The sequence below is a fragment of the Zosterops lateralis genome (genome assembly GCF_965231275.1).
Source record: "Zosterops lateralis genome assembly, chromosome: 5".
Taxonomy (NCBI): Eukaryota; Metazoa; Chordata; class Aves; order Passeriformes; family Zosteropidae; genus Zosterops; species Zosterops lateralis.
In genome coordinates this window covers 18,782,337-18,854,425 of record NC_139766.1, presented here as the reverse complement: position 1 = coordinate 18,854,425, position 72,089 = coordinate 18,782,337, and the positions used below count along the sequence as shown (strand labels likewise).

Genomic DNA, 72,089 nt, shown 5'->3' with positions numbered 1-72,089 from the left:
CTGCACCATTGGGGGAGAAAAGTGTTTTTTTGACAAGTAGCACCTGTGGATCAAAGCAGACTGCAGTTTATCCTCTTTTATTAAATTAAATCAGACTATGAGCCTCAGAAACTGAGAAAAAAAATCCAGTTTCAGAGGATATCAGGCAAAGTATGCTCTGAGCCTTTGGACCCTTCCTGGATTCTGCCATGCGTAGATCTGAAAGCTTCATTGGTGGTTCATCTTACTCCATATACTTCCCAGCATTTGGTGCTGTCATTAGTGATTAAGACATGTTTAATGTTCAGGTGACTTAAATGACTCCTTCATGGCTGAGAGCCACCTCCTTCCCACCCTCAGCTAAGATGTAATACTTCTCAACAGATGAAAAGCATGTATGTCTTGTCTGTACTATGATTTACTCATACACCCCAGAGATGTTTTAGGGTGAGGTATTTTACTTTACCCTGAAGTTAAACAGGGGCAGGCATTTAGATACAGACTTCATTCTGTCTTAGGGAAGAGAGGGATAGGATAACATGGGATTAACATGTGCATTATCTTACTTGTGCTTGGCACAGCCATATGTTTTTGCTATTCTTAAACTGTTCAGATCCCTCATCACATGGAAGAGGAAGTAGTCTGCTTTCTGTGATTCCTTCCATGTCCTGACTACCTTGTAGCTTCAAGGCTGATGCTCTAAATCTTTAACTTCTTTTCTTCTAATTTTCCTCCCCAGGGTCTCTTTCCTCTTTCAGGCTTACCTGTAAAGCACATCAGGAAGTGGTGGTAAGACCACAAGTCTCAATATTTGGATTACTAGCCAGGCATCAGCAAGTATCTGCCTACACACAACTACACAACTGCAGGAAGGAAGGGGTGAAACCACCTTAGATCGAAATCACAACCTGCCCGGCTCTAGCTCACAGTGTGTTGTAAGTAAAAATGCAAAAGATACATATAACTTGCCAAAAAAAGTCTCTGTCTTACCACTTTATTGTACATGGCAACTAACGCAGCCCAAACACTGAAAAAAAAAAAAAAAAAAAAAAAAAAAAAAAAAAAAAAGACTTCATAAAAAGTCTCTTATGTGATGAGGGACCTGTATTACAATGTAGTGTCTTTATATTTTCCTATGCACTCAAAGATATGCATCTGGAATGGTTACACATTTTCAGTGTATAAAAACTAATTGTAAATTTACTAGTCAATAGAAGTCAAAGCAATTCAGTGTCCTGCATCAGAACAATACTTTGATAATCAAATTACAATAATCAAATTTAACACTAGCCCACAGAGTATAAGCTCTGACAGGTCCTGATCCAGCCTCTCTCAGAGCTTCCAGTGAAATCCAGTCTCCTTCAGCCTTAGATTAGACTTGAAGAACAGCACACAGCAAAACGGTGTGTGTGGGGAAAGGGCAGGAGAGCTGCAGCCAGCACACTGGACTGTGTTGTCTGACAGCTCTCCAGGCCCAATGCTGAAATGCCCTGAAGGGGTTATAAAGTGATACCACGTTAAGTAAGGCCATTAAATGGGTTTGATCTATTCTGACAGTTTTCCACAGCTAGAGGGAGGGAAACCAAGTGTCATGTGGAACAGATCTCTAGGCATCATCAAGTTTGCCCACCTTTTTATTTCTTCTGGTTTTTGGTTTTTTTAACACAGGCTTGGAAATTTATATTATTTCTTTCTTCTTTATCGTAGTTGAAGATTTACATTCCTCCTCAATGTGGTCATCTGTCACAGATATATTTTGGGTTCCTATCCTCTAAAAAGCAAGGAAAAAAAACAAAAAACCCCCAACAAATCCCATTTTGTAAGCTGTTTAGTCCCTCCCAGGGTCAAGCAGGCTCTCAGAGCAAGCTCTTGCACGGGGAGGGCTCAGTGGTGTGCAGACCCATCTGCCCCTGAGGTGTGTGCACAGCACGGGCCAGCAGCGCGCAGCCGCCGCTCCCTTCCCAGAGACACTCGCCACGTCTATTGTGCTTGATTAGAAAAACATCCCAAATTTTAGAATTGACATTTAAGACTGAATGAAGTTCCAGTTTGGTTTTATCAGGGCAAACTTTACAATAGATTGTCTATTAGCCTTTGTTACTATATTTCTTTTATGATTGTGAGTGGAAAGAGCATTAAGGAAGGCTATAAATCAAATGCATACTTCTGGTGAGTGCAGGAAATCCTTTATGCTTCATAGAAATAGAAATAAAAGTGGATCTATTCATATTGTCTCCATTTTAAACATCATCTGAGGTAGTATTTCTAGAAGCAAAGATACAGTAGTGTCTAAAGCACTAATTAAAAGCAATTGCCTCCTACACATATAAGAGAGAAGAGACAAAAAAAAAAAAAAAAAACACCCAAAAAAACAAACCAAAAAAACCCAAAAAACCCCAGCATTTTTGTTTTCTTTTATTTTTTAGAGAGCTGGGGAAATAAAAGAAACACCGTGGTGCTGAGATTTAAGACAATTCTCTTAACTGATAGCATACCAGCATGTCCACTGGAAAATAATCTGCCCTTAGTGACTAATTCCCAACAGAAAACTTGGCTACTTGCCAAAATGTACATATCCCTTTATGTATGCAGGAAATCATTTCCAGCAAACCCAGAGCTGGCCTAGCAGGATGGGAGATTCTGAGCGAGGGCCCATTGATATATTCTATTGGAATGGGTTAAAAGACACTCACAGCAGCATGTTATGGATGACACCAGTGAGAATTTAAATATGCAACATAATGGTAAAGCAATTAATAAGAGCAGTTGCTAACAGTTGCACAACAGAAGAGTGTTCTAAAATTCCTGTGCTCTGTAACAATAATGCAGAGAGACGCTGTGAAGGGGAAGGGGGGGAAAGCCTGGCATGGAAGGGACATTCCTTCAGTTCCTCTCACAAGTTTGAAAAAACCTCTGGATAGGAAAATACTATTGAGCAGCCAATTCTTTCCACATTTGGCTAAGCCCAATGCCCAAAATACACAGAACACTACTTCACTTTGAAAGGATTGCAATACTCCTATCTGAGTCATCTGAAAGCAAATAAAATGAGACCTAAACAAATAAACCTAATTGTGCATGGAAACAAATCCAGCTCTCCAGCTTGGCCATGGCTTTGTTTTTGTTAGTTTAAAGCCTACATATGCAGTTTTAGTGGCATCAGGAGTTATACAAATATTGACAACAAATTGCCAAATGTTGTTTTTTTCCCTTCAGTGCACAGTGTAAAGAAGCTGGGGTAATGCTTCTAGGAACCTTCCCCAGAGCACTGAACCAAATCACAGCTTGATGGGATCCACTCCAGCCTCTTCTCTGAAGAGTAGACACTAATGAGATTGAGGTTGTTGATTGTTATCGTCAGAGACTTTTATTTTTCACTCATGAACTCTGCTGAACACAAATCCAGGCTTTCGAAACGTAGCTCAAATGTTTGCACCATAGCCAGGGCATTGTCACATGCTCTGTCCTCCACCCCATGATTTGTTGCTAGTTTGTGTCATCCTTAACCTGCTTCTGGTGGTTTGGCCAGGAGAGAAACAAATAATGATGACAACTGAGAAAAGCAAGCTGCTCTCTGACATCCTTCTTTTAAAGTGCTATTGCTACTTGCTGGTTGTAGAGAAAGGGCAGTCGCCTTGAGATAGAAATCACTCATGAAATCCTGCTGTCATCTGTCAAAGGTATATTTCCATCAACTTGGTCTGAATCCTTAGCAGCTTGCTAGGAAAAATGAGAATATGTCAAATCTTGAACTGTCACAAGCCAAAGTTAGAAAAAAGATATTTACATTTGACTTTTAAATGAAGCCCAGACTTTCCTCTCACAGAGAGCCAATAAATTAACACATTTTCTTCCTCTTTGCTTCACATTCACAAGACGCCTACAACTTTTATTATTCTATCTGGCTGGATAACAAGGTTTTCATTTTGCAAAAGCATAAATTTTTAGTACCAGCAAAAAAGAAAGAGAGGAATTTTAGAACTGGATAAAGACTGAGAGTTTTCACAGAAATCAGACTCATGCATCCTCCTCAAAAGCCTGACAGTTAAGACACTTATCTACAGTACTAGAAAGATTAATTGATACTTCTGTTTGTTCTTATTCATTCAGAAAACTTATAACTTGGTCTTGTACAGACCACCTAATGATCAGGTTATTGAATACTCTTCAGTATACTTGTCTTTCCTTTCTATCAGTAATTGCATTCTACACATAAGAAACTCCCCAAAGAGTTGCATCACAAGTACTGAATTTCCATGAAATGCTTTAGGGTTTAGTGTTAAGATTCCCAGCAAAAAAAGTTCTTGACTAATTGCAAACCTCATAACTTGTTACACTCTTCAGTTATTATAGTGTCACCTGCTCACTATATGCAGGAAGACCTCAGTATATTTAGGAAGCCACATGCAGAACCATGTGCAAAGGCTTTTTGTACTGCATTGGTTACCACAGCGTAAGCATCTCCAAGCACTGGCACAGTAAAGGGTGGATCACTAGATCAGTGAAAGGGATAGTGGAAAGGCATGAATACTTGGGGGGTCGTGAGAAAGTGAAGGAAAAAAGATCCTCTCTATTTCACTAACTCTGGGCCTTCATAAAAAACCAACACAATGCTTGGGACTGTTCATGCTGCAAGCAAACACTGAAATATGACAAGGCATCAAGGCATGTTGTGTTACATGATATTCAGGCAGCTGCTGTGATGGCAGTTTCAATCCACCAACTGGAGCAATGAAACAAATCTGAAATGTAAAAGCTAGATTTCCACCAAAATATTTCATTAATATTACATGCATGTAAGTCAGGGAACTCAGACTACTAATCCCCACAGCTACCCTAAGTCAGCCCTGAAGGACAAAGCAACAACGCAGCTGCACAGACAGGGGCTCAGAAGGTATTCTAGGTTTCAGTTTCCTGACTGAAGTATGCAAAATTTCTCTATCAATGTTTTGTTGGCATATTTTCTTTGAAATTTGTTGAAGAGGGAAAATACACAGTTTTTCAGAGGAATATAAGTATGAAATGACTGTATACCAACACATGAAGAGAGCCAGATATAGCCAAATTTGTGTGAACACCTACTAGCGGAAAGTTTCACCCTGCAGAACAGACCTCAGCAATATGTTTTAGGTCAGAGGAGGAGAAGAGAGCTGAATCTTCTTCTGTCCTTGACTGCAAACTGGGAACCAAGGAGCTCCCACAGCTTATGCAACTCTTGAAACCTGGCCTGCACTTATAACAGTCCCATGGCTGTCACTTGGAAGCCCCACCAGCCAGTCTGTCAGCACAGAGTTAGTTGGCATAAGCCCTCACAGCAACAGAGCTTTGCTCACTCAGCTGTGATACCCCGCAGGTCCCTCACCATGGAGCAGAGGTTGACCTACTCCCAAAAGCCACCAACTGAGGCAGGAAAAAGACATACTTCCAAGTGAAAGAAGAGAGGAAGCAGGTGAGCAGGTTTTGTCTGATACCTTCCCTTCATGGAGATGTCCATTCAAATCACTTTCAAATTTCCCTTGATTGAAGCAACAGGGAATACATAGAAAGGAAAGCAGCATCTGAAGTTGTCCATAAAACAGGCTACATGTGGGTAACAGATCAGCAGATGTAAAGAGCACCTCACCAGCCTGCTCTCTCCTCATGTCTCTTTTTCTCACACACTCATCCACTCTTCCTTGAGCTGGACACCTGCTTGTCCACTGAGGCAAGCCAATTAAAACCAGATTAAGACTATAATTATGACAGCTAGGAAGGAGACTCAGACAGCCACTACTTCCAGTTGGAACTGTGCAGGGGCATTGAGTGTTGTCCCTCCTGGCCCTCCCTCCCGCTGGCTCCTGCATCCTCCATGTCCCATGATGTGGGGATATCAGCCTCCCACCACAGCACACAAACTGCCCAGGAGCATGACAAGGCAACTGTCATTTTCCACTCTGGCTGCCACTATGGGTGGTCGTGTTGGTGTCTGCTTGCATTTGCACGGTACATGCTGTGGAGTGCACAAACTGTTCCATATGGCATGTGGAGGGAGAGAGCCTGCTAGCAGTGCATGACAAAGCTGCATTTATGTTACCATATAGAGCCCCTGGTCTGTATTTGTTTTAGCATGCTTATTAGAAGGCTAATTGAGAAAAATCCTAATTCTCAGTTCATGAAAGTGCAGGAAGAGTGGCTGCTGGCAAGACTGTGTGCTTTATCTTGGGGTTTCTACCTGTCACCCTTCTGCTTGGTATTTGTCACATGCTTAACAGCCCTAAGGTCTTATTTTTTCATTTAAATAGCTTTTACTCCTTAACTTTGTAGGCTACCTTCTTGTTTAATATCTGGTCTTTTCCAGCTAGTTAGTTGACTGCTATTTCTGAGACACTGTCAAGTTATTTACCTCACTGAACTTAAGTTCCTCCCCCCACACCCCCATCCGCCCCCTGTCTGTCTGGTTTCCCCCTCTAGTCTAGCTGAAGTGACAAACTCTCTCCCCTAGCCAAACATTTGTTTTTACAAGGTATTTTTATACCATCACCTCTTCCCCGCATCTCCCCCGCCTACCCACCACAAACATATGCTGTGGTGGGAGGACATACTGGTTTCACATAATTTGCAATGTTAAGGTGACAAATTTCCCCTCCTTCAAGTATTTTTTTTAAAGATCTGGTTTGTAAAATGCAAATGGTAATGGGTTGGTTTCTCTTTGCTTTTTTTACCCTGTGCATGGTGATGTCCTCCTTTGCTTAGAAGTCATCAGTGGAAGAGAAAACAAAAATCTTTGCTTAGAAGTCATCAGTGGAAGAGAAAACAAAAATCTCTTGATTTGTATTATTCAAAACCTATTTATGCTATAATAAGATACAAAAATAGACAAAAAGAATGTTGTCTAGATTGATAGATTTCTTTTATCTATCCCAAGAAAGACAGGAATTATGATAATTTCCGAGAAAGTAGGCAAATGTAACCACTTTACTGACTTCATTAGCTGGTCACACTATGTTTTTCTCTATATTAAAATCCACATGCAGTCACATTCACGCAGTAAAAACAACCTCAAGTGTTCTAAGCTTCAGGCTTGGAACCATGGAAAACATGACTGTGGCCTTCATCATACCCAATTAGGGGCACATGTACTCCTCAGCGATTCTGGTGTGGTGGATAAATGCCTAAGCCAGCTTTAAAGCAGGAGGAACAATCTAGTTAAAAGAGCACAGAGCCCACACTGGGCTCAGCCACTCTAAATAATTTACCATATTCTGAGCTGGAGGTTGCAGGGGCATGCATAGTACTAGAACTGGAGAACTTCCAGTACCTACATTCACCACTGCAAAGCAACGTCTGGTGTGCTAAACATCCTGGTCATTCTAGCAGCATACATGCACAGAATGGGCCAAACGAAGACTGTTTGTAACAGCACTGAGTTTATGTGGCAGAATGACTAAAAAATGCTTTTTATATGGAGACTGAACCTATTCAGCGCACACCATTAGACTTTTTGAAGTGGGATAGTCATATTCCTCGTCCTAAGACCCAATTGAATACTATTCAAGAATGTAATCTGCATTTTAATTCCCATTTTATGCAGAACTTTTAGTACAGCACAAAACAAGAACAAAAAAGTATGCATCAATAATGCATCCTTGTTAATTTAATCTTGTGACTTTGTCTCATATAAGAAGGGCAAAGAAAGATAAATTCGAAAAACAAAACAGGGTAGGTCAACTCACTGCCAGCAGCAGGGGAAAAAAATGAGAAAGTACTAAACAGTGAAATTTATTTATACTGTGCAGCAACAGGCTCCAGAGGACAAATTGTTAGCAGAAGGAGCCACTTCTGCTTACAGAGAGCACATAGCACATGCAAAGCTTCTCTCAAATCAAACAGATATGGCTGTCACTGTGGGAAGCCAAGGAGCAGAGAGAATGAAAGAGAGAGGAAAACACCCTCTCCACAAACTGAAAACATTTTGTAGTTAAGCGACTCAGAGTAGAACATGGGTAGTGCCTTCAGTTGCACCGTGGTTCTAGCAAGGTCATCTGGGATAATGTCTACAGAAAACACCAGGAGTGAGCTAAACAAACAAGAAGGGAACAAGCAAGTTTCTCAGTAATATATGAGGAAGTTGGAAGGAACTGGTTGTCTATTCCAAGAATTTTCAGAGATTGCTCCCTTTTGTATGTTGAGGAAAAATGAGTAGACGACCACCAGACCATCAGGGAGGAGCCACTCATCCCAGTTGTCTGGGATAGTTTGGCAAGGAAGAGCCACCCTCCAGTCATTCTAGAGCTATCAGCCTCCAGGGCTCTGCTGGAAATAGTTCAGAGCAGTGCATTTCTTCTGGCTCTTAACTCATCGCCAAACTCCTGGAACATACTCAGAAGCAGGTGATATTTATTTGGGAGCATATTCTTTTCTAGAAAAACAACATGCAATCCTTGCATTAACACCCTCCTGTTGGCTAAAGATACAGCCCTTTTATGTATGCCATCGCAGACCAACAAGTGACCTCTGCATCTCAAAAGAAGCATCCAAAGATGTATCTGCTGGTCCATGAGGAAAATATGCACACACATGAAGAGACTACTTCTCTCCCTTCTGGGTCACAGGACATTTTCCTGCATTAGACATTATCTGAAAATTCACCCAGCAGCTGGACATGGCACAACCTAGCCTGAACCTATTCTCACTAGTGACAATCTACACAATATTTCACTTTTCCCATTTTTCTCCCCTCAAAAGCAGCGATAGAAAAGAGAAATGTATCTTTGGGACTGATCTCTTGTCTTCAGTCCAGGTCACAGATCTTCTTGACTCCTAAAAATAGGACAAATGTATTTTTATATTCAAGTGACCACAGCTTATGTGTACCCACCTTAGCTAGCCATGCAGTGGCCTGCTGAGGTCCTGTTACCAATATAACTGCATCAGCATGAGCTTGGCACCAGTTGCAGAAACCATCTGTGCAGTAAAAGAAATGGTTGGCCATGCAGCCACAGCAGTACCAAACTCAGTGTAGACTATATGGACAGCAGCATTCAAAACCTGGCTCAAATACATCTGCAAACAGGCATTAGCCCATCTTTCTTAATGTTTTCAAAATGTCCAGAGTTTTTCAGTGAAAGATCTGCATCAGCACAAAAGCATTCCCAGAGCAGTAAACATACTTGGCTGGACCACTGCCTTTGCTTGAGCTCTGATTTGCTTCAAGTAAATGCAGTCATTTATTGCATGTTTCACCTTCTTGTGGAACAGCTGCTGTCTGCAAGGAGCCAAAGAGCAGACGGACTCTCAGTCCTCATGAGATACCTCTGGCTAACAGCATGCATAGCTTTCCTCAGAGGCCAGCATGTCACTGAACAGTTGGTTTACTCCAAAACACTGCATGCTGTAGGTGTTTCCAGCTGCCTCATGAGGTGTTTGTGTCAAAACTCATGTTCCTGAGGAGCCTGTGCCATGTTTTATACCTGCCCCGGGAGGAGTATGTTTATTTTAAAGCAGGTCTTTCTATATCACAAACCAGAAAATTTAGAGAGAAATGACAGCTCTTCAGGGAAGGCATGAAGTAGAGTGGAAGCAGAGGCTTTGAGAGGTTGTAATACTGCTTATCTTATGAGGACAACATCTCTTTGGTAACAGTGAAGGATATGAAGAAAATTATAAATAGAGGAAGACCACAAGGAAGTCAAAGTGTGCTGGACAGTCAAGACATACACAATGAACAAAATGCAAACACTGGCTGGAAAAGCACTGAGGAATTCACATTTCATTCAAAACACAGTAAGGCAATAAAACTTTTCAAAGGCAAAGGTAGATATGGCAGGCGCCAAAGGAATTTTTGCTGTAGGACTGTCAGAGGACCGAATGGAAAGAAAGCAGGACCACCACAGGCTGTGGGAATTTGGCTGCAAGAAGTTCTGTCTGAATCATGCTGCTCAACACACAGGGGACAGTGTTAGAGATGAGGTCTGAGGGCATCCTGAAGCTGCAAAAGAGAGAGAAGCTGGAGCAAACTTTGAAATTTTGCTTTGAAATATTGCTCCTTCAAAATACAGAATAGGTTTAGGTAATACCTAGATTCTGTAAAATGCACTTGTGGAGAAGGTGAGCCAAACTCTTACTGGTTTAGATGTCTGTAGAGTTTGATTACTTTCACTGTCTGCAGAAGAGCTGCTCTCAGTTTACACTAGCTTAAGCCTTGTACACCCCTCTGCACTCAGTATTACCCATCTTAGATTTAACAATGCAACAGCTTCAAGAAAGAGCAGAAAGTCATGCCAATCCAGCCAGGAATTCCTCTGTGCTACGTCCCATTCAGAGAAGTTTTGGATATCACAGTTAATGACAGATGGTGGCACGCACAGACCCCTGTGCTAAAATAAAGCCCAGCAGCTGAGGGTCTCCCTATATATCTGAGAAGGAAGGCTCACATCTATTCCTCCATTTCAGCTTTTGAAAGTTTGAGGAGAAAGAGCTGGTGAGAAAGAGCTTTGTTTGTATTTTTAATTTTTAGCCAAACTGTTTTCTTTTATTTTAACATGCTGGTTTTGCCTGGCCAGTTTAGTATAGATACAGGTTTCTTCATCCCCCCCACCGAACTATCTCAGGCACCTTGCCCCACTCTAAAATAAAACAGAACAGAAATATCACTACCTTTTATTCAAGGCTGAACAATAAGAGCTGCTTCCACAAGGGCAAGCTACACTCAACTAGGCAGACCATATCTGGTCTATGTAACAAGCAGAAGCTCCCCATCCCTCCCAGGGGGGCTCTGCACCTGAAGAGTTGTTTGCTTCAGTGTAATGCAGAAAACAGTTCTTGCACCTGCACCACACTGCCTGTAAGAACACAACCTGCTCCAGGATTCACACTACCAAGCTGAGCTCCAAGAAGTGGGGACAAAGCAGAGCACACTTAAGGAGCTGATGCAATGAACAACAAACAGAAATGTGACTGTGGCTAAAGGGAAACTGAGGATTCTCTATTCCTATGTGTACCTATGTGTTCAAGAAAAAGCTCTTACTCCTTTTAACAGGCAGTATTCAGAGGATCACCCTCTCTTTAGGTAAGTACATAACATGAAGTGTTAACAGGAAGCAAGAAGTGAGGGCAGAGAGCAAATGTGGCCAGCAACCATGGCCACGCATGTACAAGTCTGGTGCATCAATAAATGTGTAAAAGTAACAACAGCTTTTGCAGGAGAGAATTGATTACCAAAAGGCAACTAAGGTGATCTTGTCATTGGTACACTCTACAGGCACATGGAAGATATCAGGGACTAAAACTTGGATCCTTTGCATCCCCATGAGTGTTGTAAACACCCAACTATTGGCTAGTTTTGGGGAGGGAACACATATTTCCATATCTTTGCACAACAAAACCTTCAAAAGGTTTGTTTTCATCCCTGTGTAAAGAAAGGAACATAATTTTAAATCTCAGAATTTCAAGGAACAGAACGATTGTTTACGACACATGTTTGTAAAGAAAATAGTGCAGTTACGTCAAAGTTCGTAATTTACCCTTACAGTACAAAGGTAAAGAGCCTCCAAACTAGACTGTTGAACTAAGAGCCAACAACAGCTACATTTTAACTTTGCATTAAAAAAAAAAAAAAAAAAAAAAAAAAAAAAAAAAAATTGACCGTAAGTATAAGGAGGCCTACTTGCCCCATCTACTGGCCATTGAGAAGATGGGATTTACACTGCAATGAAAAGCATTACTGCTGAGGCCACAATTCAGTCAATTCTCAGGTTATCAAATCTAAATTTAAACATATGCATAAGTGCTACTGAGGGTACCAAGCACCTAAGTGCTCTACTGAACTGGAGCCTGAGGCCAATTATTTAGCATGGCAGAAACAGAAATAATAAACAAAGAGAAAAATGTATTATTTTCAAAAGGCAGTCTATTCAGTAATGCTAGTTTGTTAACTTTAAAAAATTAAATAAATATGCTTTCTTTTGTTCTGAAGTGAGCCAAGGTAAATTAATGCTATAAGATAGCAGCCTGCAGAACCCTTGTCACAAAGCAGCCATATATACTGCAGCTCAGTAAGGTTGTCATAAGGTTACCATGCCATCTTACAGATTTTTAAATTAAGTATTTGTTTAATAAATAGTTAGATAGCAAGTTAAGTTCCCTAAAGACCTTATATTTTTCTTCTCTGCATGCAGTGAATCCATTCCTCTGAAGTGAGCCTATTCCTTTGAGGAACAAGCTGATGTCTAAAGGGAAAACATATAGTTTGGGTTGACTTGACGAGACCTTTCACACTACCCTAGGAGGAAGACCTGCTGGATTTCTCTCCTTTAGCACATGCTTTGCTCTCATCATGTTCTTCAAGGGCAGTGCCTGCACTACTACTGTAGCATCCCTCTGCTCCACGACATCCCATGTTGGTTGCAGGTTCAATCAGATGTGCCTAGAGAAAAGCTGCAGCCAAGGGAAAGACCATCATATACCCTGGCAGTGAGCTTCCCACCAGGTAACCCAATATACCTGCAAGGTGACTCACCATGAGATCTTACACACAGCCATCCTCTCTGCATGTGACCCCAGCAAGTCTCTGACAGTCTGCTTAGGCAGATACTCAGTATGCAACTATATTTCCTACAAGGCACACAAGGCCTCCTGCTCAAAGGACTTCTAGGTCTTGTAGATTCTAAGCAGAAACAGGACTATCAGCATGTCTATCTCAGCCCAGCCATCAAGGTTCAGAGAGGAGTTATTGTCACACCACAACAGAGAATGATGAACCATCTTCTTCAGCAAGCAGAGCCCAGCATTGTCTTCAGGAAGTACAAATCAGTACTCTGATTTGATTAGCTATGACCCCAGTTACCCAGGAAACTCTGTAAGAATAAACTGGCCACAGCAGGGAATAGACTGTAAAGGAGGAGAGGGAACAGCATCCCACTCCCACTGAGGCTCATTCAACTCAGGGGATAAATCTGAGAAGGAATTATGACTACATTTAAATATATAACTTCTATAGCAGCCAGGGAAAGAAATCACTGGCAGTAGATCTAGACCTGCTGGTAAACCAAGTGCTGGGTTGTACATGAAATTTCATAAAGTACATGCACTATCTGAGGATCATCACAAAAGGTTTCCTTAGCTTCCTCTCAGAAGTGTATTTCAGGATGAGTTTTGCCTTAAGGAGATGGTCAAATGTTTCAGAAATCACTCAAGTCCAAACTTTATAATGCAAAAAAAAAAAAAAAGGACAACAGTGCCTTGGTGCAAATGCTTGCATAGACTCACAATTACAGCTGGGATCCAGCATTTCTAGATTACATCCTTAGAGGTCACAAAAAGAGCCAAGAGATTTTTCAGCTGAAGTGTGTAACATCTAACACCTCAGTTACCTAGGGACTGAGGTAAAAAAATACTGTCAATGTCCAGAAGTATCTGCAAGGAAAACCCACTGAAGACAGGTCTAAGGCCTACCTCTCCAAGTTCTCCAAGCATCACAAGCCTGCTGAGAGGTTCCTCACAGGCACACAATCACTTGGCATACTTGCACTAGACATCAAGGGAAGCAAACAGCTGATAGCTAAGGTGTCACTTGGGACAGTGCACAGAGATGAGGACTACAGGCAGTGCCCAGAACTGCTTGCAGTGCAAGCTGGTTTCCTCAAGAGCAGGTGTTTTGGGAGCCCTGTATCTAAGCTCACCTGACCTCCTCAATAATTCCCCATCTGCATGGGACAAGTAGCACCACTTAGGAGTACTTCAATTCTTCAGCCTATAAAACACTATGTAGCAGAAGAAAGGCCAGTATCTACACGTGAGAAAATACAGATACAGATACAAATTTCTACAGATACAAATACAGATGCCTGGGCTTGTGAATTCATGCACAACTCTTCATGCATAAAGACCCACCTAGAGAAATATAACTCCCAATAGCTCAGGATTCCTCTTTCCTGAGAGGATGCACAACATTTAGCTCCCTGAGCTTCAACCCTGTTGTGCTGGGAGGACCCCCTGAGCGCAGCTGGTCATGTGGAAGTTGCTAGAAAAGAAGCCACAGCAGACAGCTATGAAACAGGCAACCCTGCTGAAGAAAGACACTGAAAGGATGCTGGCCCACTTTTAGTGGCCACAGAGTAATACTGCTCCCAGAAACAGCCTCCACAGACAAGAGTCAGATTTCATCAATTCTCTAGTCTCTCAAGTCAGACACCTTTGACAGATCAAGTTCTGGCTTATTAGGCTGGGAAAGCCCACTCTGTTCCCTATGCAAAACCAGATACAGACATCGGACTTACATCACGGCTTATTATACATACAAGCTTATTTTGTCAATCCAAGCTGATAAATAATCCTGAAATGGGCAAAAGCAATTGTTTGGCAAGAACTTTGAATATAAACCAGGCTCTAACTGAAAGCTACAATGATAATTGCAAATAAACCATTTATTCTTTCTTTCACTGTTGCCATCAATGTACATGAGACAATCCTTATTCCACAACTTCTCATCTCTGCCCCTTTTCAGTGTTCAGAAACAATCCTCAATTCTTATTTGCATTGCACTTGACAGATTGAGGACCCTTTTTTCCTTTTTGTTATACACGGTGAATGAAACATCCTTGTTCCTCGTTGTGAATAACTGTATAATTAATTATGTTAGTTACATACAGTACCTACTTACAGTTACATACAGTACAGAAACATAGCACTTCCTCTGAAAGAATTTTCTTGGTCACATAACGGAACTAAATACAATTTGTCTTCCCTTTTAACTTTTTCCTGGGAAGAAAGTCTACATTCTTAAGCTGTGAACTTAGGTTACTGCTTTGTTTTGGGGGTTTTAATTTTTTTTTTTGTTTGTTTGTTTGTTTAGTAATAAGAATAATGCATAAGAAGAATACAAAGATAGGGTTCTCTAGAGACTGAACCATATATTTTATATCAAAAGAAAATTTGTTTCACTGGAAAATAAGCAGATCAGAAAATGGTAAGTGAGAAGTTTCACTCTACATCTAGACACTTAGGAGTAGGAAACTATCCAGCTGACTAGTCCGTGTTTTGGGGGGGTCTTCTGAACTGCAGGGGTAACTATATCTTTAGCAGCAGACATACTAAAATTCAAGACAAAAGAAACATGCAAAGCAACTAGTGTATCACTTCTTGCTACTACCACAAACATTAAAAATACTCTTAAACATGTCACACACTTACCAGGAAATAAACATCAGAAGGAACTGGAAATCACTGCTTTGCCACCACTCAGCTCTGACACTGTTGCTTTCCACCTCCTTGCAGAAGTCCAGCAGCACCTCTCCAGGCACCACCTACATCAGGGCACACTGTAATGTCCCACAGGCTCAGCCAGCTCACTTTGACATAAACTAGGCACAGGTGCTGGAATCAGCCCAGGGCCCGAGTCCCAGCTGGCACATCTAAAATGATTTCCAGCCCAAGGGAATCGAAAGAGGAGTGTTTGGAAAGACCTTGTGTGTAGAGACTTTGCACATGTTAGTAGCCCTCCTTTAGAGAACTAGATATACTGACTAGGCTGAAGAGCAATAGGTGGTGTGGACCGCTTGAGGAGTACTAGAAGGATGATTCTCTTCTTCTTGTGGTCTGGACTGGACTGGGCTAACCAGCCCGTGTTCCTTTGCTGGTGAGTTTGCACAAACATGACTGAGGCTCTTGCTTTGCTGGGTGGAGAGAGATGTGACTACCACTCATGGCCCACTGCATGGTTTCCTTCCCACTGCCAAAGCCCTTCTGTCAGTGAGGCTTCAAAAGGGAGTATGGCTGGCCAGTTCACCCAGAAATAGCTCCTCACCTCTCATCTTCAAACACCCCTTTGAAAGCCTGTTCCATCCATACTTTCACTAGGAGCCCATTCTTTCATCTGCAGTGGGAAAAGTAAATAGACCTCTCTAGATTTTCTTTGCTTGGAATAAGAGCGTTCATTGAACAGGCCTTGCTTGGGTAAAGACTGAGACTTCACCATGACCTTCCACTTCCTTAAAAATACTGCAGGCCGAATAGAACCTCCTGGCAAGACAGATGAGTCCAGTCACTGGCATCTAGATCCCAGTGTTGGTGCCCTCAAGAGAGAATAGAGACTTACTCTGGCACTCGTTTATTATGTATTCTAAGTAATGCACAGAAAAGGGACAAAGGTGAATCCTTGAATCACTGCAAGGATGTTTCCTCTCCAGGGCAGGCGTGTTAAGTCCAGAGATACCAATACCATAGTTCCTGGTATATTCTAACAAGCTTTGCACCAACACACACGATGATACTTCCACCTACACTTCAGATAAATAGGTACTGATTCTGCAGTGCTCCCAGACATAATGATCTTGTGTACTGATGTATTGAGGATTGAGGAACTAGCTACAAGACAGCACATAATCATGAGACACCTTCATACCAAATAATCCTTAGCACCTTGATCTGACTCCGGAGTTAGCCCTGCTTTGAGCAGGGAATTGGATTAGATGATCTCCAAGTGCCATTTCCAGTGTATAGTCTGTGATTTTGTGATACAATTGCTTTTGACACAGTACATCTGTTAAGAAACAATGGAAAGACCCCAGATTTGGGACTGGGGTTCAACTAGAATTAACATAATCCTGGCAAAGATTCTTGATGCCCTTGTGATCAATGAAATGCAAACAGTAGAAGAACACTGGACAGATGCCTAACATTCTGAGAAGACTTGTGGGATTATGCTTTCACTTCATTTGAGGCAAGGATATCCTTTCCTGTGCACAGTTCCTCTTCAGAAACTCCCTGTCACTTTCTACAACAGCAAATATACAGCAACATTGTACTAAACATAATATTTCCTCAGATATCCAGAAACTTCAAATATAAGTGTCTAAATTCCTTATTGTGTATGAAGTATCACTGTGATGTTTTCTATGATACAAGATGATAAAGCCATTAGCATGATGAGGAAGATTTTCAACATAACAGCTAGCATTCAACACAGAAATATTCATAAGAAGCTGTCCATAAAGAATACACACTTGGAATATGCAGATGATTTTAAGGGCTGGCCCCTGCTGTGTTTCAGGAAGAGAAGTTTAATGGTAACAGGATGGTCAACACATTTACTAACACTAGAAAACAGGGGATATGACTCCTGTGTCCATCCAGGTAAAATTAGTAAAGCAGACTTAAATACTATCAAACCTCTTGTATACAGTAGAGGTACAATTTCATAAGCATTTCATACACAAAGGAGGCTATTTACCCAGAACACAGTCTGGAAAATGTCAGAAGTTATTTTCAGATGGTTGGGATCTGATAGCCTTGCTTGGGATCTATTTCAGGACAGAGTGAAGGAAATTGCTATACTGTAAGTAGGAACTACAATTTTTTTCCTTGATTTATTTCAAAAACTGCAGAGGAGACAAAATTGCTGAATCCTGAAAGAATGAAGTGGTTGAAGCCTCCTATCTGTTGTAGATATTTGCCCTAAGAGCCATGTTCCTAAGCAAGGCAGTCCTAATTGTCTCTTTGGAATGAAACTGGTTTTGTGGTTATGCATTTCTGTACTACCAGCAGAATACTTAACATGGACATTTCTGGTACCAGAACTGTCTGCCTGCAAACGTAGGTAGAAAAAATCATCTAGGAGATGAGAAACTTTCCACAGATTTAGGGCTAGAATTAGAACCTGGTTGTGAAGATTCATGGCAGTTTCAACAGAGTTGCATGCAACTTATTTTATCTTGGAAGACAGAAAATAGTAGGAACAAAATATATTTTGCTCTTCTGAGACTGAGAGATGATCAGAACTTTAGCTAGACCATGCCATCACAGGAAGATTCCTGAAAAAAGATAGGCAGAGTGACTGATGGTAAATAGGGCATGAAGTGGAATAAAGACATCCTTAGAGTTTGTAGGATCCAACAGGGCATACAGATCATAATCCAAGTAGCTCCCAAATGATGTGACGTTTCACAAATTGATCACAAACTGCCATCAGCATCATTCAAATGAAACTGGTGGCACAATTTAAAAATTATATTTTTACCTTTATCTGTATCTCTTCTTTGGTTCCAAAGGATTGAAGCAAAGGGAAACTTCTTACGTTCTTCAAAGCAGTCATTATCTGGTTAGTTGTCATGCCTGCTTTGCTAGGAGCCTTTCTAAGCAACAGGCACACAATGACCTGTGGAAACCAGAACTAGGTGTGAACAATTTTGCAACCCCCTAAATAATTTTGCTAATGAATGCAGATGTGACAATTCACTTATTCCCATTTTGTCAACTGGACTTGTTCAGTGCCTTTCCTCTTCTCCAAGTCTATAATGAGTGATGGTTTTTCTGACTAAATAAATCCATCCTTGTGTTCTTGTACTATTTATGGCAATTTTCTATTAGCCAAGCCTTGTTCTTCTGAGTTAATAATCAGTGACAAAAGACAGGATGATTATTTACTTCTGAGCTTTTTAAATAAACTGATAGCAGGAAACATCTCTCCTTCCTGCCTGGACTTGGGAGGCAGGTCACTCTCTGATATTTAGGTACTTCTAACAGAATGGTTAATCTTATGTGCATCAAGATGCATCCACACAGATGGAGTATGAGAATGTCCAGGTATTTCTTTGGAAAACATCTTCTTTCCAGAAAAGCACACAAGAATCAGCAAACTGTGACATAAAGAAAACTGGGGACAGTGAAATGTTCCAAAGTAGAGTACGTCAGAGTATTAATTGTACTACCTAATCAGGTAACCAGCTTGTCAATCTGACAAAAATTCAGGGGATATATTTCCTCTGCAAAGCATTTGGAATGATGTCACATGGGAAATAATTTGTAGCTGCAAGAACTGTAAACCAAGAATGAAAGTAGCTAAAAGCGGAAATGACAAATGGGAAGTCATCGGCCTGGATGGATTTTACTGGTGGCATTCCTCAAAAGACTGTCCCAGGACAAATTTAACATAATTGTTTGGCACAAAAGTCTAAGTATACTAATGAAATTTTCTGAATAGACAACTTGAGAGGCAATGTCAGAGCAAAAGAATAGCTAGAATGGTAGCTATGGGACAAAATTTAACTGCTAAGTGCAATAACAAGTTTTTGCAATAAACCAAAAGCTTGTCAACTGAAAGCAACCAGGAGGAACTCTGAGACATATTGCAAGGATTGCCAGACTTCATGTATGAGAATGTGTCCCTCAGATCTGCACAGCTCCTTACAGGCTCTTTCATTTAGTGATGTTGCTGGCATTGTTTCAGAAGCACAGAGAGGTAGGCAGGCAGGCAGCAGAGGCCATAAAAATCACACAACCCATGTTAAAAACATGCAGAAAATGCAAGGAGTAGAAATGTCCCAAAGGTTCTTAGGTGGGACATGGGATTTTGGATTGAACTGTAAGAAATTCTTTGTTATATGGAACATCCAGCAAGCCCACGTCAGCCACTCACAGGGTAATTTTAAGAACCAGAGGAAGACAGAAGCACACAGTGAAGATTCTAAAACTAGCTGCTTTCCAGGCTTCAGAGGACTTCTAAAAGTACTGTTCAGCCAGAAAAGGTACAAGTTACAGTTCTTGTATGAACCTTCCTCATATCTATAGATGTGAGGAGTTATGGATCTAGAGCTGGCCTGCCACAATCACAGGCACCAGGAAATTCATGCAGAATATATAAGGGAGCAAACACTTCTGGTTAATATCCACAGTGGTTTCTCTTCGTTCGGTGAAGAACACACTCCTAGATGGCGCCTGAGCCATCCACTTGTGGGTTGCTGAGAGCTCCTCCTACAGGGAGCAAAGGGAACACCTTCCTCCCCTACTTTGACTGGCATTGCTGATCCTCACCCTTCTCAACTACGGAAAGAAGCTGATAGGAGGCACCTTTCCCTGTGACCTGGGGCCTGAAAGACACTGTTCAGCATGAGGTCCTTCCCAGCACAAATGATTCTGTGATGTTTGGCCTCTTAAGGTAGGCTAGAGGAAAGGACATCCTCCTCAGATGCTCTCTTATGTCTTTGTCTTGCCTACTAACTTTCTTTAGACAGGTTTTCTTCCAATCTGCTGGGGAGAAAACATAAGAGCTCAAGAGGTACCCCAATTTGCTCTGCAAGCTGCAGAGCCTACAAAGGCTGTATGCCAATGGATTTATGTCCTGTGCTCCTCATGCTCCCATTCAAATGAACGCTGTCTCCTCTTCATATCCACCACTCCACTTCCAAGTGTTCCTCTGGGGCTACAGGAGGAACACTCTTCCCAGCAGTATCTCAAGTTCTTTCTCACCTCCATTCACTGTGCCCCAAACTCCTCAGCTCAGTACCTGTAACTCCTAGAAGGCTTTCAGTTGTATTTTGGCATGCCAAGGTCAGAAGAAAGGACCCATTGTTACAGAAAATAAGGGAAATAGCAACTCAAATTACTGAAAATTGCTGAGTCTCAAAAAATTGTTGAGACACCTGGGTCACCAAAAAAAGCTGACCAATGTTCTGCTTTTTTTGTACAAGTGTACAAAACATCCCCACTGGGTTGAATTTCAACTTACTCATATCTGCAGTTCTTAAAAAAAATATATTAATATTGTGAAAAACAAGTGAGTTTTCTGTTTGCCTCCCAAAATATAAAATTTCCATTTTCAGAACATAGTATTTCAGCAGTATAAAGATCTGGGAAATTTCATTGTTATTTTCTTTTGGAGAAGATTCTCCAAAACATTTTAAATTCCTGGAACCAAAATATCTGATTCTCACACAAATTCAGATCAATTTTTCCCAACTTGAGGAAAACTTCCCAGACGAGAAAAAGTTTTCTAGAACATCAAAACCCTCCCACTCCTGTATTTACCTTCAATTGCAAAGAAGGGGAGCACTACTTATGGCTATTTTACAGATGGAACTGAAGCTCAAAGGCTAAATTACTTACCTGCTGCCAGACAAAAGCGTGGTGGAATATGCAACTGACTACAACAGTCCTATTTTCCAAGACAGTGTCTTAAACACTGCACCATTTTTCCTGCAAGGCCCACAGAGTCAGCACTATGGAGAAAGAGACCTCAGATCATAGGTCCAACCTAAGCTTTGACCTGAACTTTGTGTTTTGCTCTCACCTGTTGTACATTGTCCATAGAAACAGTGTATATTCCACAGCACTTTCTCAGAAGCTGGAGAATAATTTCCTTCCACTAGCAAACATACTTTTTGGGTTGTGTGGCACAACAGAAAAAGCCAATACAGTTTCTTCATTTACTGCTGCATCTGCATGTTTACACGAAGGTCAGTAGGAGTGTACACAATACAGAGTAGTTAATTATTGCTAGACTGGAAGAAGGGAAAACACATGCTTTAATTTTGTTTAGAAAAGAGAAAATCATGAGAATTGCTTCTTCTGGGCTGTTTTATCATAGGAGAGCATACATAGAATGAAATTCATGATAACTGGAGGCTATTTGATGTGCTTTGAGTATCACAGATAAAAAATTCCCTCTTATCCTTTGGAATATTTTCAGTATATAATTACAATATTCATCAAGAAAAATTCCACTTGATTTTTTCAAAATCCTGTGAGATTTTTCTTGCTGAATATTATACTCATTTATTGAGGTTGCTCCTTCTCACACATGTGTATAATCTGGCAATTTGCCCGTATCTTTTGCCATATTTACTCCTTTTCAAATGTTTGTACTTGAGGGTTTCATTGCATCATGAACAATCTGCAGTGCTTCAAAACTGAGCTGTGTTTAGACCAAAATGCTAGATTTGCTCTTTATGGAACAAGTTTTAATAACTTCAGAACATCAGCATACAACAGGCCCAAACCTAGTACAACAGTTTCTGTTGGGATGTCAAACCACTATTTAAAACTTTTCTTCAGTCCTTGAAGGGCTGAAGCTGTATTTGCTCTTCACAATCCAGCTAAAATAAATAAGCAAAATGCATTCATGTAACAGGCTAAAGATAACTTTTAAAATACACTAAGGCATTTTTATCAGAACAATTTGACCAAAACTAGCAAATTTAGTTTAGTCCCTCCGAATCACCAAATTAATAATAGTTGGAGGTTATGAAAGTAGTGAAGAGCTTTCTTCTAGAGCAAGATAAGAGTCCTGGAGAGCACAGTTCACTACACTGAACTTCACTTGCCACTAGGTACCCAGAAGAGGCTAAAATCAAGCATCCACAAGCAGAACAAAGCAGTCTCAAAGCCAGCTGCAGGACTAGAACCTAACACGTGAGAATTGGGCAAGTCTCCAGGCAAGTGGCACATGCCAGAGCAATCAGCAAATTTCAGTGTAAATTCCAGATAATTATTGCAGTACATACCTTGTTGACTTAACAGTTTTATCCAGACAGAATAGCAAAAATTTGAAGACATTCACTATCCTAATGCTTTAAAGCCATGGCCTATCAGCCCACTTTATTAGGTGGAACGTGAGTGGGAAGTGATATTCATCAATACCAATGTACACCGTCCCTTACGTAGTACTCAACTGATATAAACTGCTGTTAATTTTCTACAAACTGGCTTTTACAAAACTTACCAAGCTTTTCTGCACCGGAAAGAATTTGTGATCATCACCAACAGATATGTATAGTTCTAGAAATGCTAAATAACTGAGTTCAGGTGCTCAAATGTTTTGCAACATTTAAGTAATATGAAGGCAAAAGGCTCAGCACCTGCCACCAGCAGCCACTGTTCAGAAGCCATCTAACATTTCTCCAGGCAAACCCACACTCAGCAAATTGCTCAACTTCCCAAAGTAAACGAGTAGCAGAGATTGTCTTATCTCTTAACCTCAAACTAAATAATTTCACATTTTCTGTCACATCATTTATACTGATGGTTCCATGCTACCCTGATATATGATTTTTAAGCATTTGTGTCACCAAGTGACAGAAGCTGCATAATGGAAAAATCCCACATTCTTTGAAAAATCTTTGGTTGGCAGCCTGTCAGTTAAAGATGGAATATCTGCATTTCAACAATATTTTATTTTCACTGAGGAGGTATTTCAGATGACAAAACTTTGCTGAAATGGCCTGATGCATGAATGTTTTGTTCAAGAGAAAAAAACCAAGGCTCTGTCACTTCTTCAGTCTCACTGAAGAAAGGTTTAAATTCAATTCTATTCTTTTCACAGCAGATACTGAATTAGCTTTGTGACAATGTTGCTCTGTTCCAGGCAGTGAAACTTCAGACTGAAAGACGGCGGGTTTAGATGAGATATAAGGAAGAAGTTCTTCGCTGTGAGGGTGATGAGGCACTGGAACAGGTAGCTCTCAGTAGCTGGAAGTGTTCTAAGCCCAGCTGGATGGAGCTTTGAGCAGCCTGGTTTAGGGGAAGGTGTCCCAAATCATGGCAGCAGAGTTGGAACTAGATGAGCTTTAGGGTTCCTTCCAACCCAAAACTATCTATGATCCCTACACTGAATGAGTACACTCACTCTGGCTCCAACCATCATGCAAAAAGACCTGAGAACGCCAAGGAATTTAACATGGTCATATTTTCCCAGTGAGCAAATAGAAAATATTCTAATGCTTAGAGTGATAATAGAAGATTAAATAAAAACTGAGTGGGAGAATAAAGACAAAGACAGGCAGAAGTAGAATAGCAACTAGCAGAATGGCAGCTTGGAAAGCAACACTATAAACATGGACTATGTGTTGTCCCATTAAAAGTGTGTCACGTCCAAACAGACGACAAACATCTGCTAACATTAGGAATAACACTCTGCACATACATTTTTCAAAACATACAGGATCCTGCAACGATCTTTAAAATATTGTGTGTCATAATTCTACTCACTTAACTACATTAATCCTCTCCAAGTTGAGTCTGTTTTGCCTGCTAAAGTAACTGGTAAGAAATCTCCTTGTGTTTATCCAGACCCATGAGCTCTATTTACCCCCCTTGTCCTGCGGAGGAGCAGAAGTAAGAATGGGCAGAGGGACGGACACCGGGCAGGCAGCAAATGTACCCTCCACACACACTTGCAAAACAATGAAAAAAGGCACACACTGGTTTAAAAACTTTAATGTAGAAATTTACACTCACCATGTTGTAACTTTCAAACTAGGGAGGAAATTGCAGCAGTCTGCATGATTTATTCTATCCATAATTTACTCTGTAAGTGTCTACAGATTCAAAGAACATCCTTTTTCCTTTTCTCAAGAAAATAAGTATTTCATTTCTATATTCAATAATCATTCAGCTTTCTAACAGTCTGTGAGCCATGCACCAGCATTCTCTCTGAAAACTAACATGTTTTTATCTCTTGGGATTCCAACCAGTAGTCTTTGTTGCTCCTCATGTGCCCACACAGCATATTCAGAATTCTCCTCCAGCGACACCCAGACACTTCAGTGAAAGAAGAAGCAGCTGAAGACGCCCATCTTCAGTTTTGCAATATACCCAGTCGCCAATTACTTTCTTCCAAATGGATCCGACCACACTTTTAACCCTACAAATCAAATATCAGAATACCAGCAGTTGATAATTTAGACTGTTGGAGAAAAAACAGGTCTGCTACTCCAGCTTTGTGTATTAATCAATGAAAGAAGCCAACGATTTCTGCACTGAATTTGCAACTCTGCTAAAACTTGCAAAAATATACAGAAAGACAACCTCATCTTGATCTTAAACTTCAGACAACGGAAAAATCTACCACATTCATAGGTAAGGTGTTCTAATATTGTTGGATCAATTATTTAAAATTGCACCTAGCGCTTAAATTTGTTTAGGCTTCCTTTTCAACTAATGGATCTCATAACTAACTTATCAGCAGCTAAATTCAGATGAAAAGGAGAACTTACACTAAGAACTGGTCATTAAGTACCTGCATCTTAGATAAATGAGCCAGTCCAGTCCTCTTGAATGTTTAGTAAAAAAGACAGGTTTACAAGCCCTCTGTTTCACAATACCCTTCCTACTTCTCTTCAGCATTTCACCCACTTCCTTGGAAAGCAAGTCCTGCACTAATGATCTAACCAATGCATGTAATAAGGTCATGGCTTTAATCCTATTTGATTTTCACCTGCTGCTGATGTTAAGCTTTTTTAAAAACAAAAATACATTACCATTTAACATAGTCAGATATTACATGTTTCATCAAGACGGGCACTCTCACATCTTTAATCAAGAAATGCCAGCCTTGCATAATGAACAGCCACTCCAGTTATCATTATGAAGAAATGAACTATCAAGGATACCCTGCTATACTTGAATTTTACTTCCTTCATATGCTTTTCTAAGCCTTCCACTGTCAACAGCAAGGATCCAAAAGCTATTAGCAATTAGCACTGCATTCCAAATTTTCCTTCATGTGTAGTGGATTTCTGCATGGCCCATCCATCCATGAGGCCAGAAGGCACTGCTGAAGTGCTGATGAACTGTGTTTCAGCAGAGTTCAGTATTCCACAAAACTAGGGTGCAACATTGCTCTTTATAGCTACAGCTCAGCCTCTCCATGGTTCTTGTTTGCTCTGAGCTGGTTCAGAAGTGGAAACTGGCCTCTATTTAAGAAAGTGTGAAGACAATAGAAACTCTGCAACCTATTTGGCCAGTTAAGTCACTTTAAGATGAGTTTCACTAAAACTGTAATTTTTCAGTGAGGAATTAGCCTGAAAAAATAATTTAATGGCAAGTTTATTAAATATGTTTTTACTGAATGTAATCTTCACTAAATGTATTATTTAAATCCATATAAATATTCAGGCCTTACTTCAAGAAGGTCTTTAAAACAATCAATGCAAACACATAAATCAAGTGTACCTGCAGGCTGAATATCCGCTTGAACAACGCCAGCTCGGTTTATTGACTGTTCTTTCTCTGGAAAACAGAACAGAAAGAACACAGTACTAAAAAATAGAAAATACCAGATATCTTGACAGCACCCAATAAAATAATCTTGAGAATTTTATTAATTCTCAATGCTACACAGTAAAATTCTGTTGAGTATCTACGTACAGAATGCAAATGTAGTATTCCTACTTCACTGAGAAACTAACAGCTAGTCTGTTTTGAGAGAGTGCAAACAAAAAGATAACAATCTTAAAACAATGCCTACTGTTTAATAAAGATGTCAAAACACCTGCCATGGTCCCAGCATCTGAGGAATGACTAGTACTTATAGAAGCTGTCATTCATATGCTTGACATAAAACTAGTCAAAAGATTTTTTTTTTCTTTTGGGCGAATCCCATTTTCAAGCCCTGAAAGATCTTGCAAACAGATTTCATGATAGCACCTACAAAATTGCTGCTTGTAAACTTTGTGAAATTCAGTATCTGAAAGGCATTTTCCCGCACACTGGGCCTGTCTCAGGCTTTTCTTTCTTCTTTGAAAGAGTCAATCATGAAGAGAAATGGAGAAAACTATACTCTCTTCCCTTACTAAATGCCCCTCCTTTTCTTCCACTTCAGTTACACGTCTCATCACCACAGTGGTACCCCAAAGCAGGAAGTCAAAGCCCAGGTGAATTAACCTTTTACCCATACCACTGAACTTCTGAGGCCTTTAAAAACCTGCAGGGTGAGTATTTGCAAAGGAAGCTCAGAACTAAGCTCACCTTAAAACCGGAATTTTTCATTATCCTTGGGATACATACTTGGGAATATACTGGCACTACATTAGGCTGTCTAGTTATCAGGCTGTCTAGGTACAAGCCTAATGCTACCGGAGACTAGCAGTAGTGTCACAGTAATTGATTCTCCTTGCAAGGGGATGGGCACTAGAGGCACATCCAGATTCTCCAGTTCTGTTCACTGGTAATTCCATTTCATCTTTTTTAGCAGACAAAATCTCAGGGATCTGTCTAATTTCAAAGGAAAAGGCACAAAACCCAGAAAGGAAGAACAGAATAGATTAGGGCAAGGAATGAGTCTTCCTGCAGGACATGAAGGAGAAGGATATTATCTTGAGTGGAAACTTAGATTAGAAGAGTGGCAGGGACTAAACCAGGAACCAATCTGAGAGTTCTGGGGACACACTTGGGTCGAGTAGCAGGGGGTATTAACTGGTCAGGCAAAGAAAACAGTGCAAAAACATAAGAGATGATAAATACACAGACAGGACATGGAACAGGTAATAGGGAGAATGCTGTGGGGCCTGCAAACAACTTGGAAGACAGGTAAACCAAAAAAAGGACAACAAGGAAGATTCAGTCTTGGTGACAGGACAGCCACCTCACAGGACAGGGAAGAAGAGAGTCTCACAATTCGGAAAATCAGGAAATCTGTGAAAATGTCACAAAGAGCAGCTGTCAAGCCACTGTTCTGGTTAATCCATGTGGAAAAGGTCTGTGCTGAAGCTCTCAAAGTTTCATCACTGACACTAAACTGCATGTTTCATATGAGGAAATAGTCTTTTTTAAAGCTAGATACAGACAAGAAAATACTAGAAACAGCAAAGCCCCAAACTGAGGTACTAAACCCCTACAAAATTATAACATTTCTGTATGAAATTAAGTCAAACTCCTTTGTGCACAATTTACAGTTGATATCAACAATTTGATTAGATACAGTTTTTCCAAGTAGCTTTCATATTATTTGTTCAATTGCTAGGAACTTCTCTGAAAATGTTTGAGAATTGTGCAGTAAAGTCTTCTTCCTGAATGTTAATGTACTTCACTTGTCTAGAACTTGGCAGATACACAAGAAAAATGAAAGCAAAGAAAATATAGCATTTTGTGTTTACATACTTCAATGTTACTCCATTCATGAAATGAAATTAATTCATTCTTGCCTTTTGTATGATTACTATGTGATGCTAATCAAAACACCCAAATTTGGGACACAGCATCCCCAAACACAGAAATAATGAGTATCCACCCACACCTCAGGCCAATAGAGGGTGGGAGCTTCTATGGAAGTTGTCATACATCTTACTAACCGTACTCAGAAAATCCTTGGTACCCAAAGGTTAAATTCTTTGGTTCAAACACCACGACTGGGAAAGTCCAATTTTGCCTCAAGTATTGTGATAATAAATGCTTGTGCCTCTCATACTGCAGTGATGAGCATCAAGAAAAGCTCATTGGAAATTAATAAAGGTGATATCAGATGGAGACAGCAGCAGGCAATAAGCAACATTTAGAAACAGGTATCAAATCACAAGTTTGTGCACTTGCAAACTGTGCATCAATTACTTTATGTCCTAAATAGAGATTAAAAATCCCTGAACTGATAGGAAACAATAATCACATAATTCACAAGTACAAAGGAGGACATGCTCCATTACTTCTGTCCTTTCCTTACTGCCAAGCCGCATTTCTAATACAGTATTTTTGGAAAGTATAGCATAAGCAAAAAAGATTTAGTAATAAAGTTTTCAGAGGGAACACAGAGTAGGAAACATAATTGTGGGAAGTTTCACAAACATAGCATCCTTGAATAAAAATTTGCTTGTAAGTTAAATTTCACTTGAGCTTTGATGCAAGGCCAAAGCCCCTCCAATAAGATCACAAAAGTTAATCCTTTTTTTTTTTTTCTTCCGAGAAATCTTCAGTTGTCTTGGCAGATTAACCACACCTATCATTATGCTATCAGCTTGCTTAGTTTAATAAAGTGAGGGGGCAAGGCTAGTTGCACCAGAACTTTCCCCGTATTTCCTTCGGCAGTATTTCACAGCATTTCACACCCGCCTGGAGCCACCGAGGCCTCACACCTGGAGCTGCAGGTGCCTTCAAGGGTTTCCTGGACAGAGTCAGCTGTGGGCTTTTGCAGGTTTTCCTGGCAGGAAAGTGGATTTTTTCTCGGGAGTCAGTTTCAGACACTCGAAGACTGAGACCAGCTCTAGCAAATCATCACAACTGGTTACCAAGTTTTCAGTTAGATGTTCAATTGCAGCTGGAGAACAGAACTCTAACAGCTCAAAGAATCACTGAATAGTCTGGTTGGGAAGGGACCTTTAAAGATCATCTAGTCCAATCCTCCTGCACTGAGCAGGGACATCTTCAGCTAGATGAAGTTACTCAGAACCCTGTCCAACCCTGTCTTGAATGTGTCCAGGGATGGGACACCCATCACTCCTTCGGGCAACCTCTTCTAGTGGTTCACCACCACCATCATAAAAAAATTAACTCCTTCTATCTACTCTGAATTTACTCTGTCTAGTTTAAACCTGTTACTTCTAATCCTATTGCAACAGGCCCTATTAAAAAATCTGGCCCAGCTTTCTTACAAGCCCTCTTCAAGTGCTCTACAAGGTTTTCCCGCAGCCTTCTCCTCTCCAGGGGGAAGAACCCCACGTCTCCCGGCCTTTCTGCACAGGAGAGGTGCTCCCTCTCTGCCAACTTCAACTGCATCTCAATTCTCTAAGGATCTTCTTAATCACGTGCTGGACAATAACTTGATCTATTTATTCAGGCGAGCTGTATCGTTTCGGTGGTCAGCTATCTCCTGGACGAGCAGAAATCCCCTCAGGAGTCCCTCACCGAGCAGCAGCCCCAGCACTCCCCCAAGCCCGGGCCCAGCCAGCTACCCCGCGCAGAGACTCACTGTACTCTTCCGGCATCAGCAGCGGCCGGAAATAAATGGGGTAAAAGGCGGCTCCCACCACGGCCACGAAGGCGCCGAAGATGCCGAGCGTGCGGGAGAGCCCGGCCATGGTCGCGGCGGGCGCGGCGCGGGGCCTGACGGGACCGGCGGGAGGGGCGGGACCGCCCGGGCAGGCGGGAGGGAGGGAGGGCGCCCCCGCGCGGCCGGCGGGGCGCGGTGCGCTGTCAGCCCGGCCCGGGCGGCCCGCCATGGTGCGCCCGAGCCCCGCCGCCCCGCCCTAGAGCGCCTCGCCCCACGGCGGGAGCTGTCCGGCCCGGGACCGCAGCGGCAGTGCAGCGCCGGGGCAGGAGGGCGGAGGCCGCCCCGGAGCCGCCGCGGGAGCGGGAGGGCGCGGCCCTGCGCGGGGATCGCTCCCGGGCGCGCCGCTCCGGGGACGCCGCCCGGCGCCGGCTGTGCCGAGCTGCGAGGAGCCGCCAAAGCGCTGCGCAGCCCGGCCGAGGATCGGCGTCGTTTGGCTCAGCCCCTCCGCACCTGCGGAGCGGGGCCCTGCCCTGCCCTGCCCTGCCGGGGCGGCGGCCCCTCCTCCAGGAAGCCGGATCTGCCGCATCCTTGTCGCCGGGCCGGCCGCGCTGGGCACCGCCGCGCTGGGCACCGCCGCTCCAGCAGCAGCAGCAGCAGCATGCGGCCCCCGGCCGAGCCCCGCCGCCCCCCTCCGGCGCTCCTCCTCCTCCTCCTCCTCACGGTGAGTGCTGCTGGCCCCGCACCTGCTCCGCGCCCCGACACAGCCCAGGCGGCGGCCCGAGCGGGGCCGTGGATCGTTCCCGCAGGGCGGAGGGAGCGGGGCCGGGGCGCGGGGGGCGCGGGGCCGGGGCGGCCTCTGGGAGCCGGGCCCTGCCCTGCCCTGCCCCGCGCCCCTCCCGCTCCGGGGACACGCTCTGTTACTGAGCCGGGGACGCCGAGCCCTCGCATCCCGGTGTTAGGCTTTAGGCTTTCTGCCCTGGGTGACGATAAACTCCTGAAGTGGGAGGACTGGGGAGGCCTTTGACAACTGCTTACAGATGCACGACTGGGCATAGTGCTGCGCTGGCTTAGGGAAACAACGGAGCTTTAGCACCATTTACTAAACTACTTTTAATCTTTTTCCTCTGGTCAGAGTCTCTGTGTGCCTGTTCCCTGTTGGTGCTCATGGAGAGCGGCAGATCCACACCGCTGTGTGACATGTCTTCTTTTCACAGATCTCAAAATGTAGCGTGACGCGTTGGTCATTTGCATTTGAAGGACTGTGGTTATCTTCAGGTTTTGTGCAAACACAGGTGCAGGTTTCATGGGGTTATGGGGAATTTCTGCAGGGCTGAACTCATGGACGGTCCTGTTGAGATCCCCAGCAAATTAAAGAATACTTGCTCAATCATTTCTGTATTGTTACACTACTGAAAATGTCCAGTTTCCCAATGCTTGTAGTATTTCTCACATTGATTTTTATCCCAAGATCTGATGGGATGACTTGGGCTGATTCATTGAGATTCAGCAGGATTTGAGAAAATAAAAAAAACCAAAACACATTTACAGCTTTAATGGCTAAGTTGCCCCACACAACAAAGCCTTTATGTCTGTCTTGTTGAACTTAGCCTAGTTGATGATAATATTTTGAATTAGCATAGCTGGCCTCTTTAGTGTGCTGGGAAACTTTTATATTTAAGTCTCATAATCACACGCAGTGTATAATCTTTTCATCCTTGTTCTATGTCAGAGGTGATGTACATTTAACTCTTGCCTTGTTCTGATATAACAGGAAGGGAAAATAGTTCCTCACCAAGTAGAAACATTTAGGTGATACACACTCTGTGCACTGTGTAGTGGCAACCAAGTGCTAACAGACTCAAGCGTGGACTGGAAGTTTATGGTCTGCAGTCTCTGCCAGGCCTCCCTCACTGTGGGGTTGTTCAGGGTTCTTTGCTCCATGCTGTTTGCTGGATGAGCCTCCAGAAGGGTTTGTTAGGTGGGATGTAATAGCAAACTCAAATATACTTCATACATTTTGGCATGAGAAGGCCTCAAGTAAAGAGGGACCAAAGAATACAAAGTAAAATGAGGAGCCATTTTGCAGATCAGGCACTACAGGAAAGGCACTAGATCAGCAGAGCTGAGGCTAAACTTAGGCACCAGCCATCATGTTGCATTGTGCATAAGTGCTGTAGGAAATTGTTCTACAAAGAGCTGACTTTGGGTTTCAGGGCTTACTGCTTTGGGATCCCCACCACTAAATTTCTGCCATTCACTGGAAATCAGATGAACATATTCATACACTGCTGCATCTTTGTTAATGAACTGTGCCAGACCCAAGCTGTCTTTGCTGGAGTCTAGTTGCCATCTCTCTGTATTTGGATAACCACTGAGAAAACTGAGAGCTGGCTCTATGTGCTTTGACAGTAAGTGCATGTGTGTGGTGAGCACACATCAGTACCCCTATGCTTTCTAGTACCTGCCTGGTAGACTTTTGCATCTTGTGATAATCACGTGGCATTGTGTTCATAGTATATTACCATCTTTCTCATGACCCAGCCCCTGTACCATAAAGATTAAGCTACTTACAAGTACTCTTTATTGTAAGATCAAGAAATATGAATGGTAACCATCAAGTAAGTACAAGAGGTTTAGGATAATTTGTTGCTGCTGCTATAGGCTTTTAATGCTTTTGGAAGTATTTAAATCAAAGAAGAATTGTGTTGGAAATGTAAAAGAATAGTATCTTTTGTCAAGTTCTGAAAGGTACTCAAATTAGTATTAAAATCAGGACTCTCTCATCAACTTTTATCTCAGTATTTGTGTATGTGTGTTATTCCAGCATATGGCAGACACCACACCAGGTTCCAATGGATAGCAAGTTTCTATTGCTATTCCTTTTTTAGACCCTTCAGTTTGCATAGTTTCTACAATATCACAAAATCACAGAGTATTCTCTGTGATTCTCCCTTCTGAGTTGGAAGGGACCCACAAGGACCATTGAGTCTGACTCTTTAGGTGAACGGCTCATAAAGGGATCATACCCATGACCTCCTCATTATTAGGATCGTGCTCTAACCAATATGCATTTTGTACAGTGGGAAATAAGGCAGAGAGAGGAAGGCTGTCACTGACGAGGCTGCCTATTGTAGAAAGCCAAGATACTGAGTTGCATGGTGTTTTGTGGGGTTTTTAGCTTTTTTTTTGTTGTTCAGGGTGTATACCTTGGTGCTTACATGTGTTTATCGGTGTTCAGCATCACTGCACATCTCACTTGCAGTGTCTCTTGCCAGATACAAGAAGATAATGAGCATTTGGTTGCAGTTATGGAAAGTGGTTTAATTGACTAGTTCCCTAGGAACACTAAGTAAATCTAATGATCTAGAGCTACCCATCTGCTCGCAATGATATCTAGCTTTTTCATCCAAAGGTCTCTCATTTGGTTATTCTTCCAGTGTCTGCCCTTAATAAAGTCAAGGCCTTGAAGCGAACAGCACCTCTATGCATAGTCATGTTCCACTAACAACCCTTGAGCTCTTTTGCACCTCTAAGGAGGCATTTGATACACAGCTGATCAAAAAATTCAAAAATCCTTATCTGTAGGAACAAGTAATTAGTTTAGGACTTAGTTTTGACTTTTTGTAATATTTACACCTTCACAGGTCTTACTGGCTTGATGTTTTTTCAGTGTAGCTTTCAAGGAGTGTCAACATATTCTTAAGAAATAAAAAGCAAAGTAGTTTATCATTAGGGACTTTTACTGATCCCCATTTTGGACTGTGGGCAAGGTCTAGTCCTCCAGGTGCACAGCACGTAATTTCTATGATTAGAAATGTACTAATGACTAGGCCAAACCTTTGGAATATTTTGAAAAACACAGTGGAAAAGCCATCAATCCAAGACAGGTATCCAAGATAAATTTTATTTTAATTTGTTTAATCTTAGTGAAGTTAAAAGTTTTCCAAGACAGATCTCATTTTGGGCAATCTTAATGACCATCTTCCATGGTAATGCTAAGTGACAATTCTGGATATTTTAGACAGACCAGGGGACTTGGTGGAACTACTGTGTTGGTGGCTTGCCCTCAGAGCTGAGTAATCCCCAGTATCCTTGGCAGTGCATCAAGCTGGATGCTGACTGCAGGGAAGAAAGAAAAGAAGCTGTTTGAAGCCTTAGAGACAAGAACTTCAGCATAGAGGATAATCCTGTTGTTTGTCCAGGCACTCACTCTCAAACTATATATAACACACATAGCCATGGAGAGCAAAAGCTGAGCAAATTCAGTCTGCTGCTCTTGCTGCTCAGATTTCCAAGTCCATCTTCAGGATAGGAACATGTCAAAAATTAAACACTTCACAAATATTAATTCATTCTCAGGAAACCTTTGTTGTTATTTTGTACTTCAAGGATCTGCATGTCAGGTAACAAAATTAGCTAAGTTTTTAAGAAGGTACAGAAACATCAGGCTGTGGCAGTCCTAGCAAACAATGATACACAGTAAACGTAAGCCAGCACATTTTCATGTGCACTCCTTAGGCCTGATCATAGGAGCATGTTTAAATAGCATGACGTGTAAATCACTATCTTAGACTGGTTTCCACTTGCATAAGGACTGAAGGATACACCCTGTAAATACAGTTTGTTTGTAGAAGCATGTGTAACTTTGAGAACTAGATGTAGGGAAGTTGTTACCTTAAAATCTTGATGGTGGCTCTCCAGTAACTCTTGTCTACTTGGGTGAAAGAAACCTCATATTTTGAAGTTAAAGTATGGTATATAAACATGCTTGTGCAGTGTTCTGTAATTACTGTGATATATGAGTAATCACATAAACTTAGATTCTCTGGTTAACGTTTGTGTTTTGGGTTTTCTTCCAGAACTTTGTGCTGTCCTTTGGAAAGGAGACGTTACAGACAACGGCAGTTACTCCGCAGTTTCAGAAGAATATGGATTATGCAGACTTTATCTATTTAAATATTTTAGAAAGAAAAGTTCATAACAATTCTGAGGTTTCAGTTCAGTATTTATGTTCTAAGCCTTGTATTGTCAGTCTGGAAGCAGTAGCTTCCTCCGAGTTCAGGACTGGTGTACCAGTGTATAGAAGGAGATGGAAGGATGAGAAGAACCTTTATGTTAGCAGAACTCGACAAGTACATTTGAAATTTCCGAGCACCATGGTTTACAGAGATGACTATATCATCAGAAACTCAATAATAGTGCACAGTGTGATCCTGTACGCATGGATTAGTCACAAATCAGCTGGCAATTATGATGGTGAGCAGAATGAAGACTACCAGGCTGCGGTTGCCAAGAACTACACGTTTTTAGAGGCAGTTCCACCTTTTGAACGGCCATATAAGGACCACAAAGTTTGTCTTCAGTGGGGGGCTGACTATTTGTGGATGCTCCAGGCCAATAGGATACTTCAGTGCCCTCATGAAAGTGGTAGGTGCAATGTCACTTTTTTCCCCCAAGGAAACAAATAACATCTCTGGTAAGCTGTTAAAAAGTGCATACTGGTAGTAAATAGTAATGTTACATACAGTGGTTTACTTGGGAAGCATTGTTGAACATGTAGTCTCCTAACTGTGACATTAGAGTGGCAAGTGCTGAAGCCATCCTGCTCTTCAGATTGTTTCATCACAGCCAGCCTGGAGGTTGTAGCAGCATGGCCCACTATTTTCTAGGCTTATTCAAACAATTTTAGTCAAAACCCACCAGAGTCAGTGGACACTATTCCTTTATTTTCAGAGAGAGTTTTTCAGTCTCTTTCTGCATTATTTTAGAATCAGTTCTGCAGTTCCTGCACACATAATTCTCACACAAGTAGTCTCCTTCTGCTTAAGATGATGGTCTCACACTCAGAAACATATTTTCAAGTGTTTGTTGTGAGCTAAACTTCACAACACCTCTTTTTATTTTCTTTTTTTTTTTTCCCTAGAACCAGTATGAACAAGCATTTTAGGAAAAAAAAAAGTAGTTTTAAATAAAAAATCGTGTTTTGCCAACTGTATAGATTACTGAAACAGCTTTTCTTTATAGATTTTTTGAGTTCTTTTTTCTTTCTGCCTGCCTATCTCTAGCTTTACACTTGATGACAATTCTTTTGCTCTCAATACATGCTCAAAGCAGAACCTAGAAGGGAAAAGAACATTTGTTTCTAAATGGTTCTGTCCAAGAAAATCCCATAATGGTATTTGTGTCATTTATTTTCACTACATTGGCATGTAGATGCTCTGAAGAAGAACAGGGAACATCTCACTTCCTTTAGGGGCTTTCTAAAATATTTGTTGGAGACAGCATGTGATACCTGCAACATCATGAAACATTTTATTGTCTGTATTATCTATTTTTATTACAGATTACATCAGTTTAATAGAAAACAGGAGAAATAATATTCAAATTTTGTTTCTTAAAATAATATTGTAACAAATTGCTCAGGGTTTGATTTATTTTGTTGTTTCTTGGTGGTTTTTTGTTTGGTTTTTGGGTTTCTCTGGGCAAGCTGATGATATATCATGGCCTTAAAGATTTTTCTCCTGTTTCTTAGGAAGGGCAGCTTTATCAGTTTAATTAAGGTTTATCCATATCAGTTAAGAACAGAATTGGTATCTATGCATACATATAATATAGAGAGGTGCAGATGGAGAACAAGTCCAAAAGATGTGGAGAAACGTCACTTAGGCATAACGAAAGATAGGATGAGATTTAAGTGAATAACATACATTAAGACTTCTTGCTTACTAACTCGTTCTTTAAGTATCTTAGATTTAAATGTCTTTTCTTTCCCTGCTTTTAATTCCATCTGGAAACAGGCTGGGTTTTATGGGTTATTTGGTCCAAGACTGTAATGTATTTAACAGCAGCAAGTAAACTCGTGTTTAAGGACTTACTGAGTGTTTGTGTTAACTTTTAATCTATTGTGTGAATTTAAATGTTTGACTGTAGGAATATAAGCTAATTAATTAGTTTCTATGCTTTCTGTATGTCAAATTAAGAAAGATTGTATTTTGCAGATGGTGTCCAGGTTCTCGAATTTATATATGCTTCCAGTGGGGAAAAAACAGGAATTGTGAAGAAATTTGAGCAGTTTGAAAACAGAGAACTTGAGACAGTCAGACAACATCAGATTGATTTTCCCATGTAAGTATAGGCAGGTAACTGAATGGGGCTGTATTTGGTTTTAACGCTATAGAATGTACTTAAACTCTTGACTTATACCACAAATTAAAGGAATACTGCCTACTAATTTGAGAAAAGATGCAAAAAGGAGCCTAGTTAGCAGTTCTTTCTGATTCCAGTTTTGCACAGGCTTAAGCTGAACCTGAGGAAGATATTTATAGTATGTATTTGTGCAGTGCTGTGTAAGAGATGCCACCAGAAGGTGTAACTGAATGGGTTAGGTGCAGTTAGGAGGGTGAGTTAGCTCTTACCTGCTGTCGTGATCAGACTGCTGTCTCATAACTAACTAGCCTGGGGTTTTCTGCATTACAAACAGATCTGGATTTCTAACATTGTTTGCTGACCAAGAGCAGAGTAGGATTTCTTGCAAGGGCAAGCAGCATGAAGCAGCTTTATCTCTTTAAATTCACATTCTAGTTTATTTTGCACCTGACAAGCCCCTTAGTGATAGAATCCTCTGCCTAGATAAGTCTTCCAGCTTGAGCTCGTTCCATTTCCTTCTACCATTGCTGTGTAAACTCTCCTATTTAGACAGGAGAGTTAGACTCCTTATCCCCTGCACACTATTCCGTTACAGAGGAATTGCTCTTGTAAGGTCATCTTGCTGTGCTCTGGTCCCCCTTCCCAAAACTGTGACAACTCTCCAGTCATATTTTGCAACTTCAGGGGAAAAGAGATATATAAATATACCCCCCTTCCACAGATGCTCTCACCATGGCAACATTATTACAGAAGTAGGAAATGATTGCAGGAACTGGTGCTTGCCTCTGGTTTGCATTTGTCCTGTGGCCCCAAAAAGAGTGCCAAGAAGACTTGCCAGAGAGCACAGGTTGCATGCAAATTACTAGCTCTCAGACCATAACTGAAGCCATAATTACAGAGCAGTTTTTAGCTCCTGGTGTCTTCTGGATGGGTGGACAGCCTGCTGCTCTTTGCTCACCAGCACAGTTGCATTCTGCTTCTGGCACTGAGACACTCGAGCTCTGGTTTAGATTATAGGGCACACATTTATGCATCTTTTTATCTGCTCCACATAGTTCTTGCTATCAGGTAATGTCTTCAGTGTGTGTTGTGGTTGTGTGACAGCCTGGGGTAGTTCTGCTAGGAAGAGGAAGAGAGTTCTTCAGTTCTTTTTCAGTTCTGTGTATGGTTCCCCACTGTACAAAAGGTCAACAGAAGTAGATGGATCTAACTGAGATTACTTGTTTGGCATCAGTCAGGGATTTGTAAAGAAAGAGAGCCCAAGATACATTACTGTCATTTGAGGTGGCAACCACTGGAGAGCCTGCAGCAAGGGCAGGCTGGGACTGTAAGGGACTGCTCAGGCTGTTTGGCAGTCTGCAGCAATGGGGATATGAAATGAGTCAGCATTGTCCCAAACTCTGTCCCAAGAAATGTGTCCAGAGCAAACACGGTCTCAGACTTGAAATCAAGGATTAAATGAAGAATGAGGTATTTGAGTTTGTTATGTTGGCAGAGATGAAAGTTGAAAAGAGCAATATATAAGCATGAACACACAAGCAGTATTTCTAGAAGCCCAGTGTCTGCCTGTAGGTCCTAACAATCAATATACAAGTGATTGTCGTTTACAAACCTTTCTACCTCACCCATGTACCATCTCTGAAGAAAATCGTGTTATTAGCTGTTTAAGGCATAGTTTCCATTAGGGAAAACTTTATCGCTTTTGCATTTTTTAAAGCAGAAGAGCAGGTGTTAGGCTTTCAGATCTACAGTGGCTTAGTACAGGAAAAGATACAAGGCACTCATGTCAAGCAATTTTTTGAGAGAGAAGCAAGACAACCTGACTCAATCCTAAAGTGTTATAAACAAATACTGGCCATTTTTATTAATTATAGAAATGCAAAAACTGACCATCTCTTTCTAGAAGTCACTAAGAAAAGTGAACTATTTCATCAGATAATAATTATAATCCTCTGCTGAATTGTACATTGGAGGTATGATTTTCAAAGTCATTCAGCATTGACCTAAGTGCTGTAGCAATGTTACAGAAATAAGTGATCAAATTTCTGTTAAGAGCACGGAAGCAGATTTAGTCTGGCACGGAGGAACTCCTTAAAATTAGATATTGTGGTATAAATTCTGCTTTTAGTGCTTCAACCAGATTTGAACAGAAATTTCTAAATACGTAGTGCTGTTGGTATTTGGTTTTTATTTTGCGCTGTTCCATAGTTTGCAGAGGCTCCACCTTTATTTATCCTGTGATACTTCAGTGAGAATTATTCATACCTATTTGTACTGTCCAGAGAATGGACTCATTTTTAACTGCTTCTCCCAATCATATTTGCACAATTCACTTTTAGTATAGAAGACAGAGCTAATACTTTTATTGGCTTCAACAATCAAGACAACAAGACCATGCATCTGGCGATTTGGTACTGTAGTCTGTATGTGGGAGGCTGGCTCCAATTTGTCTCCGTTCTGTTTTCAGTTCCTTGGTGATGTAGGATCTGGAAGTAGCTCTGACATTCTGGAACTGATTCACTTAACGCTTCCACACTCTCTTCTCCTGTTGTTACCACAAAAGTCTGCAGTTAGAGATCAAAGATCTAAGTGTCTTAAGTGTGGTTTTTCTGAAAGTTTTTACTGCAGAGGATGTGTTCTATTCTGAAGATTACATGTATGACACAAGTTTGCTAAATTCAAGTGAAATGCATGCTTTTCAAATTATATAGAGATCTTTCTCAGGAGTGGATTTTTTGTTTGGTTTTGCTCATACAGGTTCACTGTTTCAATCTGGCTGTATCTTCTCCATCACTGTGAAAAGGATCTGTGTGGTATACTCTATTTTATTGATTCGAAAGAAATGTATGGTACTCCTGCTGTATTTCTAAATGAGGAAGGTAAGGGGTATTATTAATGGCTTTCAGAAGAGGTCTAATACAGTCTTTATCAATCTGTGCCTAGGAATAACACTTACAAAAATATATTATTAGACCTATTTTGTGAAATTGATCCCTTGCAAAATGCTTCTTTTTGACTATAGTGTCTCAGTAGGAAAGTAACTACTAAATGAGCAGGAGAAAGCTGAGTAGTTGCATAGCATCTAGTCTTGGCTAACTTCAGGAAATGTCTGCTTTGTCAGGGGAATAGCCTGAATCTTACAGCCAGGAACATAGACTTGAGATTAAACAGTCTTACCTCAATGAACAAGCTTTCTTATTATTACTGTACTGTTATTTTAAATTGACCTTAATTTGTATATATATACAACATGAAAATTTTTGATAATTTGAAATAGCCTCAGAAAAAGTCAAAGTCATTCAAGGTCTTGCCTACATTGCAATCATCAAGAACCAGTCTGTTTCCCTGATCCAGAAGAAAGTTAAGAGGTAGCACTATCTTAGTCTTGCAACACTCACAGTAGGAGTCTGTACTTGTCAGAAGAGAGCTAGGAGCTCGCTGGCAGGCTACAAGAGGAAATAAACATGCAGAGTTTTAGAAGTGCACACCTGGCATTCTCATAATACATTTTTTTTCCTCCTTCTTTGCAAGTTTGACAACTGTCTTCTTCCTCTCTGTATTTTTGTCATTTTCATTTTCTCTATCATGTAGCGAATTTCAATAATAAATTTATCCATTATAGACTGGATGATTTTCTTTGAAGAACAACAACAACAAAAAAAAATAGAATTTATCAGCTTAGTGTGAGATTTTCTTGCTAAGGTTTTAGGGCCAGTTTTATTCTCAATGTTAGACTAGATTATCATAATAGCCTGTTCTGGTTTTGGAAGCTCAGACCATGACTGTAGCTTTTGCAGGTCCAAGAAGTGGAGTGTAGAGTCATCTTGTACTTGATCATTGCAGTCATGTGCCACCAGCCGAGTGCTGAGTGGATGCCATTGTTTACTGGTCCCTCCTGCTATTTACTGCAAGTCACAACTGCTTTCTGATGTTTGAGATCAACTGTGACAGCCTCCCTGTTGCCTTAGGTTTAGTCTGTTTAGTCTGTTTAACCCTGGTTTTCAGTCTGTGGTTTCATGTGGGAGCCTGAGCATCAGCATCTGAGATATGTAACTGAAATGTGGAGCTCTGTCTGTGGGACTCTCTGAGAGCTGATGTATGGCTTGGTGAGTGCCCAGATTTCTGTTGTTGGTGATGAAGAGGACAGAAGCACTGTGAATAAACTCATTATTGCTGTTAATGTTTCTGTGGTGTTTATTTCCTTTTTCTTTGTTTTTGCTCTCAGGTTATGTGCATATTCAGATGCATCTCATGAGAGGGGATGACCTTGCAGTGAAAACCAGCTTCAGCCTTCCTCTGAAGCAGTGGTTTCGACTGGATCTCTCCTTTAAGGGTGGACAGGTATGCTTGCTACTGAATTATAGGTTCAAGGCTCAGATCTGTATAATTTGATTATGCCTCTGACAAACTCCTTAGTAGCTGAGGCTGAGAGAAACACTGTAGATTTTACATGCTCACATAGCAAGAGAATGAAAAATCTAAAACTAGAAGTTGTGAGGAGGTGTTCAGACCATCCAGCTTTGGGAAATCAACTTTGATTGATTGACTTGGGTTGAGTGCACCCTCAGCAAGTTTTCTAATGACACCAAGCTGTGTGGTGTAGTTGAGATGCTGGAGGGAATGGATGCCATCCAGATGGACCTGGACAGGCTTGAGAGGTGGGCCCATGTGAACGTTGTGATGTTCAGCAAGTCCAAGTGCAAGGTGTAGCACCTGGGTCAGGGGAATCCCAAGCACACACGTGGTCTGGGTAGAGAGTAGACTGAGAACAGCTCCGGGGAGGAGGACTTTGGGCTGTGGGTCAACGAGAATCATTGAATCATTAAGGCTGGAAAAGACCTCAAAGATGATATATTGAGTCCAACCTTTGACCAAACACCACCATATCAATTAAAACCACAGCACTTAGTGAGACATCTGCTTGTTTCCTCAACACTTCCAGGGGTGATGACTCCACGATTAACATGGGCAGTCTGTTCCAGTGCTTGACAACCCTTTCAGTGAAGAAATATTTCCTAACATCCAATTTGAACCTCCCCTGGAACAACTTGACACTGCAATGAATGTACCCTATAACATTTCTTTTATTGTGATTAATATTTTGTGTTCTTTTAGATCGAAGTAAGCAGTGTTGGGAAGAATCTGAAAAGACATCATCATCAATCTTTCACGTAAGCACCATTTTCCCCTTTGTGGAGTAATATGTGTGTATATGTTCAGATACAGAGAATGGGAGAAGGATAACACAAGTTTGTAACTGAGATTCTAATTGATTTTGAAAATGTCTGTGGTCTTTTGCTACACTATGCATTCAAAACCAGCTTGCTTTACTGTGCTTACATTAAGCACAAGCTGAATATTTTTGTTAATGCCATGAGTTAATGTGATGCACGATTGAGTACTAGAGTCTGATAACCCTCACCAAAAACTGATTGGCAGGTCAGTGGCATTAAGGTCAGTCTTCAAATGAACTTTTGGCCATACTGAAGTCTAGTTTTACTGTTACTGTGAGAGGTAGTGTTTCACCACGGAAATTGTTCCTTGCTTTACTTAGTTAGAGAGCAAAATTGCTACCAAAAGTATCCATGCTCTGTCCTTTATTCTAAGCAACTGAGTATTTTTTAATGGATTTTTAGTTGTTCTCTTTCACTTTAATTTAAGATGGACTCTTTCTCTTGCAAATAATTAAAAAATGCCACTGTTAATAAGGGAACTACGTAACAGTGAAGTGCATGGCAGACTTCAGGGTTGTTCCTTCTCTGCTATGCTTTAAATCTAAAAATTGATAAGTTGCAGATGGTAACTCTAAGAGACAGATAACTTAAATTTTCATACGCTTTCACTTTTAGAAAAGTGAAAGAGAAAGGTGGAACTGAAAAAAAATTAAGGTTGAGTAATGATGCATAAAATATCAAAATATATTTACAGATCAGAAAAATAAAACACCCTGCTGGCTTAATATGTTTGTAGAGAAGGGATTTGTTAAATTTACTCCATAATTTATCACCTTAAATTGCAGAGTTGATTTTGAGAATAAACAAATGACAAAAGAAAAAGATATTTGCAATGAGCTTAAGACCTTCAATTGCAGAAATTCTGAGAAATACTAATTTCTCTTTCTTCTTTCACAGTACCTCTAGATAGTCAGCTTACTTGTCTTTCATGTTCTCAAGTTTTAGGGAAGATTTCTATTATGATGACACTGCTGGATACTTCGTTCTTGGAGGCAGTGGGTACGTAAATGGTATTGAAGCGTTCTTTGGACCTGTGAAATACTATCGCCTCAATGTGTTGGAAACAGAACAGGTAAGCAAAAGCACTACTTGGAAATGTTGAAATATTAGCAGCCAACTATGACTGTATTTTATTTTTTCAGATGGAATGTTCATCAAGTGATAAACTAGCTATTTGCACAATGGTATCTAGGAACATATGTCATATATGATAATTTTCTGTTGAAATCTAGGAATATTAGTTACCATTTCAAATGCTAAAAGATAATACTTTGGGAAGTGAATGTTTTAAAATCTATATTGAATAAGAACATATTTTTAGTATTGCTTTGTTCCCAGAGTTTCTGATGATACACTGTTGGATTGGATTAATTAATTAATACACATTTGATTAATCTATGGTTTTGATAAAACTGATGGTAAAAGTCACATAGGTTTGATCAGTTTTGGAAATTCATCTGTGATTTTTGGATTATGCTGACCATTTAAATAGACAATGGTCTGCTGTGGCCAGCATCAGGTTGTCTGACACACTAATAGGATGTGCCAGATGAGCTGATCGTAGTGCACAATCTGTTTCCTTTTGTTGTTTGTGTACGATGCATCTTTCTAACTGTGGATACACAACAACAGATACTGGGAATGCCATTTATCCATCATTTGCCTTTTTACAGATTTCTAATCCTCTTCATGACAAAGACATAATGGAACAAATCGAACTTTACTACGAGAGATGTATGGACATTCAAGATATAGTTTATGATTACAGATATATTGTAAGGCAAGGAGAAAAAACACACAGAAGTTGTAAGTGTTGATCTATGACATAAATTTTAAACTGTCACCTTTGGAGACTTGTTTTCTTTCCTTTAACAATCTGGATATTGATCATCAGAAGTAAAATTAAATTCAGCCATACCAAGAAAAAAAATGGAATTTGAAGAGTTTAGTCTCATTACTGGTAGCTAGAACTGGGATTTTGTCCTTGCAAATACTTCTATGTCATGGAATGAAAACTTAAATCTTCTTGATATATCTTCTCTGGTAAGACATAAGTTGCATAAAGGGACAAATAAATACTCTCAGCCTTTCTTTCATGTATGCTATGCAATTGCCTTTCTTCCATTTCATTTTCAAAAGACCCTAAAGGAAAATGGGTAGATTTTGCTAGAATGTTTCTACCACAGTTGCCAAACATTCAGTAATTCACAGGTTTCTATCAAAGTATCCACTCTGGTGAAAGGAGAATGACATAGTTTAAATGCATGCTGAAAAATAGTTTATGTTTCTAGTTTGAATTCAATTGAATGTGTTGGGACTGGAGTATGGAAGAAGAAATCTAAATGTATTTGTAAGTGGCCCGTGCTAGCTGAGTGAGTTTTTAGCTTTGTGTTAAGGGTGTGCTCATCTTGTCCATGAATTCGTAATTTACTAGAATTTTTTTTTTTTGTCAGAAACTTGTTTTCAAAATCAAAAAGTCAACTGTCATGTCTTAAATATATTGTTTTCTCTAGGTTACTATGAAAATTATTATTTGGAGCTGATTCACAAATATGGAGAAAAATCCAAATGTGATGCTTTCATGTGGGGAAAAGATCTCAGGGAAAAGTACCACACTTTGTTCAAACTATTACAAGAGATGAATTTCAGTAGTCCAGATGGTAATCATGTTTCTTTTATTAAATTATTCTTAAATAACTCAGCAATATATGTTGTGCAGTTTAGTATCATTTGACTTAATGTGTTATACTTATTTTTTCATATCAGCTAACTTAATAAAGGAATATTATGTAGCTTATGCGTTGCAATATGCTCCAGATGGAAGGATGGCTTATTAGGTAGAAGGAATCATAGAAATATCCATATGTTTTTAGTGGTTAGTTACTTTGAGATGGTCTTTTGGATTTTTATTCGCCCTTCATATTTAATAATAGCTTGTGTCTCTAGGAATTTCATCTGCGTTGAGAATACCATTCAGCTTGAGAAATAACAGAATGTGTTATTCTGTCTGTTACTGAGTTTCTGGGGAAATTGGTTCCTAATTTTAACTCTTGCAATAACTGTGTGTCCTATATTCTATTTTTAGTGTTAGAAGATGGAAGTGATACAGTTGTAGAAGTTGGCCGGAGGATATTTGAGAAGGTTGTGAAAGGTCTGTCCAGTGCCAATGGCCTCAGCAATTTGGGCTCCTCTGTCCCTCTACTGATGGATTCCAGTTGTTGTGGATACCATAAGGCTTCCTATTTCCTTGCAGTTATATTTGAAACAGGGCTTGGCGTGTCTGTGGATCGTATAAAGGTATATTTAACATGTTCTGTTATGTCTGTGAAATTAATTGCCTTTAAAGACAGTTAAGAAATGGGATGGGATGATCCATTGAATTAAAAAAAGTGAAATGGCTCTCAGATCTGGGTGGTAGTTGAAGGGATTCTCCAATAAAGCTACTAATAAATACCTTGATGGCAGTGATATCTTTACGAAGGTCTGATGGTGGGAATCTTTATCCTGCTCAAGCAGAACAAGGAAATCAGTGATACAGTAAAGACCTAAAAATGGTAGTAAAGTGAACAGCATAGAAAGTACTGCTTTTCCTACTCACTGTGGAGCCAGGATTGAGTAAGAGCCCTTGAGCCACCCACAGTCATTTGAAGAGTCTTGGATCAGGCAAATCTAAAGTGGAAAGGTTGCAGTCGAGTCAAGAAGGGTAACCAAAGCAGAAGGGTTTTCTTTTGTAAAAACATGACCATGCTTCAACTGAACAACTGCAGAGTTTGAGAACTCCTGCCCTCTTAGGCAGGTTGCAAATAACTGAAATGTTTCAATGTGCTAGGTTAAATAAAGGAAGGGGTTTATATGTCAGGGGAAGAAGGCAACACTAAAATTGCTGACAGATACTTAATTGTGATATAATAGTATAATATAAAACACTTATAGAGATAGCAGATCTGTCTGTTGTGGTTACAGGACACTAAATCAGAAGAGCCCCTGACAGGCCAATCAGAGACAAAGCTCACCTGCAGTTCTTCAAAAACAAGAAACCTTAGACAGGAACCTTTTTTATACCCTAATTATGGAGTATATAGTGTTAATTGTGGAGGTTAAGTCATTTCATCATTGGATCTGCTTCAGGTAGTGTAGGAAACAATTTAATATCCAGCACAGATGGGACACCACTGCTTTTTTAACTGTGCACGTGAAAAATAATAGTCCTGAAAATGTTTTTTGGCAAATGGGTGGTGCATAGACCAATTAACACCTACCTCAAGGGAGATTTGTGCTGAAACCTTATCAGCCACAGATTCCATCCTGCTAGTCCTGTCAGATTCCTAGGGTAAGATTCTCAAATGCTGTTTGTTAACTTCCATATGTTTCCGTATGGAAGAATTCAGTGTGAAAACTCCAGCTGGCATCAGTGGGACTAGTTAAGTCACTGTGGAATTTTAAAAGTGTCAGAGTATAAACAACACTGTAGTAAAATGACATTAAAAAATTGCTGCACACTTAGTGATGACAGAATAAATGCAATACTTGAAAAGTATTTAGAGCCTAGTTTTTCTTTCAAGTGTTTCTGTGCAAACATAAGACATTTTGACTACTTTATGGTTGTGCTTGCTCCTGTAACTGTTTACAGGATATAGCTAGTATATCAGCTACCAATGTGAACATTCTGTTCCCTGTAAATCTCCTGCAAAGTGCTTAACTTGTGAGATGTGCAGTGAATTCACTCTTGTTTATGCCTGTTGATTTTTTCCAGGGACTTCTGTATAGTTTGGTTGGTGCTCAGGGGAATGAGAGACTTTCTGTGATGAATCTTGGCTATAAACATTACCAAGGCATTAATAACTATCCACTTGATTTGGAGCTGTCGTATGCTTATTACAGCAATATTGCAATAAAGACATCCCTGGATCAACACAATATAAAGGGGGAACAGGTAAAAGAGTTATTAGTGTATCTGCATTTGTTTTCTATACAAGTTGTTTTTCATATTCATATTATGTGGCCAGAAGATTTTTGTCTTGATTTACAAATATTAGCTCATCTGATTCATTTCCCTGACTGTAGGAGGGGTGTTGGACTAAATGGTCTTTAAAAGTCCCTTCCAAATCAAATAATTTTATGATGCAATGTTTGTTACAAAATCCCCCAAATTATATGTAAGTATCATTACTGTGTTTCTTAGGAAAAGAGAATCAAAATCAAAGTCAGACTCAAATCCTCAGAATTGTTCACAAGCCTGTCTTTTATTAAAGTCCAAGCCTTATTCTTGGCCCCTAAATCCTCACTCAGATTTTAAATTATTAATATAATTGGATGTGTTTATTAAGCAACTGATCTGCTGTTTCAATAGACAGACATCATGAAGTTGCTGCAAAAGATGAATTGTCCTCTCCATACTTAAACCTTCTCTATAATCAAATGTAATGACTTGGTTGTTAAATAGTTATCTGATAAAGTTACAATAAAATAATTTTAGAATAGGCTGCTAAACAGGAGGTAACACAACTTTATTTGTAAAGAATAGTCAAGGTAGAGTAGTGCTAGAATCCTGGCTTATCAGAAAGCATGGTTATTGTACAAAAGCAGAGAGATTTTAATTGCTGAAGAACTGAAAACTGGCAGGCTTACCTAGATAAGAGTGCTGTAGGTCAGGCCTTTGTCAAGCTTTGCCAGCCTTCTTTTAGTCTTTTGAAACCAATTTCTATAGAAATTTTAAAGCCTTAAAAGACTTTAAAACACTTCTTTGTCATTTTTAATTGCATTTAAAACGAAAAGATGTTTTGGAGTTTTCTTTCACTTGTTGGTGTCTTGCCATATCTTTTCTGTGTAGAATAGACTTAGAGTTTGGGAACAAACCAGTAAATGTTTTTTACTGGATGGATGTAAGAATAGTTCTTAATGCACTGGCCAGCAGAGGAGTGATTAGAATTTTAAATCTAGAACTGATAACGAATTTTTAGGGATAAGCAGGACAACATTTTCTTTTTTGGTAGCAGTTGTAGAAATTCACTGTGAAATTCATGTGGAAGTTAATTTTTTTCTGTTTACCTACTCTTCAGGCATTCGTTGAAACTATAAGACTGATGGATGATGAACTGCTAAAAGCTCAAACAAAAGAAAATGGTGATGTCTTTATGTGGTTAAAACATGAAGCAACAAGAGGAAATGCAGCTGCACAGGTATAAAGTAAAAAATTTCCCCGTTCTTGGTTTTAGGCACATTCAGGAATGTGCATCTGTAGACCATGTAGGAAAGTTGTGGAGGAGAGTGGACAGACATTTTCTTCTTCCACGCAGAATTGCTTCTTTTTTCCAAGCCTGTTTTTCTCACGTTCCTGTTCAGTAATGTCCAGTAACCATTCCAAAGCCATAACAATGATGCAAGGCAGAAGGGAAGAATTTTCAAGTCTTGGCAATCTCCTTCTCTGATCCTTTTCCCTGGCTTTGTGTTTGATACATTGCGATTACTGCTACTGTTCTGAGACCAGTAGCAATATATTGTAATAACAAGCCATTTACATGCATCAAGTCTGTCTTATCACTTACCTCTGCATTTAAATCAATCCAGACTTCTATGATACTGGCAGCTGTAAAAATAAACCTGCTGTAGTGTTAGTATCAGTACAGTCCACCACTGAAAAGTTCTGCAAATATTCCTATTAACCAGTTGTTTTCAAATTGTTGAATCTAGTTGTATACTAGATTCTTCTCACATTTGAAATGCATCTAGGCCTGCAAAAGTCTGCTCCTGCAATTCCAGTTTCAATACTAGCATTTATAATACTACTTCTTCAAACTGTTTTCTTTTAGCAACGTTTGGCTCAGATGCTGTTTTGGGGCCAACAAGGAGTGGCAAAAAATCCTGAAGCTGCAATAGAATGGTATGCAAAGGGTGCAATAGAAACAGAAGATCCAGTGTTAATATATGATTATGCCATTGTCTTGTTTAAGGTAAGTCATATTTGATGTTTTCACTTGAAAGTAACTGTTCCTATAATATGATGTTTCTAAGTTATCTGCAGTGACACGTGGTAAGAGTGTATACAAGTGCTTTTAGATTTACTCTGAAAATCAATTGACAGGTATGAAGCTAAAGCTGATTTTTACCAAAAACACACAAAAATTTTAAAAAGCAAAATTTTAAAAAGTCTAGTTACTTTATTACTAGCCATATTCAGGATCAAAATACCACCCAAATTGTGGATCCAAATTTTTCCTAATGTCTTGTCACCTCAAGAATCCAACCAGCTAGTAGGCATAGGCCTTGGTGTAGAGATGTAGGTAAAAGTTTAATCCTTTCTTAGAATGCCCTTTATTAGGTTTTTTTTTAGTTGGTATTAAATTGTTACTGCATGCAGTTAGTTTTTCCCTACTAGAAGCAGTAGACAGAAGAGGCTAAACTGAAGCATGACCTCACCTGAGTCAAATAACTTAGCTGTATCAGCTAAGTGATGTCACCCATAAGACATTCAAGCAGTAAGGCTTAGAACTATTGCTGAGGAGCTGTTACATCTTCCTCTCATTTCTTTGACAGTGGAGGGTTTTTCTCTAAAAAATGCTTGCTTCAGTTTTGCTTGTGTTAATTTTGAGCACACATAATCTGTTTTACCTGTGTCTGGAATTATGTTATGTGGACATCATAAGCATGACATCTCTGTATTTCCTCCAGAGACACTATAACATCCTTTTCCAGGAGAGCTGAGAGCCTTTCCTCACTGCCAAACTGTGCACAACCTATGCCCCTTTGAATGCTATTCATTCTTCCTTAGTTGCTCAAAATTCAAGTTCTATCCATAAAAATTACTTGAATATACTGATGAAATAATTGTTTCTAGACTGAATCACTGAGATTTTGTAAAGCTGTGAAGGAAGGATGAACACAAAGCTGCTTGTTTTGTTGTAACTGTTCAAAGCTGAATGACACTTAGTAGGTAATAATATCAATATTAAAAGGCATTTTGGATGTACATGAGTGAATTTTTATCAGCCTGCATTTGTAAACAATGATTGTGTCACATATCCATTTCCTAGGGTCAAGGTGTGAAAAAGAATATAAAACTTGCATTGGAATTGATGAAGAAAGCAGCAGCCAAGGTAAAATACAATAAATATTTTATTTTAGTAGTTCTGTATGAAGTGCAGCAATGAACTCTGATTTATGTAAAATGCCTGTTGCCATAATTCTATGTCAATACTGCTTGGTTCTTCCAGTGTCATCACCACGAATGGTGAAGGGCTTATTTTCCCAAGCTGGGAGACTAGACCTTTTAAAATCAGCCAAAATTTCTGTGGAAGAAAAATAATTTTCTCTACTTACATCTTTTGGAACTTGATGTTAGTTAAGTCATTTACAGAGTGAATCTGTAAGGAGTATCTGATCAAGGGGGATGGTTTTGCCTCATATCTCTAAGCATTAAGGGAGAAGACCTGGATGTCCCAAAGTCTCCTGGTTTTTTCCCATAGTAGGGGGAAACATTGACAGGCACCAGAGAGCAGAAGAGCTTCACTCTGTTTAATTATCTAGGATAGCCAGGTTACCCAGGCCATGATCTGGTCCTTAGAATAAAAATGAAAGAGTACCTAGACCTTTAATACATTCCTAGCTCTTAGAGCCAGAATTAGGTAAATTACTGATTATGACAGTAGGACTTCACTGCTGACCACCATCAGAGAAGATCTGTGCCAGTTCTACGATTCCTTTGAAACAGGAGAGAACTATCTGTTCTATGGCATGTTTGGGAAAGGCTTAAATAAACTGAGAGGCTTTTATGATGTGATGAAAATTCCCTTGATTCAGGATCTGAGGAACAGCTTCCTGGAAGACTCCTAGAGACATCAATTTGCTTACTCTCCTTGACCTCAGATGTTTGGGTTCTTATACTCCTATGCACATTTTCTATACAAAAACAACATCATTATTATTGAAAAGTTTAACAGCTTTTACATTTTAATGTGCAAGTTACTGATACTGCTGGCATACTTACAGCCCCATATGATGCACCAGTTTATGCAATGAAGTGGTGACTCATTGCAGCAAAAATAAAAACAGTCTCAAGATTTTCTCCTCTTGAGCCAAAATGCAAAGATGCAACTTGGTAATAGCAAGTAGCAGTATCTTAAGCAGCTCTGTATGATGTTGGAGAAATGCATTTTGAAAGCAGCAGTACAAAGTTCTGTGTTCATTGCTTTCTATTCATTCTCAAGGAAATGTTCTAGTTTAAAAGGAGTGGGTTTTTTGGTTGCTTTTTTGATTCCTGTAAACCAGTTTCTGGGAGTTTACAAGAATAAGTGTCCTGTTTGTTGTCCAGGGGAAAGATAGTCACAGTTTGTTCTTGTCAACAGGTGAAAGTCAGCGCATGGCTGAGACTCTGTAGAATAAGATGACACTGGAGTCTTATTCCTCACTCTATATACAAGGCCAAAGGGAAAAGTAGTGGGGAAAAAAAGGCTTTATAACCCCTAGTCCCAGAAGTGACAAAAAGCAGAATCAAATGCATGACCTGAGACTGCTCTTCTCCTTCCCTAAGGGCTTGCCCCAGGCTGTGAATGGATTAGGATGGTATTACCACAATTTTAAAAGAGATTACAAGAAAGCAGCCAAACACTGGTTAATTGCTGAAGAATTGGGAAATCCAGATGCATCATACAACCTCGGTGTCCTGTATTTGGATGGGATTTATCCTGGAATACCTGGTAGAAACCAAGTGAGTGAATATTTAATGGTACTATTTCTTACATTAGGGACCAGTTTAGAAGTTTTTGCCTCATTCTTGAGGTTGCTCTGTTCCCCCTAAGTTGGGTTTTCATACCTTTCATCATAAAGAAGGATTTTTCTGGGGGATTCAGTCAGATTCCTTAGGGAGAGAGATGTTGCTCAAATATCTCAGTCCAAATTACGTGCATGTGTTTGTATTCTTTTAATTCAGAAACAAAACAGGTGCAGATTTTACTCCTTCCAGTGACAGCAGCTGGGAAGGATTAGTGTGTGCTCTCACATCACGTCACCTTTTGGGTTCTCAGTTTTGGATTGGAAAGTTTATAGGGAAGGGATTCCACAGTAACTGAAAGTAGTACAACCTTGTCCCTGACCTCATGAACAGCTAGGCTATCTTCACATAGCTTCTGTGAGCCTCAGAACTGCAGTGAGAAGCCTCCAATCCAGACTTGGAAATGTAACTGTAAAATTTGATACAGTCCTGGTAGATGGCAGTATTTTGTTTTATTTTATTTTATTTTATTTTATTTTATTTTATTTTATTTTATTTTATTTTATTTTATTTTATTTTTCCCATTAACATATGTGCACAATAGATTTTCCCCTAATAGGAATGGTCTACTTTACTTCTTTTAATTTACTTGGTATTGTATGAACAGCACCAAAAGTATAGTGTGGTAGACTGTAATAAATGCCAGCAGACCTCAGAGCTAAAAAATGTTTCCAGTGTGACTTTTGAGTTCTGAGATCTGGATATACTCCAGACAGTGAGCATTTCTGCTGCCAACAGCAGCAGTGCTCACCAATGTGCATCTGGCAAACACATTTTCCTTCCCCAAGGACCAAAATACACATTTCAGAGTGAGCTGATTATAAGAGTACATGTAAAAGTGCCCAGGTTTCTTTATTCATCAAAGCCAATGGCAAGAAGGACTGTGTAGTCCGTGTTCCCTAACAGAAGGCATGTATTTGGTGGTTAAAAATTTCCTAAAATACTTTTTTTGGGGTTGTATGCTGGTTTGGCTTACTTTACAGATTACTGTTCCTGAGGGTAAAGTGTGTAGTCACACAGCCTTACTCAATCTGTGTTACCTTTTATAAACCAGTTTCAAAGATTTGAGCACTGTGGTTGTGGTCTGCTGAACGTACAGAGAATTGCCATTGCTCCACAGCCTTCATTTGGCATCACAAGTGCAAAAGTTCTGTTCTCCAGGATGCCTTAATCTTCCTACTAGTGAACAACTAATTTTACTTTTGTCAGTGCATGCAAGACTTTTGTGTTAGAGAGTGTTAGTTAAACATTTAGACACTTTCCTGTTTGATGTTCTGTAATGATATATTACCCAAATGCATGTTTTTCATAACTTTTTCTATTTTAAACTCTTAAAATTTTTGGAAGAAAGAATTCATTTTGTCTAAGTACATTGAAAGTAGTTAAACTATGTTACCCTCATTAGCCAGCTACCTATTTTTAGTCCTTTGATGAACTGAGTCCTGAGGAAGAAATCTCAATAAAGATTAATAATGCAGAGTTGCTAACTGTGTCTTATCACTTCACAGACAGTTGCTGCACACTATTTCTATAAAGCTGCCCAAGGGGGGCATATAGAAGGGACTTTGAGATGCTCTCTGTATTACATCACAGGAAATATGGAAGACTTCCCTAGAGATCCAGAAAAAGCTGTAATGTAAGTAAGGAGACCATTTATTAAAGGAGAATATATTTCCCATGTGATTATTTTGATTATTGGTGATTTTTAAGTCCATGGCCTAAATACTTCAGAGTGATTACCTCCATGGCAAAAAGTTCTTCTGCAGTAATATTTGATCTGCATGAGTATGTGTATTATTTAGATGACCAGTAGATTTTACGAGATTTTTTTTTCCCAGAACAACTCTGAGAGATTGTATCAAACAACTCTGAAAGGTTATAATTAGCAAAGCCTTGCTTTTTCATTTTATTTTCAAGAAGTATTGGGTGATGTGATAGAATTGGCATTTTGCATCAAAAAAATGGGCAGATAATTATTGATAGCATCCATCAACTTATGTTTGTTTTCCTAAAAAAACATTGCTGAGAAAAAAACATAGGATGTGTCTAATACACTCATAGAGATTAATGGACTTTATGTGCTCAGTCAATTGTTACAGGACTGATGAAGTGACTACTGTTAAATCCCATAGTTTGTCTTACAGAAGTGAGATGGTGATCCCATATCCTTTTTGTGTTGAGTCTGTGTGAGTTGGGATAACATTACTGGAGCATTACTGTTCATTTTTTGTTTGTTCTATTCCACAGCTGGGCAAAGCACATTGCAGAGAAGAATGGGTACTTAGGTCATGTAATCAGAAAAGCTCTCAATGCATATCTGGAACTTTCATGGTATGCTTCTCCTGTTCTTTTTATTTTCTATTTTTCACTTACTTAATAACAAGATAAAATAATTAATATTGGACAATCACCTCAAAGAAGAAAAAAGTAGTAGTACTACAAGAATCAGTTGCAAAACATCCACTGATATAAAGGGAAGAAGGAGTTGACCCAAAATATATTTCAACAATTCTGACAGAATAAAGTGAAAAACAAGGAGTTTGCATTGTGAAGTAGTTGTATGAACTGTGGTTCTCATCCCATAATATTTGTGTATTGTGCACTGGATTAACCAAAGGAACACCTTTCACTTTTACTATTCTCTCTGTTAAAAATCTTGTATTTTACCTTCTCTCTTCTGTATATTTCTGTGAAAAGTCTGGCTGCTGGATTAGATTTGTTGGGTTTTCTGTGTGTGGTTAATATTGTCTTTTGTGTAAGTATAATACCCAGTGAGCCAGTCAAGAGGTTTCAAAATCATGTCCAGGTTAATGCTCCATCTTAGCAACCTCTGTAGGTGTGAGCATCAGACATTGTGCATGCAAACATCAGACTGTCATATGTGATTAAAACAGTGGCTCATTTAGTCCTGCAGCTTCTCCCTGTAAGTACTGAATTAGTGCTTCAGGCTAAGGAGATCTGCAGGAAACTGTCAGTGGACTGTTCTGGAGTAACCCATTCCTAGAAGTGTCTTTTTACTCAGTCCGTCACAGACATTTCTTCTTAAGCTTGAGCCCTCTTTTGAACACCAAAAAGCTCCCTTGATATTTTTGTAGCGTGTTCTGTTGTGTAAGCCTATGACTCTGCCCGGCTCACTTTGCAGTCCTCAGGTAGATGACAGGTAGAGCATTAAGATTCCAGGAAGTCTGGACTCAACATCTAGCAGGGAAATCTGCTGGAGACCTGCTTGAGATGCTGGGTGTAAATTGCATAGGTGTAAATTGTTGCGCTGCCAATCCATCCAAGTAACATATGTTCTTCAGTCATTGGTTGCAGACACATTTTACACATCTGTCTGTCATGGTAGTTTGATCTTCAAAGACTGATTTAAAGGCTGTAAATGTACTTTTTTTTTCTTAGTTGCCCTTTGAGACTTAAGGATCAACCAATTTCCCAGTTTTCCTCTGAATTCCTTCTGTAGAACCAGGTCTCTCTTGTACTACAGGGCGAGTACAAGGAATAATTTGTAATCATGCAGAAATAGCTGGCTAACAGGAGGTGAAAACACCTAGTTCTGTAAGAACAACTGCTTTCACAATTTAAGTTGCTTTGCTTAAGCAGCTACTCTTGAAGTCAAATGTGTATTTGACCATATCTTCCAGTTAGCTTCCAGTTAAACAAGCCATTGAACCCTGAAACTTGCCATGGTTTTACCTTTGTTTTGTGGAGAATATCACTGGTAGCACTGCTCTTTAATAGGAAACTTTAGAAGGATAAAAGTACACCAAGAGATTTTTTTTTATTGTCTTGGGATTTCAAAACAGTACACATGATTTTAAAGACTTCCTCTTAATTTTAAATGTGTAGTCTTCATAATATAGAGTAGATGAGTGGCAGAGAAAATGAGACATGCTCTTGTCTAGTGTCAGAATACTGAATTGCTATACTGCAAATACAATACTAAATTTTACTACTTGCTTTACAGTCAGTGAGATGCATTAAGTCTTTAGAGGAACAGAGACTGTTCTTATATTCATATATTCAAATACAAAGACAGACAAATCCTTTTTCAAAAAGCTCCATATAAAAAGATAAGAAAAAACAAGTCACATAAATGGAAGGTAAAGCTTACCAAAGAAATACTCAGGTGAATATTAAAGAGATACATACACAGCTAAGTTAATTATAGATTTTTTTTTTAAGTAGAGTCTTTTAAGAACATTTTATCTGAAATGTTTAAATAGAGAATTTGGCTTAGTGTCAATTCTTCAGTCTGGCACTTAGAGTAAGTGCACACGGGAGCCAGTAGCTTCAATGCAAGAGGGAAAGGGTTGCAAATTCTTGAGATGCAGCTTGGCTGGTTACACCAAGCATTGCCTGTATATGTCGCTGTTGCATAGGTTTACCAGCCTCTTACTCTTAAACTTTGTACCAAAATTTGGCTCAATTTTATACATTTATTTAGTGCTTTTGGGGTTTTTAAGTGTACGTAAAATGCATGTTATTTTTGTAAGGTTTTTCATTAATTTATTTTATCTAACATTAGGCATGAAGCTCTGCTGCATTACATTTTAGCAGCTGAAACTGGGATTGAAGTGTCACAGTCAAATTTAGCACACATCTGTGAAGAAAGACCAGTGAGTAAATGAATTCACAAATCATTATCCTGAAAGGAGCCCTTGTGAATGATAATATGTGCCATTAGTCTCTTACCTGGGATATGAATGATTCAACTATTTTCTTTACAGGACCTAGCAAGAAAATACCTAGCAACTGATTGTGTCTGGAGATACTACAATTTCTCTGTTTCTCAAGTCAATGCTCCATCATTTGGTATGTATAAGGAATTCTTTCTAAATTTTAATTTTACTTTTTTTTTTTTAATTCCAAAATCTATGTTTGTCACAACTTCTGTTTGAGTAAGCAAGTTGAGGGAAGATTAATTCCTACTAATCATACATTTGCTTTTTCATGTTTTGATAGGAATATCAGGGAGAATAGGTAATTAAAGTGTTGTATTTCAACACAGATTTTCTGAAAATTTCCTTTTTATTGCATTAAATGGATAAAATTTTAATAAAATAAAATAAAAAAGCTAAGCCCCAAGGAAATGCTAGATATTTAGGAGTCTGAGAAGTTGACTTAAAGTTTAAGAAAAAAAAAGCAGTAGACTTTAGGAGGTCATGCTGTTTGGTTTATCAAAGAGAAAATCCAAAAGCAAATATCCTTCCATATCATAATTGAGTCATGAGAAACTAATAAAGGCTAAGGGATTCCTTATCTAATTGATTATTAGTTTTTCTCTTAGGGTACAGAGTTTATCAACATTGGTAGAGCTTACCTTGGAGAACTAAAGGATTCTCTTAAGGTCTGTTTGCAAATAAGTTACATTCCTCAGGCCTTGAATTTTACTACATCTGTGGCTTCAATAGTAAGTCATTTTGATGCCTCTGAAAGCTTTACTGAATGTTTGAAAACATTGATCTGATTGTCTCACAAGAGCATTTAAGTGATTTCCACAAGCATGTGGAAAACTGCAGTGCAAAAATAATTCATGCTCTTCATTTGAATACACAGTGAGGGATATTTAAATGTGGGGAAACTGAATACCACGTGGATATAGCCTGAAGCCAGAGGAACTGACAAACACTGTTAGCTTTCCTGAGGAGTTTGTAGACACTTTAGCAAGGTGTAGTTTGGTTGACCCTTTGGTAGATCCACTGGTACAAGCTTACATTAGAAAAACTTCTGAAAGTCAGACTCATAGAATGGGACTGTCATTCCATTTCAGTCTGCTGTAAAAACATGTGGGATTTCTAAGGAGCTGCTGTAGACGCACAAGCCAAAGTGTAGAAGAATTTCAAACCATTTGAGGAAAGCTTAGGTCACATAAGTGTAGGCACAGTCATAGGAGTTTTTAAATTCAGTAGCACAGATTAGTGCGACATTACCCTTGCTCCTGTCTGGGTCAGTGTCCTCTCTTTTGATGCATTTCATTACAGTGCAATGTCACAGAAAGATGCCTGTAAAATATTTGCTGGGTATTGCTCCCTTCTAGTCCAGGAAAATTGTATCCCTACTGTTGTCTTGGGTTGAGTTGGATCTGCAAATAATAAAATTATCAGCAGCAACGTTCTCTTACTTTTGGGAAAGATTCAGCCACCATAGTGTCAGGTACAGAGCAAAGACATAGTTGGCACAGTTTTAAGCCTCATCAATTTAGCAGGGCTAATGTGACTAAATAAGGCTTCAGGTTGTCCAAAGACAGATTCAGCAAGTGAAAAAGGAATGCAATATAGAGATCCTTAAGCCTCAGTTTTTGTTTTGTAAAAGCAAAATTCATTTAGTCAATTCAAAATTGACTAAATTCATTAAAGAGAAACAATGAGAGATTTCATCTAGGATAATTACTTTCAGTGGGAGGCTGATATAAAATAGCCACAGAGACAACCAGAGAGAAAAAGTACATTTGTTTTTTAATATTGTGCTTTAAATAGAATTACTGTTAACTTCTCCATCACATCAATAGTTGGTTAATTGTATTGCTACAAATAGTCTAAATGATCTTCTGCTGGTTTCTTCCACAGCCTATTTGAAGATGGGTGATTTTTACTATTATGGTTACCAGAACCAATCTAAAGACCTTGAGCTCTCCATGCGGATGTACGCCCAGGCTGCCTTGGAGGGTGATTCGCAGGTGGGTCTGCAGTCATGGCAAAACACCAGAGTGCAGAACAATCTAAGAATTCAGCTGTGACTGGTTCTTCTGCTTGGCCTCATCTGCACCAAAGAAACCTGCTAGAATAAGTTACAATTATTTCAAAATACCTTGTGAGTCAGTAGTTGCTGTTTCATAACAGAAGATAAAGTTATCATAGATTAATAGATATTTGTAAGCTAAAGGTAAATGATCTAATTTAGTGCTGCCTTACCTTGGTACTGGACTTAGTTGTGACCTCAGTATTTTTTGCTATTGCAAGAGAATGAATTAATAGCTGGATTGTATTCCAGTCGTATCCTCTGCCATTTTATGATAAAAAAGAGAAGACGGGCCCATTTCCCTTGGTATATTATACCAAGTGAATCCCAGGGTGACTTTTCTTCACTAATGAAGGTTTCACCTTAAAATGCTTTATAATTAAAAAACCCACCATGCCACAGTACTAAAGACATGCAGTGTTTCACCATTGAGTTTCCTGTTCTCAGGCTCTCCTGAAGTGTCCTGGGTGCAATATTCTGTTCTCCCTGTCCTTGTGGCAACAGCCCCAGATGGTGTCTTGTATGTGAACTTATCAGAGGTAGCGTGGATAGGTTTTCTTTTGGGGTTATTGGATCAAAACATTACTGCTAAACTAGAAAAGGAACTAAGAGATGCATAAATAATTACTTTAAAGTATGAAAGTCAAAGCAGTGGGGAATCCTGTAAAATGTCTTGTGTCTTCATCTTCCTGACTCTGAAGCAACACAGGGTTGCCTAAGATTTGTCCCAGTAAGTAAAACCATAAGATTAAGCACTTAAATTGTCTGTAGGAAATTTCTGCTCTCAATTTCACTATTCAGATTCTGTTGATCTGTAGAGCAATGTGAAGGGAAATTGAACAGTAAGAGAACAAAAAACCATTTCTGCTTTCACTCTGTTTTCCTAGGAGATAAAATATGACAGTTTGATATGGTGACTGTGCTTAAAGGGCAACTAAAAATAATAAACTATCTGGAGAAAGATACGAACTAAAAAACCAGTTATGCTTCTTCTGCATTTTCAATATTTACCTGAGTATATTGTTATGAGAAAGGGCTCTCATAATTATTTGGTGAATATCACATTATACTGAACAGATTTAGGGAAGACAATTATAATTATTTAGATACTTGGTGCTAAAATACAGATATGAAAATTTAATGTTTTTAAAAAGTGTGCATTTTTTTACTGTTAGGGTTTCTTCAATTTGGCCCTTGTCATAGAAGAGGGCAACTCCATACCTTCCTACATTCTGGATCACTTGGAAATTGATCGAGCATTGCATTCTAGTAATACATCACTTCTTCAGGAACTGTATTACAGGTGAGTCTTTTTTACCCTTAATCAGCATCTTCTGTAACTCCTGTAATTATTAACTTTGTTCACTTTTATGATTTAAGGCAAGTTAAGGTCAACATACTTGAAATTCTTAAATTCCCTAAATATATTTCAGTTTATACCTGTTAAAGAGACCTGATTATATGTGGTTGCCTGAAACAGCAAGGACTGGATTCAGTAATCCAGGAGGTCTTTTCCAGTTCAATATATTTAAGTTTCTAAGTTAGGCACTGGTGATTTGTGTGCAGTCCAAACCAATATTTCAATTATAAATGTAGCATAATGTAATAAGAACCAAAAAATGTGTAGCTGGGATAATAGCAATCCTTCCTGTTGATTCTGCAAATATGTCCAGGCTGGCACAGATATTGTGGCACAGAGTATTAGATAGCTGACAGTGTTACAGGTCTGCTGCCTGAATGTCCTGTGCCAGCACTATTCATGGACAAACCACCCAGTGTGCTCTGTTTCCAGTACAGAACTTGGATATCCTTTACTCAGATAAAGCAAGAGGTGTTAGAAGGCACAGTGGGAATGCAAAGCTTACACAATATTTGGTAAATTTGTGGAAGCACCTTTCAAATATTGGAAGAAGGAGGAGCTAATGGTTAATACATGAGGATGTGAATGACGAGTGAGTGGTTTATCATCTGTTTTGCTACTGAATGAACCCAGAAAAGTGGAGAAGATACCAACATTAAAACCTCGTTTGTCTTCTCGTCAACAATCTGCTGAAATTGTTCTTCACTGCAGTTAGACTGAACTTGTACCCTAAATTACTTCCACTGTACATGAAACTACTGGTCAGACAGGGGTTCTGGACCATCTAGGATTGTAAGCATGGGTTTGAATTCTGCTTTCACTTGGGCTGAATGCACCTGCTTTGCTGTGAGAGTAGTTTGAGAGTTGACAGTGCTATCGTCATACAGTTTTGTCCAAAAGGGCACATACTTTTATATATTTGTGTGTATGTATATATATATGCACAGTCTGTGCCATTATAACTAAATTATATGTATATTTATAACAAAATTTATATAGTGTATACCTATATATATATATGTCACTGCTCCTTCCTCAGCTTTGTAGAAAAAAATCAATTGAAGCTTAAAATAGATGCCTATGATTTAGCTGTCTAAATGCCCCTAGTAAGGGAAGTCCTATTTAATGGAATTAAGAAAGCTGCTCAGCTCAGCCCCAGCAGCAGGTAGGTACCTTGTGCAAGTCATCTAAAACACTCTCCAAGCTCTGACTTAATTCTGCTTTATGGCATTGTCTCTAAAGGAGTTTTAGCACCAGTGTTCTGTGTAGGCAACTAAATTTCGTACATCTAATTTTAAATCAAGTCCTTCTGCTGTTGGCTCATATCAGTTAGAATGAGAACTGTGACTGCTTTGGAAGAGTAGCTTGGATGCTTAGACCCATTGTTGACCAGTAATAAAAAAATACTCTTCTAGGGTAAGGTGTTCTGTGCTTAATAAGTTTAAGCTGGTATTTTTCTGAATTTTTACTTCACCATCTCTAAGCTAGCGATGATGATATTTGTTTTTCTGGATTCCTGGTTCTGCAAAGCCATATGAGATTCCCAAGTGATCGATGCCACAAAACTGTGAAGGAGTACCAATGAGTTGTTTTAATCTTTTTGTTGTAGGTGCTGGAATAATAGTAACCAGGAATCAATTAATCCGTGTTCATTAGCATTGCTTTATTTTTACACGAGAGTTCTCTGGAACAATGTTTTACACTCTACTCTGGTATGTATTGCTCCTTTATTACATGCACAGTTCATTTTGAGCTCTACCATGGCTTTGCACTGCACTAACTATGTTTTTAAAATTATTATTACAGATCTACTTCATGGGAACCTTCCTTTTATCAATTCTTGTTGCGTTTGCAGTGCAGTCTTTTCAGTCTTTATCTGGTAAGCGTGTGTCATAGCAAAACGGAAGAAAGAGAAGTGATCTTTTTCTGTCAGTAAAACCTTCAAAAATGAAAGCAGAATTCTAGGTTTGATAGAAGTACCTCTGAGCAGTAGATTCTTTAACGCATATGTCATTTTTTTTGATCATTAAAAAGGAGTAGATGAAGCAAAGCGTAACTTTAAACCTGTTGGTTTCTGAAGAACTTCTCTTGATGAAGGAGATTGTTAATAAAAGCATTAACTGCATGTGATTATTCCCCATCTCTCAACATGCAGTATTGTTACAGTAATTATATGACTGATTCTCTATGTAGTCTCTGCAATATGCAATCAAAGTGTGTTTCCTGTTTCATTCATCTTCAGATGCAGGGTGGGAGAAAAAGTGATGTTCCAAGAGCTGGTGCATTGGAGTAACTTTAGTAAGAGTCAGTTCAGACTCTTAATACCAGTTACAGAATCAGCAAATGCATTCAGTCAGGCATTGCAGAATCCTCCTGTCCTAAAACAGAAAGTTTGCTCTATATTGTCTTTTTTGATGGGACAAAGAATATTAACAGACAGAAATGCTAGACTTCAGTCTGTTAAAACTGCCATCACATTTTCTACCACACCAAAAGAGAGATATCAGACACAAAACTAACTTTTTTGCTGAATGAAGGGGAGAAAATCCCTACCATCACATGAAGAATAATGAGTCATCATTTAAAAAACATTTCCTGCTTCAGTTAAGTGTTTCAATTCAGATCACAAGACTCAATCAGTAAATTGTGAATATTACCAGTTCTTCCACTACATACATTTCCTTATGTTGTGTTTTAACCCCAGTAGGCAGCTTAAGTGTATGTCAGAAAATAATGCTTTCTGATATATTTCTGTAATAAAATACTGAAAAAATTACTTTCACATTGATAACTTACACTTATAGGAAATAGTATTGAAAAAAACCCAACACCATTAAATCTGAAAAGATTATTTGAATTAAGACATTTAACTCTGAATAATATGCTGAATATGGAGATAATTCTGAAATCCTGCTTTCTTTTCTTACTAGCTATTACTTTATGTAACTTGGGAATCATGCAACAAATTTATAAAGTACATAGGTATAGATACTCTTCTTTCAGTATTTCGAAACCTTTGAATATTATCTTTATATGTAATTTTACATCCACATAATATTTAAACATTAAACTTGCTAGACACAGTAGGATTTTATTAAATAATTTCTTTTGACTTTCTTCTAAAGCTCATAATTCTCCTGGAAGAAGATCAGAATCGTTGTCACATGACGTCCCTTCTTCCTTAGGGAATGACAGTGAGGATGCTACCAGACCAGTACAGCAAGATGAACCTACTCTTTCAAATGATTTACCACAGCAGGAGTCAAACCCTCAGAATCCTCTTGTTACCAGTTGAAGTATAATTTTCCTAAGGCTGGGAAGGCAAGATATGAACATCTACGAATCCAAGAACTGGAAACCAACCCTGTACATGGCATTAATAATGCAGTCCAGCAGCTGAAGTTGTAGGGAAGTTGACTGATCTGACTTCTTCACTACAGAGGAAAACCATCCCTATAATTTATTTAACTCCAAAGAGATGATGCAGATTATCTCACTATACCCAACACACAATCATTCTGTATGTCATAGAAGGGTCTGGAAGGAAACCTGCAAAGTCTTTGCCTAATTGAAAAATAAGCAAACGTCCCACAGATTTTAATGAAGTTTTACTTACATGTCTAATCTCTTATTAAATTGCTTTTACTGTATTCAGGCTTATTTATCAGTGAAATTGGCAGTTTTCCAAGTTTGAATCATGGAAATTACATAAAAGCAAAACCCAGTCACCAGTAGTTTTCAAGTTCCATGGAAAATAGTCAGGACTTCAGTACATGCAATGGTAAAAATGAGGTTTTTATATTCCATGCTGATTTTTCAATGTGAAAAGTGTTTTGTTTTGAAAGAAGACACACCAGGAATATTTGCAATACAGTCATAACATATTAGTTATGATTGCTAAGTTTTAGTCAAAGTTTTATAAGGATCCACATTCCATAGTGGACACAACAAAATGTTTCTCTTCCTGCTAAGAGCCACTGATTAAAGAAAGGAGCTCCGCAATGAATTAATAACAGAATATTTAAGTGTGATCAGGTGACACAAAGTGAACAAAAATTTATTTTTGTATTTTTCTGTAGATAACACTGGCAAGGATTTATTTTATGTTCTATAGTGACTCTAAAAGACACCTATTTAAGTGATGGTTTATTTGACAGATGTTGGATGGGATATATGGATAACATGTAGGGAGTGCAAATACCTTTTATCTGATTTAAAGCTGTCTGTAAAGTGGCTGTAGGAAAAGTCTAACCTTTACAGCAGGTGTGCAGTCACCTCTGCAAAATAATGTAGATCACAGACTATAAATTGCATCAATCTATGCATTATTGAGGGTTAAATCCACTTGCCTTGCACTACATTATTTACTCTTGTAAATAAAAATATTTTTTTAATTCAGCCTGGATGTGGAGAAATTTCTTTCAAGGCACCTCTTGGATGAAATACTATCTTGCTGTTGCAATCTCTCAAGATCATTATTTATGTGTCGGTTTTCTTTGAGGATAGTCTTTGCACAGAGCAAACCTGGAATGTTTTGTTTTTCAAGAAAGACATAGAAGGTTTCAGTAAGAAAAGAATGATGTAAAAGGAAAAAAAGCTCTGACCTTCAAGAGAGATTTTTATATTTATATATAAATGTCTATGCACACATACCATCGAGGCATGTTTTACTTGCAGAAAACTGAAAATTCAAAAGTGTTGAGAGAAGAGTTGATGCTTTGAGGCATCAATTCCCTTGACAAGTCATGGGGTAAAAAATGAAGATGTTGAAGCTCCTCCCACTGAGAAAGTAAATTGTGTACCACATTACTGAGTTTTTCATTGATTTGGTCAAGAACTGTGCAAAGAATACTTTCTGTTCTTAGTACAGTTGTAGATACGTATTTTGTTGTATGTATAGGTAAGTATTTTAATGTGTTTAATGAAAGGATCTTGACTTTTACATACTAAACTGTTGTACTCATTGGAGTGAGATTATGTGTATTTGATACCCATTGCAAATGGTCTCCATTATTTCTGTTTTGAGTTGCAAAAACTTGTGCAGCTAAATTTGATTATCTCACATTCCTTAACACAAAGATATGGCTATTTCCAGAGCCCTCTAAACTGTATTTTTGTCACCTAATGAAAGAAGATTGTGCATCAGTATTAAAACTGGAGCAGGTTTGGATGGTAAACCCAGAAGCATTACAGAAAGTCAAGTGTAGCCCTTGAAGACAAGCAGACAAATGTCACAACACAGGTGCAGTGTTAGGTCAGGTACCAAATGGCACACAGTTAGATGTTCACAAAAAACTGTTCAGGCATGCATAAGACAAATCTTGCTCATAGTTAGCTGCACGTTAAAGGTGTGTTTTGCTACAAATGTCACATGTAGAAAAACAAGCTGCCATGGTAATCCCATGGGAGTTTGTCAGTGGTGGTGTGATTGCAGCCCGTGTGTTGCAATCTGGGAGTTCTCCGAGCTGCAGTGGTTTAGATTGTGTACATACAGATCAGAGTTAAGTGTTACCACTCCAGCTCACTGTGTTTTCCTCTCTAAAGCCCATATTCTGAACTCTAGTAATTAACTAATTTGAAGAGTTTTGCCAGAAACACTATTCAACATCTATATTTCAGAAAGCAATTGCTGAAGCTACAAGATATTTCATGATGCCAGCAGTTAATAGTGCCATCTTTGTTTATTGTTACCTATTACGTCAGAAGTTCTACCAAAGTATTTTAAGATAAGCAGCACTTCACAATAAACTAGCAATGCTGAAGGCTAAAATAACATTAGTTACATTATTATTCCTCACTTTTTATAAGATCCAGGGGGCTATTGACAACCTACAGAATCAACCAATTCCCAGTGAGAAAGCATGGTTGTTTACACAAAGCAGCTACATAGTTCTATTACATCCACAAGGAAAACAGGGAGAGAAGGGAAAAAGAGTTGCTGCATCAAGAATTATTTTTCATAAATTGAAACATGATTACTGAGGTTTATAGTTTCTGAGTGTTCAGGGTGGAAATAAGGAAATAATAAATCACAGTTGTAGTGCTGAACTCCTCAATATAGTTTGTTTATACATATTTGATAGAAGTTCAGCCATCTAAACAACACAGGTCATGCATAAGGCAGTGTAATTGATGGTCATTTTTCTTTCTCCCTTGGTTCTGCCCAGAATCATCTCTAGCAAATAAATTATACACAAGAAAGAATTTCAGAAGAGTTGTTTACAAAATAGGTGCCAAATTCTCTAAAATGGACGCAGCTTACACCAAGTGAATGGACTTCGGTGTTACAGAAAGTGACCGGGAAGAGAGGTTGCTATATACAATGTATCAAAGTGCTATGGGAAGAAGGGAGAATCAGGTGAAGATAAGCTAAAAAAAAAGAAGTCAATATTGAGCAGTTCTGAGTCATTACCAACTATGGATTTATGAAGGAAACAATTCAAACCAGTTATGAAAGATTTGCAACTATGCTAAAAAGTTTGTTTGGCTCTGAATTGCACAATAGGGTAGCAGCAGGACAGGGCCAAATGTGAGGGGCATCCATACAGAGGTGACTGACCACTGACTCCACTATATGGTCTGGGAACACCATGAACAGCTTTGCATCCCAATAAATAGGCATGAGGACAGACTTAAGATTCTATATTAATACCCTTGCTAGTGTTTTTTTATTACTGTTTGAGCTACTGGAAAAGCAGAGATTATCTTTTAAAACCACGTGTGAAACATGGATTATCTGTGAAGAGAATTAATTTATAGCAGCTTCTTGTCTGTGTAAGCTGCCCCCATTGACTAATGGACTATGACATTTAATGCTGGATGTTGACCCCTATCCTTTCATCCCTTATCCTGGATTGAAGATAGCACAAAGGTATGAAACAAGTTGAATAAGCTTTAGCAAAGGAATTCCATCCATACACTCTCTCCTTCCTCCTATGAATGTGTGAACTCTATTAAAAGACTAGGATGTAGGAAGAGAACAAAAATAAAAGGCTGGATTTTATTAAGAAAAAGCCCAAGGGTAAGAAAACTAAAGAATGTCAGCGGGAATCTGAGCATGGAACAATTTCCTACGCTGTCGTCTAAGACATAGGTGAAAGGAACAATTACTGAATAATCAACAGAGAATTGTAAATTAAAAAAAACACAACATCTGGAATGTAGGATTGTTGGAAATGCATCATAGCCTCATTATTTATCTACCTAACTCCTATGCCAGGAGACTTCACTATATTTGTAATAAGGAAAGTAACAGTGTGTCTATGCCTAAGTAGAAATTGTCTGTGTAAAAGCAGCCACATGCAGATCAGTGAGCATGAGCATCAAAATCATACCAGAGCAGGAGAAATGAGTAACCAAAATGGAAAGGAAAAGATACCTGCATTTTTGCAGTATATACTAATGCAATAGTTACAGTAAGCCAGAAAAAAAACAGAAAACACAACCAAGCAGAAGCTACATCAACGGCAGCAGATCAGATATTCTGAGGCACTGATGTTCCAAACTGAAATTGCACCAACGGTGCTGAATGCCTGTTGACCTAAGGGACTTGTTATTTGACAAGTGCTATCAGATACCCAACCACCTTTGGGCATCTTAATAACCCCTTAGAAGAAAACTGGCTGCAACAGCTTTGTTTATAACTGTGTTCAGTGATCTTTCTGCTAACATATTCCTTGACCTTGCTTCCCTCCCCAGTTTGCATTTTCTGATTTCTGTTGTTTCTTTCGTTTGTCCACACTGACCTCCCTTTAATCACTCAAACTGTCTAGATAGCTCCTAATGCTCAGCATTACTATTTGCTCTTAACAGTTATGCCAGGTGAGCAGGAAAAAGCACAAGTCCATTAGCAAACCTAGCACCCTTTTTTGATAGTCTGCCAAGGCAAGGCAGGAACTGAGATACCTGCTTGGCGTTATCTATCTGTTCATTACAGCGTGTCCTGAGAAATTGATTTACACAGCAAGTAATTACGCAAGTTAGAAGCAAATTTCCCTGGATAGATTTGTATTAATAAACTAACCAAGGCCAGGCTCTGCTGTCTGGTTGTGGCAAGATAAACTTTTCCGGTGAACCCATTTACCTCATCTGCTGCTTCTTGGGACCAGTCTTGGTCCATGAAGTCCCCAAAAGGTGTGCAGCTATTGTCTAGGAGGATTCTTCTCAAATGGGCTCGAGCTAGGTCAAGCAGCACACCCCTAAATAGCTGAGATAATCACAACCCAGTGCCCAAACATATCCGCCAGACCTTGTTCAGTTTAGTTGTGCAGACAAACCAAGACTGCCTCTCTCACAGGCCATGAGGCTCCATTCCACCCCCAAGCAATGACTGAGATTAGTCCTTCCAATTTCACCAGCCCGTTTATTAGTGTGAGCCATCCAGCAGTCCCAGTGTGTTCAGAGCTGTTTTGAAGGCTTGCTTTCTTGAGAGGAGTGTGCTCAGCCTGTGGTAATTAGCCTTTCCAAAAAACACCAGTACTGACTAACTGGAATGAGAAAGCCTCCACTCATGCTTTATCTTGTTTCATGAAGACCAAATTGTAGTTTTGCCCTTCTGCTCTGCAGAGTTAGTAGTGGGAATAACACTGTCCTGCTTCATTGACCCGCATCAGCTCTGTCTTATGTCCTACCCAGGTGACAAGGATTAGGGGCTCCACTCTCTCATCAGTGCTGCATTGCTCTTCCAAGCCAGCTTCAGTTGCACATGGACAGCCTTTCCAATTTAATTTTTGAGTTAAACACAGTATGCTAATCCCAGAAAACAAGTTAACCTTTGCAGTTCAGTTGGTTACAATACCAGTAGGGGAAACCCAGATTCATCTACTCTAATGCAGAAAACTCTAGGCTAGTTCATTAAACAATCAGATGTTGTGGAGGATCAGGCAGCCTGATCAGGATAAGGAGGTGGGTGAGGCCTTCTACTGGCAGCTGAAAGTAGCCTCAGAATCACAGACACTAGTTCTTGTGAGTGAGTTTAACTACACTGACATCAGCAGGAGAAGCAACAGAGTGAAGCACAAACAGTGCATCCAGGAGTTTCCTGGAAAGCAGCATTGACCACTCCCTAACACGGGTAGTGGAGTTCCCACAAGGAATAGTGTGCTTCTCAACCTCATGCTAACAAACTGGGGAGGCCTTCAAGGTTGGAGATAGCCTTGGTTGCAGTGATTATGAGATTTCAAGTTCAGTATCAGGCAAGGAGGAAACAGGGCAGGAAGCAAGACTGCAACTATGGACTTCAGGAAAGCTAACTTTAGCCTCTTCAGGGATGTTCTTGGAAGAACCCCATGGAAACAGGCACTGTAGGGAAAAGGGTTTCAAGAGAGCTGGTTGATAGCCAAGGCTCACTTCCTCCAGACTCAACAACAGTGCCTCCCAATGAGCAAGAAGTCAGGCAAAGGTGTGAAGAGACCTGTGGATGTTTGTTTAATGAACTAACCTAGAGTTTTCTGCATTAGACTAGGTGTATCTGGGTTTCCTCTACTGGTATTGTAACCAACTGAACTGTAAAGGTTTACTTGTTTCTGTGTACTCCTGTCCTTACTCAAGCATAAGCAGGAAACATGCTCGAGATGGAAGCAGGGTTGGCGCACTCTAAATGAATATAGGGATATTTTCAGAGTAGATAGGACTGACACCAGGAAGGTCAAGGCCCATCTGATATCAAGTCTGTCCTAGGACATCAAGGACAAGAAAGGCTTCTTCAAATACATCAATAATGAAAGAAAAACAAAGGATAACGTGGGCCTATCAGTAAACGGAGGGGGACTCTGCTAAGAGAGGATGCAGAGAAGGCAGAGTTACCAAACACCTTTGCATCGGCCTTCACTAACATGATGAGCCCTCAGGAACATCTGACCCAGCACACCAAGGTAAGGGAATGATGGAAAGAAGATTTTGCTTTGGTCAAGGAGAATTAGGATAGAGATCTCCCAGGTAAACCTGACATCCACAAGTCCTGGATGGGCCCTGACTGGATGCATCCCTGAGTGCTGGGAGAGCTGGCAGACATCATAGCAAGGCCTCCTGATCACGTTTGAAAGGTCGTGGAGATCAAAGGAAAGGTATCTGAGGACTGCAAGAAAGCAAAAGACCTTTTTAAGTCTTTACTGCTCAGTTGTGTCTGACCCCAATCAATAAGTTTTTATGGTATCACCAGCAGCCTTCAGACACACTAATAGGCCAATATTTAAGAGTTAATTTTCTGGCCTGAAAAGCTGCTATAGATTAGATACATGAATCCAAATATTCCAACACCTAGAATAATTGCCACATTCTTCAGATAACCAATTCAAATTAAGAGGATTAAAAGTTTGTCCTTACAGAGGCCAAAACCCACCAGAGGAGTGACAGCCATGCAGAGATAACCATGGTGAGTGCAGGTGTGAGCCCTTGGTGCCAGGGGCCAGAGGCTGTCAGGCAGCAGTGTTGCTGCCCAGCCTGTTGTTTGGGCTCTCCTAGGGCAAATTCTTCTATCCTGCATGGCACTGCATTGGTGTACTCTGCAAACATACCCTCTGTGCCTTTACAATGTCAAAAAGGGATAAAAAGTTTCATTTTCACATCTCAAATCCCCAGTGCCAAGGCACAGGACAGCCTTGGCACTTGGATGCTATCAGCCCCTACAGAGGGAGAGTGCATGACAGAGTTTGTTACACTGTTGCTGATATGACAAATAGAAACTATCTTGTTCAGCATTTCAATCAATAAAATACTTATGCACCCTTCCAAGAAAGCTTTGTTACCCCATGTGATAATTCCATTAGAAAGAAAGAAAACAAGAAAGAAAGAAAGTACCAGACTAGCTTGCAAACCCCTGCCACCGCCCCTGCCTATTTACCTTGTGCCCCAATGCCATTATGCCAGGAATATCTGGGATGTTTTTGTGATGCAGTAAATTCTTCATGAAATGTTAGGGGTACATGGAAAAAAAAAAATCCCTCAACGAAAAGTCGAAAATAGTTTTTATGGTCATAAGTTCTGCCTATAAAATCTGTAACATTTGAATTCCCCAGGCACCCACCTACTCCACCATCACTTGAAGATGAAAGCAGAAATTTAGATATCTACCCTGTGCTTTGTGTATGTGCCTCATAATTCCAGAACTATTTGAAGGGGTGATGATGGGAGTCTGGGTTTAATAAAGACCCCTTCTGCAAATATGTAAGATACCTGCAATTGATTCTTTCACTTAATCCATTTAAAGTGTTTTCTTTTAAACACTTAAATGGCTACACTAGTGTTAACAAATACATGCCTAGGGCAAAGAAGTTCAAAATGCAGTTTTTGAAGATATTAAGGCTACTTCACTCAAGAATAATTGATCTAAAATATCTTAGCTATTTATCTCACCTTTGATCTCCTTGATTCATGACACGGCTAAACCCCAGCAGGTGACTAAGCCCCACAGAGCCACTCATTCACATGCACTCCTCCAGGATGGGAGGAGAAAATTGGAAGAATAAAAGTGAAGATATTTGTGTATTGAGATGAAAACACTTTAACAGGTAAAGCAAAAGCCATGTATACAGGCAAAGCAAAACAAGGAAATCTTTCAAGTGTCCCATGGGCAGGGAGGTGTTCAGACACCCCCAGGACAACAGAGCTCCATCACACATAACAGTGACTCAGAAAGACAAACATCATCACTGCAAATGTGTCCCTTTCCTTCTTCTCCCAGCTGGATGTGCTCAGTATGATGGAACATTGGGTCAGTTGGGGTCATCTGTCTCAGCTGTGTCACCTCTCAACTCATTGTGCACCCCCAGCTTCCTCACTGGTGGGATGGGGTGAGGGGCAAAAAAAAGGCTTTTACACCATGTAAGGTGCTGTTTGGCAATAATGGTAACATTTTCATATTGATATCTACTCGTTCAAGAGGAGATAATGGCCCCCTTTTAGCCAACACTAATGGGTGAAGTCCAGGCTGTAACAGATCTTGAACCCAGCTTGAGTTCATAAGCCATGTTAGATTGCTGATGTTGAGTGGCAATCCCACAGGAACCATCTCAGACTTTGACCATCCATAACTGCTCCAGGACATGGCTGGACTGAGGTCTGCTGCTTGTACCCTGTAAAATTTCCAGATTTTTGCCGTAGTTTTGTGCCATCAGCCCCAGCACATATCTCAACCACTGAACAGTAAGTCCATCCCAATAAACGTTTATTGGCACAGGTGGTATAAATTCATGAGGTGCATAATCTATGTCACAAGACAAATTTATTTTACCTCCATTAGATTCAAAACATAGAATCATTCTCTCAGTTTCCTACTTCAAGACCTCTGTTTGCTAGAAGCACACATAACAGTATCCTCAGGATTTGTGTGCCAGAAATAAAATAAGTGAAAAATTAGAGTGTTCCTTTAAACATCTGAGTTCAGACAAAATATTGTACAAAAACAGCAGGACAGTTTCTGAT

At 39.6% G+C, this 72,089-nt stretch overlaps 2 protein-coding genes across 3 annotated transcripts; one reads left to right on the top strand and one right to left on the bottom strand.

Annotated features, from left to right (window-relative positions):
- Positions 1–23,927: 23,927 nt before the first annotated feature.
- Positions 23,928–29,537, bottom strand: SMIM20 (small integral membrane protein 20). The gene is made up of 3 exons (XM_083862517.1): positions 29,405–29,537; positions 25,681–25,737; positions 23,928–24,370 (listed from the first exon to the last, which is right to left on the bottom strand). The coding sequence occupies exons 1-3, from the start codon at positions 29,511–29,513 to the stop codon at positions 24,333–24,335; spliced, it is 204 nt and encodes a 67-aa protein (XP_083718643.1). The 5' UTR covers positions 29,514–29,537; the 3' UTR covers positions 23,928–24,332.
- Positions 29,538–30,081: 544 nt separating this feature from the next.
- SEL1L3 (SEL1L family member 3) lies at positions 30,082–64,063 on the top strand. Of its 2 annotated transcripts, none has more exons than XM_083861729.1 (24): positions 30,082–30,146; positions 34,285–34,852; positions 36,424–36,550; positions 39,329–39,450; positions 40,797–40,912; positions 41,687–41,742; positions 42,745–42,877; positions 43,479–43,611; positions 44,319–44,465; positions 44,891–45,102; positions 46,559–46,738; positions 47,865–47,984; positions 48,615–48,755; positions 49,836–49,898; positions 51,332–51,508; positions 53,080–53,207; positions 53,819–53,902; positions 56,097–56,187; positions 56,299–56,383; positions 58,138–58,247; positions 59,485–59,612; positions 61,279–61,381; positions 61,476–61,548; positions 62,855–64,063. In XM_083861729.1, exons 1-24 carry the CDS (start codon positions 30,084–30,086, stop codon positions 62,962–62,964), a joined length of 3,270 nt encoding a protein of 1,089 aa, XP_083717855.1. In that variant the 5' UTR covers positions 30,082–30,083; the 3' UTR covers positions 62,965–64,063. The 2 variants fall into 2 exon arrangements, with proteins under 2 accessions (XP_083717855.1, XP_083717854.1); XM_083861728.1 differs by having other exon boundaries at positions 62,795–64,063.
- Positions 64,064–72,089: the final 8,026 nt, after the last annotated feature.

Bases quoted from the DNA above. Each gene is read 5' to 3' on its own strand.
- SMIM20 (XM_083862517.1), bottom strand. From the start codon at position 29,513: ATGGCCGGGCTCTCCCGCACGCTCGGCATCTTCGGCGCCTTCGTGGCC. The intron at 25,738-29,404 runs GTGAGTCTCTGC...TCTGTTTTCCAG, and splicing joins GCTGATGCCGGAAGAGTACA to AGAAAGAACAGTCAATAAAC. The intron at 24,371-25,680 runs GTACACTTGATT...TTTGATTTGTAG, and splicing joins AGCGGATATTCAGCCTGCAG to GGTTAAAAGTGTGGTCGGAT.
- SEL1L3 (XM_083861728.1), top strand. From the start codon at position 30,084: ATGCGGCCCCCGGCCGAGCCCCGCCGCCCCCCTCCGGCGCTCCTCCTC. The intron at 45,103-46,558 runs GTATATTTAACA...GATTTTTTCCAG, and splicing joins TGTCTGTGGATCGTATAAAG to GGACTTCTGTATAGTTTGGT. The intron at 61,549-62,794 runs GTAAGCGTGTGT...TTTCTTCTAAAG, and splicing joins GTCTTTTCAGTCTTTATCTG to CTCATAATTCTCCTGGAAGA.